Raw genomic sequence first — 72,089 nt, forward strand, 5'->3', positions numbered from 1 at the left:
GTGAATAGTGTGATTGACAGAGAACTAATGCTTAGTGTTCATTAAGACAGGCTCCTCGAGGTAGTGACTCAAGCATGCTGGGGTTAAGCACCAGTGAAAGAGGTTAAAAAACTAGATCTGTCTGGTAAAGTGCTTGTCACATGAGCACAAGGACTCAAGTTTAATCCCTAGAGCCTATGTAAAAAGAACACGAAAGCAAAGCTGGCATTGTTATGCATACTTGTAATCCCAGCATTGGAGAGGCAGAGGCAGGTGTATCCTTGGAACTCACTGGCCAGTCATTTTAATGAATCAGGTCCGGGTCACACTTCTCCCCCAAATAAACAAGTGGCACAAAGCCGAAGGTGGATGACTCCTGAGTAATGACTTCTGAAGATAGCCTGTGACCTACACACATGTGTGTGTGACCCTTATCCTCATTTGATTTCTGTTGTTGTGATACAAGTTATGATCAAAAGCAACTTGGGGAAGGAAAACGTTTCTTTCATCTTACAGCTTGCAGTACTTCATCAAGGGAAGTCAGGGCAGGAACTCAAGGCAGGAACCTGGGGGCAGGAATTGAGGCAGAGACCAAGAACTCTGCTTACTGGGTTGCTTCCATGCCCATGTTTAGCAACCTTTCTATACACCCCAGGACCTCCTGCTCAGGGCTGACACAGCACACAGTGGGCTGGGTCTGGCCACATCAGTGGTTAATCAAAAAACACAACAAAACAAAACAAAAACAAAAAACAAACAAAAAACAAATGTTCTCCCCATAGACATGTTTCCAAGCTGATGTGTTGAAGGCAGTTTCTCAGCTGAGGCCCCCTCTTCCCAGGTGACTCTAGTGTGTGTCAAGTTGACAAACACTAGCCATTACAGCCTTGCACACACAAATGTACTTGTGTATAAATGCACACACACACACATGCACGCACACACTAAAAAGTACAGCTTCAGGGTGAACTGGGATAAAGATGTTTGAGTGTGAGTCTTCTACACCTCCTCCCCTCACCACCTTTCTCTCTATATTTCCCCAGTGACTCTGCAGTCCCATGAAGGTGACATTGGCAATCTCTGTAGATACATCCTGCCTAGGACACTGCTGCTCATCACACATGGCCAGTCAGCTACTTTCTCTGGGGTAAATGATGCCTAGAAGCTAATTTTAATTCCTCATCCTCTTTGCTGAACAGTACGAGCTGCCAATCTCTGCCCTGACCCCTGGATGAGTTTTTTGAAGATGCCTGTTGCCTGAAGCTATTGTCAAAATAGAGGTGTAGCATTCAGCATGATGTCCAGTCTTTCTGGACTTATCTGTGGATCCTCCAACCAAGGCATTCCAAAAAAAAAAAGGTCAGGCTTACACCTGTAGCATGAGGTACAAATAGAGTGAATTGTATCCAAAGCAGGGATCTCCAGGCATGAGGACAATAGGTCCTCACTTTGCCATTTGGGATCACCATTTTAGAAAGAGCAACCCTCACTTCTGTGTATTTTCTATTCAGGACTCTCATAATCCTAGAATATTTCTAGGATAGGCAGCTTTGAAATCAATCAACGTCATCTAAGTTGCTCTCTGAGAATCGCCCAGTTGTAGTTATCATTGATTTCAGAACCTGGATGCTAACTGCTTTCTCAGATAGGCATGTGAGTTAGAAAACCTGATGTGACCTCAGTATTTCCATCTGCAGTTTGGTTTGATTTCTGCTGATGCGAGAAAGCATCCCTGAAAGAACTTGCAGCTGTACCTGTGGGAGGGTGGCTAGTTTATACTCAAGTGCGTGGGCCTGCTGAAGTCTCTTCTCGTCCAGTCCCTGCTTGGAGCTGACAGTGTAAACATGACACCAATTTCCCAAGCAAGGGTCTCAGAGACTGGTGATAGGTATGATAATCAGTGCAGTAGGGAACATTTATTTTGCTGACATATGGTTTTCATGCAGTTCATCTGTCATATGTGTGTGTGTGTTCACATGTCCATATTAATAGAGAGCTAAACATATACCTCATATATGCACTCTTAATATCTAGCTCTATGTGTGCATGTGCTTTTTGCCTACATGAGAGTGCCTTTAGGGATGTACAGTTTGCATGTATATTTTCCAATTTCTGCCACAGAGAATGTTTTCCAGTCTTTTCACAAAAGCTTTACAATCTTTTCAGTATCCTTCATTGTGGGCATTATCAAAGCTGGTCTTGATGAGGGCTTAGCATGATAGTTTCTCTTTAGCTATTACTTCATGCAGAATGCTGCATGAAGATGTAAGACAGTCTAGTAGCTCCTGCATAAGCTTTTAGATAATCCCGTCCACCCTTTACTTAGACCCCTCTTCTCTTCCTAGTTGTCTCAAATGTTGCTGATTCTCCCATTTGGCCCACTGATGTAGAATATTTGTTTAACTATGTAAAGATTTGTTGCATTTGTTTAACTATGTAAAGATGTGTTGTTGTTTTACCTTGCCTACTTAAGGCACCTGATTGGTTTAATAATAATAATAATAATAATAATAATAATAACAACAACAATAATAATAATAATAAACACTGAATAGACAAAAGTGAGGGAGGAGGTATAGGTGGGACTTCTAGGTAGGGACAGTAAGTAGGAGGAAGAATCTAGGTTCAGGAGAAGGAGGAAAAAGAGACACAAAGAAGATGCTAGGAGTCAGCCAGCTAGACAAAGAGAAAGGAGGAAAATAGGACATACAGAATGAAAGAAAAGTAAAAGACCCAAAGCAAAACATAGATGAATAGAAACAGTTTACATTACATTAAAATAGCTAGTGGGATAAGCCTAAATGAAGGCCAAGTAGTCTTACTTAATACATCTCCATGTCCTTATTTGGGAGCTGGTTGGCAGCTCAAAGAAAACGCAGCTCACCCCATCTCCCTTTAGACTTTATGCCCCTTCCACTGATTCTAGAGGCCATGCCTTTGAAGAGCCAGCCCTGAGCTATAAGTTTTATTTTTAGTGAGGGTGAGGGCTGGGTTTGAAATTTCCCAAAGGCATCCAAGGTCATTTAACTAGGACCTGTAAGGTCACCATAGATGTATTAATCTTTTTGTTGCTATGACAAAATACCTCACAGAAAGATGTTAAGGGAAGAAGCATTTGCTTGGTTTATGCTTCAGTTCATGGTGAGCTGGCTCCATGTTTCTGGACCTACTGTGAGGGGAGGATATGGTAGAGGAAGATGTTCAATTCACAGCATCAAGAAGCAGGGGGAAAGGGGAGAAAGAGGGAGAAAGGAAGGGTGTGAATGGCTTTGCTGGCTTCTTCTTCCTTTCCCTATCATTCCATCTGACCCACCAACCCATGGGATGGTGCTGCCTACATTCAGGTTGGTCTTCCCCTTTATTAATCATCCCTGAAGCATGCTCATAAACACACCTGAGATAAAATTTACTAATCTCTCATGTACCTCACAGTTAATCAACTCAACACTGGAGATCATAGTGGTGACATGGTTGGGGCTAGAGAAAATAATCAGGGGAACATATACTTGCTGGGAAATATCTGCAAAAAAGAAGCCTATGTTCTTGTTTCAGCTATGCCTGGGCCTGTAGTACAGCCTGGGGCTGATCACTGCCCTTTGTGTCTTGGAAGACTTGGGTCATGCCGATTAGACACCAACCACTTAACCACTGGCTAACGGGAGAGATGCTGTGCCTCCCTCCAGGGGAAGCATCTCAAGGGCAGGGCCTCCAAATCCATATTTTTATATGCTTCCCGGGTGATGCCTTCCTTCTTTGGAGGTTGGAAACTGATAGGCAAGGCAGACTATGCAGTTCTTCCTAGACAGTGAGACTATTATTCTGGGAGTGAAAATATTGACAGAGAACAGATGGGGTTTTCTCAAGGAAAAGAAATGAAAATCCTACATCTTGCAAGATATAGGGAAAAAAAACTGTTTGAAGAAATACATCAGGCTAGGAAGAGAGTGCCTGGGGCTGGGTACCTGACCTGTAATGTGAAAACCAGCTGGCTGGGCTCCAGGATGAAGGACAGTCTGCCAGCCTCTCCAAGCCAATTCATCTCCCTAGCCCCAAGATCAGGGCGATGCTGAACCTCCAAGAGCTTGGCTGCTATAAATTAGAAGCTCTGCAGTTTAATGAGGATCCATGTTTCCTTCATCTTGGTCTTTGTACTGAGCTGTTACTTTCCAGTCATGCTTTGCAAACTCATGAGTGAGCTGATCCCTCCCTGTCCTTAATGGCTTTAAGGACAAGTATGACAAGATTTGCTGTGTGTTTGCCATAAGCCAGAAGCTGTGCTTTCTCTGGGGATTATCTCACTTTCTTGTGACAATTCTTTGGGTGGGTGCTCTCATCACCCTCACATCAGAGCTAAGAAAGCTTAGGCACAGAGAAGTAAGGTAACGCCCATAAGATGACACAGATTCTGCTAGCTTTTAAGAGCCTACATAACATGGGGGAAAGATGGTCCCCATTTGAGTGCAGATGTGGGTGCACATGCTTATGAGCATGTAGAGGCCAGTGGTGGAGGCTGGCTGTCTTCCATCACAGTCACCTTTCTGAGACAAGGTCTCTCATTGAACCTGGGCTGCTGATTCAATTAAACTGACAAGTCCCAAGGACCCCTACTCTCTGCAGTGCCCTCACCTCTGCAATGCTGGGATTACAGCCAGACTCAGGCAGCCTTTTTGTGGCTTCAGGGTTTGAACTCAGATCCTTTTGCTTGCTTGGGAAGTATTTTACTAACTGAGCCACCTCTATAGTCCAAGATGCACCCCTGTTGCGTTAGAGCAAGACAACACTTGTGTAGAAACACACCTGCCAGTGTATAGGTTGCTAGTGGTTGTCATCTTTACATAATGATGCAACTCCATCTTCAAGATTGACTATCCCCAAGTCAGCTTTTACAGCATGGTGGGTTTTGGCCCCTGCTCATCTTATCTGATTGTGCATGTGCAGTGTGCAGTGCCCACAACTACACTGTGTTGACAGTAAGAGTGGATGTCTATCAACACCATTTTTCACTTTTACTGATATCTAAGTATGAGGAGATGTGCAAGATCCCCACAGATGAGAGAAAAGAAGGCATTATAGTGCAAACAGCATGATTTGAAGAATATTAAAATCTAAATATAACATGGATAATGCGATTCAATGTAGAAACTAAATATATATGTGTAATTATGTAAACAGGAGAAGGAAAATACCTGAGTATATAATGTATATGTTTATGTAAATGAAGAGAAAAGCTACTTGGAAACTTATGCTCTAAACCAATAGTAGATGCTCAATGACAAGATTCATTGCCAAGTGTGTGTCATGTGCTCCACAAACAATTTCACTTAGCCATCCAACAAACTCTTAGAGTAAGAACTACTGTCATAAAGTTCTATTTCACCTGCATTCTGGGGCACTGCTTGGAGCCTCCTGAGATCTGGGGTCTGAGCATGCAATGGAGAGCCCATCTAGGCTGACTGGTCTGTCCAGATTCTGCCAGCATCCTTGTCCCACTTCCACCCATGGGAGGGGGTAAGTTTGGGTCTGTTTCTGGTCCCCCTTCCAGGGCCCTGGTCAGAGCCTCCTGAGACCTGGGGACTGTGCACACATGGGGGGGACCTGTCCTGGCAAAGTCTGCCAGTGTCCTAGTCCTGCCTCAACCCACTGAAGGAGCCTGCCTTCCTTCCAGTGCCCTGTTTAGAGCCTCCTGAGGACTGGGGACTGTTCACGGGGTAATCTGTCCCAGTGGACCAGCCCATCCAGAGTCTGCCATTGCACTAGTCCCACCTCCACCCACTGGAAAAGGAGAGCCATTGCACCCTCAGGAAGAGAATCTTGGTCCCATACCCATCATGAGAGGGAGAAACCCCACCAGTACACAGTGGAAGAAAGGGATGGGTAGACTACGGTATAAGAACACAGTCAATAACAGAAAGATCAATATGATACCACCAGAGTCTAGAGACTATATACCAGCAAGACCTGAATATCCCGACACAGATAAAGTAGAAGAGAACATTCCTAAAAACAACTTCATGAAGATGATAGAGACCCTAAAAGAGGAAATGAGAAAATCCTTCAAAGTAATGGAAGGAAAAAAAAACTGCAAGAAACAATTAAAACAGTGCAAGGTTTGAAAGCTGAATTAGAGACAATTTTTTTAAAAAAAAGTCTCAGGGAGTGCTGGAAATAGAAAAGCTGGGTAAACGATCAGAAGCTGTAGATGCAAGCATAGCCACCAGATGGAAGAGAGAATATCAGGCATTGAAGATACACTAGGAGAAATAGATTCATTGACCAAAGAAAATCTTAAGTCCAACAAATCCCTAACACAAAATATCCAGGAAATAGGTATAGAAGAAGGTGAAGAAATCCAACTCAAAGGTGCTGAAAATATATTCAACAAAATCAGAGAAGAAAACTTTCCCAACCTAAAGAAAGACATGCCAATGAAAGTACAAGAAGCTTACAGAACAGCAAATATAGTGGACCATAAAATCAGTCTCCTCACCACATAATAATCAAAACGCAAAATGTGCAGAATAAAGGAATATTAAGAGCAGCAAAGGAAAAAGGTCAAGTAACATATAAAGACAAACCTATCAGAATTACAGCTGACTTCTCCATGGAAACTCTGAAGGCCAGAAAGTCCTGGATAGATATTCTACCAACACTAAGAGACCACAGATGCCAGACAAGACTACTATACCAAGCAAAGCCATCAATCACTATAGATGGAGAAACCAAGATATTCCAGGACAAAACCAATTTTAAAAATATGTATCAACTAATCCAGCCCTATAGAAAGTTCTGGAAGGAAAATTCCAACCCAAGGAAGTCAACTATACCCACAAAAACATAGGCAATAGATAACCCCACATAACCAGCAGCCAAAAGAAAAATGGGGTAAATCCACACACAATACCACCAAATCTAAAACAAACAATAATTAACAATCAGGCTAACAGAATGGATACAAATATGATGACATATGCTGCATATAAGAAGCACACCTCAACTTCAAAGATAGATGTTACTTCAGACATGAGGGATGGGAAAAATTTTTCCAAACAAATGCACCCAAGAAACAAATGGGTATAGCCATCCTCATGTCTAACAAATTAGACTTTAAACTAAAATCAATAAAAAGAGATGAATAAGGTAATTTCTTATTCATCATAGGAGAAACCCATCAAGATGAAGACTCAATTCTGAACATCAATGCCCCAAATACAAAGGCACTAACATTTGTAAAAGAAACATTACTAAAACTCAAATTGCACATAAAAACTCACTATTATAGTGGGAGAGTTCAACAGCTCACTATCAACACTAGACAGGTCCACCAGACATAAACTTAACAAAGAAATAAAGGAACTAACAAGTTACAACCCAATTGTGTTTAACAAACATTTATAGAACATTCCATCCAAACACAAAAGAATATGCCTTCTTCTCAGTGCCACATGGAACCTTCTCTAAAATCTACCACATACTTGACAATATAGCAAACCACAATAGGTACAAAAAAATTGGAATACCCCCTGTATCTTATCAGACCACATGCTTTAAAGTTAGAATTCAACAGCACAAATTGCAGAAAACCTACAAACTAATGGAAATTGAACAATTGCACCATTCCTGGGTAAAGGAAAAAATAAGAAAAGAAATTAAAGACTTCCTAAATTCAATGAGAATGAAGACACAACATACCCAAACTTATGGGAGACTTTGAAAGCAATACTAAGAGAAAAATTCATTGCACTAAGTGCCCACATGACAAAACCAAAGAACAGTCACAGGACCGAATTAACAGCACAATTAAAAGCTCTAGATCAAACAGAAGCAAACTCACCCCAGAGGAGTGGATGGCAGGAAATAATCAAATTGAGGGCTGAAATCAATAAAGTAGAAACTAGGTAAACAATAAAAAGAATCAATGTAACAAAGAGTTGGTTCTTCGAGAAAATCAACAAGATAAACCTTTATCCAAACTAACCAAAATGCAGACAGAGAAGATGCAAATTAAAAAAAATCAGGAATGGAAATGGGGACATAACAACAGAAACTAAGGAAATCCAGAGAATCTTAGATCATACTTTGAAAACCTGTACTCCACAAAATTCAAATATTTAATGGAAATGGACAATTTTCTGGATAGATATCACTTACAAACATTAACTCAAGAACAGATAAGCAATTTAAATAAACCTATAACCACTAATGAAATAGAAGCTGTCATCAAAAGTCTCCCAACCAAAAAAAAAAAAAAAAGAGCCCAGGGACACTTGGTTTCAGTGCAGAATTCTACCAGAAATTCAAAGAAGAGCTACAATTACCTTAGTACCTAAGCCACACAAAGGCAAAGGCACATTTAAGAGAGAGAACTACAGACCAATATCCCTGATGAACATTGATGCAAAAATACTCAATAAATTACTGGCAAATCAAATCCAAGAACATATCAGGGAAATCATCTTCCATGACCAAGTAGGCTTCATCCTAGGGATGCAGGGATGGTTCAACATAAGAAAATCAATATAATTCACTATATAAACAAACTGAAAAAGAAAATCCACATGATCATCTCACTAGATGCTGAAAAGACCTTTGACAAAATCCAACACCCTTTCATGATTAAGGTCTTGGAGAGCTCAGGAATAATAGGAACATAGCTAAACATAGTAAAAGCAATATGCAGCCAAGCAATAGCCAACATCAAACTAAATGGAAAGAAACTCAACGTGATTCCTCTAAAATAAGGAGAATGACAAGTTTGTCTATTCTTTCCATATCTCTTCAATGTTATACTTGAAGTTATAGCTAAAGCAATGAGAAAACAAAGGAGATCAAGGGAATACAAAATGGAAAGGAAGAAGTCAAACTTTCACTAATTGCAGATGATATGATAGTTTACATAGTGACCCCAAAATATCTACCAGGGGGCTCCTACAGCTAGCTGATGAACACCTTCAGCAAAGTGGCAGGACACAAGATTAACTAAAAAAAATCAGTAGCCCTACTACATACAGATGGTAAATGGGCTAAGAAAGAAATCAGAGAGATATCACCTTTTACAATAGCCACAAACAATATATAATATCTTGGGGTAACACTAACCAAACAAGTGAAAGTCATATATAATAAGAACTTTGAGTCTTTAAAGAAAGAAATTGAAGATGATACTACAAAATGGAAAGATCTCCCATGATCTTGGATAGGTAGGATAAATATAGTAAAAATGGCAATCTTGCCAAAAGCAATCTACAGATTCAATGCAGTCCCCATCAAAATCCCAGTACAATTTTTCACAGATCTTGCAAGAACAATCCTCAACTTTACATGGAAAAACAAAAGACCCAGGATATCCAAAACAACCTTGTACAATAATGGAACTTCTGAAGGCATAGTCATCCCTGACTTCAGACTCCATTATATAGCTATAGTCCTGAACACAGCTTGGTATTGGTGCAAGAATAGACAATAAGACCAATGGAATCAAATTTAAAAACCCTGATATTAACCCACACACCTATTAACATCTGATTTTTGACAAAGAAGCTAAATTTCTACAATGGAAAAAAGAGAGCATCTTCAACAAATGGTACTGGCATAACTCCATGATGACTTGTAGAAGATTGCAAATAGATCCTTATCTATCACTATACACAAAACTTAAGTTCAAATGGATCAACATATATCCAGATACACTGAACCTCTTAGAAGAGAAAGTGGGAGGTACCCTTGAACTAATTGATACAGGAGACTGCTTTCTGAACATAACACCAGTAGCACAGACCCTGAGATCAATAATTAATAAATGGGACCTCCTGAAATTGAAAAGCTTCTGTAAGGCAAAGGATACAGTCAAGAAGACAAAACGGCAACCCGCAGAATGGGAAAAGATATTCACCAACCCTACATCTGACAGGGGGCATATTTCCAAAATACACAAAGAACCCAGGAAGCTAGTTACCAAAACATCAAATAATCCAATTGAAAAGTGGTGTATAGAACTAAATAGAGAATTCTTGATAGAGGAATCTACTTAAGAAAGTGCTCAATATCTTTAGCCATCAGGGAAACGCAAATCAAAACAACTCTAAGATATTATCTTACTCCTGCCAGAATGGCTAAAAATAGAAACACCAATGACAACTTTTGCTGGAGAGAATGTGGAGAAAGGGGACCACTCTTCACTGCTGGTGGGGGTGAAAACTTGTACAGCTACTTTGGAAATCAGTATGGGGTTTCCTCAGGGAAATGGGAATCAGTCTACCCCAAGATCCAGCAATTCCACTCTTAGGCATATACCCAAAAGATGCACACTCATACAATAAGGACATCTGTTCAACTATGTTCACAGCAGCATTATTTCTAATAGCCAGACCTGGGATTTAAGGCATGTGCCACCACACCCAGCTCCTCGCTGTCTTTTTAAAACCATTTTACTCCTTTTCTCTCCCAAACCTACATATATTTTAGAACACACTGTAAACCTTTAGTGCTTTTTCTTAATGCAAATCTGTCTTTACTGTAAATCTTTATCTTTTTCTGGCCACGAGTCTTTATCTGGTAAGCAACAACATTGCTAAAATGAAAGTCATAGCTATGTTAGCCATGGTCTGGCCAAGACTGAGGCAGGTACTTTTACCGCCAGAACTGAGAGCTGTGCTCACCGCCTTGGTCTATGCTGCACCCAGCAGCATGTTGCCAGCTTGGAGAGCTGCCATTGCCAGCTCTCATACACATCAATGAATTATTAGCAGTGCTTCTTTAAAGCCTTGTGGCTTTTTGCCACTTATGCTGAGTCAGGAAACCTCCCTTAAAGAAGCCGCACAAATCTTTGCTTGTATCTAGCAAAACAGTCCAACTGAGAAAAATGCTGCTATCAAGAAGCCTTGCTTTTTTCTGTTTTTTGGTTTCTAAAACCCTTTTAAGTTTCTGCTAAGTTTCAAATGGAAGTTCTTATTAGCCATGTTGTGGTGCCATATGTTACAAGTAAGGTTTTTCCACCAGCCCGCCTGCCATGCCAGCCCCAATTAACACATAGAGACTTTGTATTTGATATAATGCTGTTGGCCAGGTACTAGTTTCTTATCGGCTAGCTCTGTCTTAAGTATTAACCCATTTCTATTAATCTAAGTATTTCCACATGGTCTTATCTTACCGGAGAGAGAGCCCACTGGCGTTCTGCTCTCTCTGTCTTCCATCTTGACTCCTCCTTACTACTTCCTCGAATTCTTCTTGTCTCCTAGTCCCACCTTTCTTGCTTTCCTATTGGCCAACAGTGCTTTATTCATTAACCATATTTACATAAATTCATATTTACAGACATCTCCCATTAGGACAAGATCTCCTGAGAAAATTGGGAGCATGGGGGAAGGGAAGAGAGAATTAGGAGAAAGAGAAGGGGAGAAGAGGAGGGGAGAGGTGGGCATGAGGGAGCAGGAAAATTGAGTCAGGGAAAGAACAGAGGAGAGCAAAAAAAAAAAAAAAAAAAAGAGAGATATCATAATAGAGCAAGTCATTATAGGTATAAAGAGAAATCTGGCACTAAGGAAATGTCTGGAGATCTACAATGATGACCCCATTTAGCAACCTAAGCAATAGTGGAGAAGTTACCTTAAATGCCCTTCCCTGATAATATGATTGATGACTACCTTATATGCAGTCCTAGAGACTTCATCCAGTAACTGTTGAAAGCAGAAGCAGACACCCGCAGCTGAACACTGAGCCGAACTCCTGGAATGCTGTTGCAGAGAAGGAGGAGTGATGAGCAAAGGGTTCAAGACCAGGCTGGAGAAACTCACAGAAACAGCTGACCTGAACAAGCGGGAGCTCATGGTCCCCAGTCTGGTACCTAGGAAACCATCATGGGACAGATCCAGATCCCCTGAATGTGGATGTTAGTTAGGAGGATTGGGCAGTCTATGGGACCTGTGGTAGTGGATCAGTATTTATTCCCAGTATACGAATGTACTTTGGGAGCCCATTCCACGTAGAGGGATATTCTCTCAGCCTAGGCACATGTGGGAGGGCCTAGGCTCTGCTGCAAATGATATGTAGGTCTTTGAATATCCCCTAGGGGGCAGAAAGGGGATGGAATGGGGGTTGGGATGGAGGAGGAGAGGAGGGTGAGGGAACTGGGATTGATATGTAAAACAAGTTTGTTGCAAATTTAAATAAAAATATTATAAAAATAAAAAATGAATAATGTTCCCATGGAATTAGGGAGCCACTCACTGAAGGCCATGCAAGTTTCTCTCTATCTCAGTGACCTTAAACCCTTCACTTGGGGTCACAGGAAACTACTCCTTTTCAGAGATTGTAGATAACAAAGACGTAGAGCTGGACAGGGGACAGAACAGTCTAACCATTGTCCTTCACTTAACAGTTAACGTCCACTTAGACTGAGTACATACCATGTTTGTCTTTCTGGGTTGGGGTGTCCTCACTAAAGATGATCTTTTCTAGCTTCATCCATTTGCCTGCAAATTTCATGGTGTCATTTTTTTTTAACAGCTGAGTAATGCTCAATTATGCAAATGTACCACATTCTCTTTATCCATTCTTCCATTGGGAGATATCTAGGTAGTTTACAGGTTCTGGCTATTATGAACAAAGCTTCATTGAACATGTCTGAGCAAGTGTCCTTGTAGTATGATTGAGCATCCTTTGGGTATATGCCAAGAGTGCTATTACTGGGTCTTGAGGTAGATCAATTCCCAATTTTCTAAGGAAATGCCATATTGATTTCCAAAATGACTGTACAAGTTTGCACTCTTAACAGATGGAGGAGTGTCCCTTTTACCCCATATCCTTCACAGCAAAAACTATCACTTGTGTTTTTGATCTTAGCCATTCTGACAGGTGTAAGTTGGAATCTCAGAATCATTTTGCTTTTCCCTGATGGCTAAGGATGTTGAACATCTCCTTAAGTGTTTCTTAGCTATTTGAGGTTTTTTTTTTTTTTCTGTCGAGAATTCTCTGTTTAGAACTGTACCCCCTTTCAAAAATTGAATTATTTGGTTTGTTGATGTCTAGTTTCTTGAGGTCTTTATATATTTGGGATATTAGCCCTCTGTCAGATGTGGGGTAGGTGAAGATAATTTCCCACTCTATATGTGGCCATTTTGTCTGATTGATAGTGTCCTTTGACTTACAGAAAGTTTTAAGTATTATGAGGTCCCATTTATGGATTGTTGTTCTTAGTGCCTGTGCTATCCAGGTGTTCTTTTGGGAATTTGTCTCTTTTGCCAAAGTGTACAAGGCTATTTTCCACTTTTCATTATCAGGTTCAGTGTATCTGGATTGGTGTTGAGGTCTTTGACCTACTTGGACTTGAGTTTTGTTCAGGGCGATAGATTATAGATTAATTTGTATTCCTCAAAATGCTGGCATCCAGTTAGACTAGCACCATTTGTTAAAGATGCTTTCATTTTTCCATTGTATCTTTTTGGCTCCTTTATCAAAAATCAGGTTCTCATAGGTGTATGGATTTAATTCTGGGTCTTCATTTGATACCATTGAACAAATTGTCTGTTTTTTTATGCCAACACCATGCTGTTTTTATTACTAGAGCTCTGTAGTACAGCTTGAAATTATGGATATTCTTTTATTATACAGGACTGTTTTAGCTATCTTGTGTTTTTTGTTTTTCTGTATGAAGTTGAGTATTGTCCTTTCAAGGTCTGTAAAGAATTGTGTTGGTATTTTGATGGGGATTGCATTGAATACATAGATTGCTTTTGGTAGGAAGACCATTTTTACTATGTTAATCCTATTGATCCATAAGTATGGGATATCTTGCCATCTTCTGATACCTTCTTCAATTTCTTTCTTCAAAGACTTGAATTAGTGTTTATTAGAGTTTACCCCAATATATTTTATATTATTTGTGGCTATTGTGAAGAGTGTTATTTTCCTGATTTCATCCTCAGTCTGTTTGTCATTTGTGTCTAGGAGGACTACTAATATTTTTTGAGTTAATCTTGCATCCACTCACCACACTAAAGGTTTTTTTATCGGTTGCATCAGTTTTCTGGTACAATCCACAGACCCACAGGAGCTAAGTTACAAGTGGAGCTCAAGGGATGGGAAGGAGAAATAGAATAGATTTTGCAAGTGGAGTAAGAATAGAGAGAGATGGGAACAGGAGGGATCAGGCAGGGAGTGGGAGAGATGACTGGAATTTGGGGGGCAGTATGGAAACCTAATGTAGCAGAAACTCCCTAGAATCTATGAGAGTGGCCCTATAGAAGTTTCCTAATAATGAGGATACAGGGTCCAAACTGGCCATCTTCTGCAACCAAGCAAGACTCCTAGCAGTGGGATTGGAACATTAACCCAGCCAAAAAACTTTCTACCTACATATAATCTGTCCTGTCTGAAAGGCATGCAGGCTCAATGGTGGCACAGAACTTGTGGGAATGGTCAACCTATGACTGGTCCAACTTGTGGCTTACACCAAGTGAGGGAACCCTCACCTGGCACTGCCTGGAGGGCCAAACCAGGGGCAGGATAGCTTGAATCCTTGAGATAGAACCAAGAATGGCTGACAAAAAAATGGTCCATGAAATGATTCCTAATAATAATCTGCTATATTAATAGGTCAGTGCCTAGCCCAGTGGGGCATCATCTAGTAACTGATGGGAGAAGATGCAGAGACCCACAGTTAAACACTAGGTAGAGCTAAGGGAACCCCTGCAGAAAAAGTAGAAAGAAGAATTGTAGGAAATAGAGGGGAAGAGAAACACAGGGCCACAGAATCAATTAAGCAGGGCTTATAGGGCCTCACAGAGACTGAAGTGACAATCAGGCCCTGTAAGCACCTGAGCTAGGTCCTCTGCATATGTCTCATGGTTGTGTAGTGTGGTGTCTTTGTGGACTCCTAACAAGGGCGTCTCTGACTTTTGCCTGCCCTTGGGACTGCTTTCCTCCTATTGGGTTGCCACATCTAGCCATTTTATGAGGGTATCTTGTTAGGCCATGCTTTTGTGGATATCCCTGGAAAGCCTGTTCTTTTGTTGTTGTTGTTGTTGTTGTTGTTGTTGTTGTTGAAGGAAGCAGAGGAGGAGTTGATCTTGGAGAGAGTGATGTTGGGGAAGGGACTGGAAGGAGAGGAGGGAGGGAAAACTGTAGTTGGGATGTAATATATGAGAGAAAAATAAAAGTTAAAAAATAATACCAATAGAAATACATTTGCATGGACAGTTCTTCATAAGATAAAAATGAAACAAAAATGTTAACAACACCAAAAAAATCAAAAAACAAAAACAAAAAAACAAAACCAATCTAATGGAGAATCCAAGAAGAAGTCAAAACCCACATGCTCCCAAAGACCCCATGTTGTTGAACATGTCTCCCTCACCCAGAGCTGCAGTACAAGAGTTTCTGCCCTGAGAAGGCAAAGGATGTTGCAGGGACAATGCTTCTGTCAACTATTTCTGCCTTGACTGTGTCATTGCTGGTAGTCCTTTGGAGAAGGGAATCCCATGCAGCTAATACCTGAAGCATGGCTGTCCCAGTGGAGGGGGGCATGTGGGACAGGGAAGACTAGAAAGGGATTGGTTTCTCTTGAATGCTGCAGTGGAGGAAGCATTGACCCCTGTCCTGGGATCCCAATGACAAGTGAGTCTGAGGGGCAAGGTCACTCTGTGGTGGGAGTGTTCCCATTGTGGGCTGAGCGGCCTCCTTCGGCTTCACAGATGAGATAGCAGAGAGGCAGAAGACCACAGTGGTTGGGCAATCTCACTTTTTAAATTAAACACAAATTTCTCCTTTTCTCACTGAGCTCTATGGCCTTCTCATAGACACCTCTGTCTACCTCAGTGCCAGGGCTCTTTCCCCTGTGGTGGCTTCCCTCAGCACCATGCTCACTTCTTTACAGCACATCCCCAACATGGAGTCATCATTAAATCATTAGCAGCGCAGTTAGTGGTTTGGTCTTTCTCAGCTTTGGAATGTGAGCTTCGTGAAGGCAGAGGCAATTTTGTGCTAATTAATGAGTTTCTATTATCCAGCCCAATGCTTGCCACATAGCAGGTGCCCAATAAACTCAGGAACATGAAACTAATATTAAAAATAAAATCTTCATGTGGTTTTTCAATGATAACGAGTCTAATTAATAAAAGGCTAAGATTCTACATCTTTCTTCATTTATCCACAGAGCTGCTATATTTTATTTGCCTCATATGACATGTAAGGCTTTCCCAAAGCCATGAGAATATGGCAGTGCTAGAGCATACATCATATTTGTCTTCAAAACTTGAGCTCATGGGTCTTGGGAGATGTTCAGTGGTAATGTGCTTGCCATAAAACTCAGAATCTCACCTGAGTTAGATTCCCAGAATTAATTTATAGAAAAAAATGGCAGCTTTGGCCTTAATACTGGTGCTGAGGAAGTGGAGTCAGGAACATCCCTGGGGCTTACTGGTCAACCAGCTCCAGTGGGGAAGTGGAGGCAGGAGCATCCCTGGGGCTTGCTGATCAACCAGCCCCAGGTTTAGCCAGAGTCCCTGCCTCAAAAAATAAGGTGTAAATTGGTTGAGGAAGACATCCAGTGTTAATCTCTGGCTTCATGTGTGCTGTCATATACGAAAATGTATATGCACTCACATATAAACTAAGTTCAGTGTCTAGGATGCCATGTTATGGTGCTGGTCAGCTGAGACCTTGTATGAATGCTGTGCTGGGTGAGTGTATTGGTTACTGTCCAATGCTGGCTTCTCACTCACTCACCATCCACTCACATTTTCACCAGAGTCCAGCAGAAGTCCCCCAGAGACATCAAGGTCTCTCTCCTGGCATCTACTTTTCAATACAGTTCATCAAATGCTATGCTATCCATTCTCCTTCCATGGAGTCCGGAACTTGAAACATCCTCAAGGTGAAATAATTGGGTGTCTGTCAAGTCTCACCAGCCCAGAGCCACATGACCTCTGGGGAAGTTACATAATCAGCATAGCTCTATCCTCTTCACCAGCAAAGAGTTAGCCCCCACCCTCAGGACTTTGTGATGTTTAATTAAGATCATGTGTGTGGTGGCATTGCTCCTGCTGAGCCATGTAAGGAGGCTGACTTCCCTTTCTGTTCTCCTATGAGAGCTCTTAGTGCATTTGGGGGCCTCAGGGAGCATCTGGGCACACTGTTGCCTTCAAGGCAGGCAAGAGAGCTCAATTTTAACAAAGCTTCTGGGATTTCTGCTCAAGATGGTTTCTTGATCAACATTCATCTAGGTTTTTGGAAATATACAAACTCAATATGTGTATGTGGCCGTCCTTTCATTACTCTTACCTCGAGACTGCTTATTTTCTTAAAGATGAAGAATCCTTTTGTCCTTGAATATATTAAAATAGTTTCTCCCTCTACTTCCTTCCCTCCCTCCTACCCTTCCTTCCTTTCCTCCCTTGTTATTTTCTTTGAGCTGTTCCTATCTCTCTCTTTCACACACACACCCTCTCACTCTGTCTCTGCTCTGTTTTTGAGGAAGTTACATGGCATAATTTAATACTCATTATAAAACACATCTAAAACCAGAGGCAGGAACTAAATGACTCTTGTGGTGAATTTTAAAATTCCTCCCTTTTCATTCCTGAGTTTTTGCAAGAAGAGAACAAATCTCAGCTGGGAATAAAAGGGAAAAGAATGAAAGTCTCCCAGTCTCTAGGATGCAAGTGGCCACCTGGTCACTTGGGCTGTTTGACAGTACCTAAAGTGCAGTGGAGCCTCAGAACCTAATGTTAAACCTTTCATAGCAACCTCATCTCTTCAGCTACTTAGAGTCTTTCTTTATTTCCCTCTTGTGTTCATGCTCTGTGACTGTTGGTTGCTGGTTTTGAGTATATAAAAATGATATTCCTTCTTCCTCCTTCCTACCTTCTTTCCCTCTCTCTGTCCCTTCCTCCCTCTCTTCCTTCCTTTCTTCTTTCCTTCCTTCCATCTGTCCTTCCTCCCTGTTTTCATTCCTTTCTTCTTTCCTTTCCTTTTCCTCTGCCCTCCTTCCCTTCCTATCTTCTTCCTTTCATGCCAATTGATTTTTACTGTTGCTGTGTGATCTCAGCCCTCACATGCCCTCATTGCATTCCTCCAAACTACCTTCCTTGTAAATGGAGTTCTTAATTGGTATTACTCCTGCTGAGCCATGTAAGGAGGCTGGCTTCCCTTTCTGTTCTCCTATGAGAGCTCTTAGTGCATTTGGGGGCCTCAGGGAGCACCCATCTAATACTTATGTATGACTGGTTGCTTACTGTGTGTCAGGCATTGTGCCAGTAATTGGCATCTTGTAGGCTGGGTCAAACCACATATGTCTTCTGCCATCATGGAAAGAAACAATTATAACTGGTATGTTAGTTGTTATGTCACTGTGATAAATGTCTGTTAGGAACATAATGGAGGACTGATGTATTTTGTCTACAGGTTGACGTCTACAAGGATGAAGTGACTATGGTGAGGGAAAACAGCTCATATCATGGCAACCTGGAACTAGAGGGAATGCTGAGCTATTCCAACCAGACCCAAGCTTACTGAACGCTTCCTCCTTGATTGCTATTGGATTCTTGCAAAGACACACCCAGAAGTGAGTTTTAAAATTTCCTAAGTGTTTATAAATTCAATTAATTCAACAGTTAAGGTGTATGACACAATGGAGAGTTTAAACCATGAACATCGGTAGTAAGGAGAAGCCTGTGGGTCTCAGGACAGAATCTTTGAGCTTCATGTAGGAGTTGGAAAGTTTCCCCACAGACATTATACTTAAGTTGAACTATGAAAGATGAGAGGAACTTAACTCAGATCCAGACAGCCCTCCCTGGGCAGAAAGAATGGCAGTGTGTACAGTGTGTAAGGCTATGCTGGATGGACCGAAGAGAAGGTCAGAGTGGTTGAAAGGGGACACACATCCAGAATAGGACTGAGCTTGTGGACAGCATGCCAGTTGTGCTGGGTGTCTGAGGCCATAGTAGGAATCTGGTCTCCATAGTGGACCTCTTCAGATTTTTAGTGCATTAGTTGGCAACAGTTGTGTGATGTTGAAGGGAGCAGGTAAAACACCTTGTCATGAGAACTGCCATTTTTAGACTTCAGACTCCATTTTACCTCTAAGATGAAATAAAGTTCAGGTTCTCAAGCCCTAGGGGAGCTGAGAACTCCAATGTTTCACCAACCTCCTCCCTAAAACATAGAAATACTTGTTATGCATCCTTAATTCTCTAGAAACATCATGGCTGCTCCTAACAATGGAAGACACAAACAAATCTGATTGATTGCACTGAAAGGCTCACATTGTATATCGGTTGACAAGGATGGATCACTCAGGAAATCCCTGTAACTTGGCAACAAATGTTTGTGTGTGTGTGTGTGTGTGTGTGTGTGTGTGTGTTTATGGTTATAAACCCCATTTCTGTCCCCGCTGGGGGATTTCAGGAGAAACAAGGCTTCAGAGTCCTTGTCCTGCAGCCCTGATTAATCAGTGACCTGATTATGTGGTGAATTTCTAAAATCTTTGGGACCCATAAGTGTCTCTCACCTTCTTTGGGGAGCATAAGAGACAAGATGTGACAGTGTGAAGACCCTGTGGCTGTGATGGAGAAAGAGGAGGAAATGGGAGTTGGATGATGGATATGTGGAAATTTGGTTAAGAGGAATTTGTAGTGAGAGAAGTTGGAGACTTGAGCTTGTGTAATGGGGTAGGAATGGAGAGATATGGATGGTTTTATTTTAAATAGAGTTTGGGAAACTCTTCTGTCTCTTTCTAAACTCCACAGCTGATGCTCTTCATGATGAAGTCAAAAGCTGAGGAAAACCCCCAGGGCCTCCTCTCAAGGGTGGGGATGGGGTGCTGACTCTGAGACATCTGAGGTGCAAAGTATGATTTGCAGACAGGAAAGGGGCCAAGCTTTACCTGGGCTGCAGAACTTTTACAGTCTACACATCCTCCCTCCTTTTTGCCCTTCCCCTCCCAAATGAGCAGTGGAGTCTGATTGGTTGACAACTTGTCCATATCTGGAATCAGTTAAAACCCACCCAGTTAGGCGCATCTGTGAGGAATCATCCTTGAGGGGATCATTTGAGGTGTGAAGATCTGGCCTAAATTTGGGCCTCACCTTCTGGAGAAAGCTAACATAAAAGAATGTAAAAAGGAAGCTTTTGCTTTTTGTCTGCTTGCCCTCGCTCTCGCTGGTGAGTTCATCTACTTTGCTGCTGAGGCATTCTTCCTGGTATTAATTAGAACCTAGTTCCTCAGGATTCCAGTGTAAACTGAAAATCCACTGAGAGACATCCAGCCTCATAGACTGAACAGCTGTCATATTCTTGGCCTTCGAATTGGGAGACAGGCATTGCTGCATTTGCCAGACCACAGCCTGTAAGGCATTCTAATAGATCTCCATGTAATATGTACAGATCTGTCCTGTCAGTTCTGTTCCTCCAGGGAACACTGATTGCTACAGACTACCTTAAAATTTGTTTGCTCCCTGGGGCACATCCTCGGGCTTTTGCACAGGCTGTAACCCCACATGGCACATCCTTCTCCTTTAACCTTTTGATGAAATTTTACCTTCCAAAACCAAGACTTAAACTCCTCTGTGGACTGGGAATATAGCTCAGTCATTAATGTGCTTTCCACACAAATATGAGAACTGAGCTCCCAGAGCTCATTTGCAAAAGTAGGTGTTAGTGTTTCCTATAACCCCAGTGATGAGTCATGGTGGTGGTAGAGTCAGGTGGACCTGCAGTGACTTGCTGGCCAACCAGTTTAGCTAAAACAGTGAGCTCTAGGTTCAGTGGAAGACACTGTTTCAAAAAATGAGGTGGAGGGCCAGTGAGGAAGGAAGACACTTGCTGTAGACCTCTGGCTTTCACATGTGCTTGCACACACATACACATGCACTGAGCACCCTCCCTCTACACAGATTCAACAGTATCATGAAGCCAACATTAGTATTTCTGGAAAGAATTTCTCTGTGTCCTGTGTGACCCTGGTAAATTTGGTAAATGTACAATTACTAACCTGTGGTGTAACTGTCACCTGCTGTGTAACAGTTTCCTTGGAATTGAAACATTCCATTCTGCAGGGAAGATTTTTAAATCAGAAGTCAAGCAACTTGAAATAGCTTTAGGAAGTCCCTGAAACTCACCAGACTCATTCGGCCCCTCCCTGAGGGTGTAAAGAAGCCAACCTGCTGAGTGTTACTCTTGGAGAAGCCAAACTGTGAAGAAGACTCTGAGACCAGACCAGTTGCACAGAAGAAGCAAGAAGCAGAAGCCAGCAGAGCATCCTGGAAAAGGTTTAGAGCAACTGGGTCATCTGGAAGGTACACTCTTCAATCTGCTGAATTGCCTGCAGGGTGTGCAGTGTGTACTAGGTTCCCCTCATTGTGAGCTGTCACCTGTGCTGCAGTGAGCTTTAGTGATTCAGCCATCTTTATGTATTCTGCTTCTGGAAGTAATCCCTTACCCATACTCCTGTAAATAACACCAATAAAAATCACTGGTTCCCTGAGCTAGACTTTAGTGTTATCTGTACTTTGGTCCATCATGGGCTCCTGCCTGGGATGAACGGGTGTGTGTCGTCTCTCCAGGGAACGTTTTGTCATACAGCATCAACTTATGTGTTATATCCACACTTTACCATTTGATGCCTTGTACACGGCATCCATGATAATAATGCTTAAAGTTTATCACATGCTTAGTAGACACATTTCTTTCCCTTTTCTATTTGTATGTGTTTTTATGATGTTCATGTGAGTATGTATGCATGTTTGTATGTGTGTGGGCAAAGCTGTGTTGTGGGTGTACATGTGGAGGCCTGAGGTTGATGTCTGGAATCATCTCTAGTCATTCTTCACTCTTATTCACTAAAGCACTTCTCCCAACCAACTGCAAAGCTACAGATATGGCTGGTCTTGCTAGCCACTTTGCTCTGGAACTTTGCTGTCTCTACCTTCTGAGGCTGTAAGTTCAGCCATACCCCAGAGCCATCATAGCATTTTACATGAGTTCTGGGGATCAGAGCTCCAGCCTGCATAGTTCTCAGCAAGTTCTTTAACAGCTGAGCCATTCCCAATGTCTCAAACAAATGTAGAAATTTGTGTGTCTTTTTCTCTCAATTGTGTGACAGTCATATGGAGGGAGACAGTATCATCACTCCAATATCACAGAAGGGAAAACTGAGTCACAGGGCAATTTAATGGCTGTGGTTTGTTTCTTTCTCTGACTAATGCTCCAGGATACACCCCTCCCCCCACACACATTCTTTTGCTATTCACTACTTTTTAAGTATTCACCAGAGGCCCTTGTACCAAGTATTTCTGTGACAGTTCAGAAAATAAACAGAGCAGTGTTTCAACTCTAGCTCCTCATTCCCTCATTGTATGACCTTGGACATCTCACTTAATCTTTCTGCATCCTGCTTTCTCATAGGATTAATAGGATGGTGATTGTTTGCAAGATTAAATGAAGTAAGCCTGGGAAATTGCTGCATGTTAGATGTGCCCTACTGTTATAGAGTCCTCTTTGCTCTGTTTCTCCCCAAAGGAAAGGTATGCTCCTCTCATTCCAGAGACATGGACCTACAAAGAACACCCTGTGATACCAGCTGTCAGATGGCACAGAGATGCCAAGACTTCCACTCCAGGCTTCTGGAAGCTGCAGGGTCCTTCTTACATCTTTGACAGAGGACATCCAGAATCTCCTATACATGCAGCATAATACAGATTTTCTGTGGGCACATCAATTATGCATTCACTTATTTCCATGAATATTTAAGACTTCATATGCATAAATAAAACATACACTAATTAGAAGTTTGCGATTGGATTTCTTTCCTGACCTGTCCTCACCATCAGTGTCTATTGTCCACAGACATAAATCATTCAACATCATCCTTCCTGGACCAGGTGTTCTCCTCTGTCAGGTCAGAACAATTGGTTCAAAGAGCCTTGGTGTGTAGTCACCAAGCGATGACACTGACCAAATCCTTTTGTTTCTCCTTTGTGGAAGAAATTAAAATTATTCATGAGGTCCTGCTCAGCTGAACAGCTGGAGACTTTCTTTCCACTGCAGGGCCAGATTTTCTGGCTAGAGTTTGCTGCTGAAGAATTGAGCACTGGTTAAAAGTGAACATCTCCTCCAAAGGGGGATATTAATACACTTAATGTTTAGGGAGCCTTGGCAACCCCTGCTGGGAGGCTGCCAAACAAATTACATTAGGTAGATGCTCTCTCTCTCTCAATGGGATTAACAAGTGGCACAGGTCCACCATGTATCTTTATTCACTTGGATCAGGCACAAGCAGATGTGTGCCACTTGTGTCTTCAAAGCATGGGTTGGCATGCACCTTCAGCTGGTCTTTTGGTGGCACCCTCACAAGTCACCCAAGTGTGGCAGAAGTGAGGCCTTGTTTGGGCTTGCATCAACAAGCTGGGGACCTGGATGCTGGTAGGCCTTTGCTCTTAATTTGTTGGCTTGGAGGCTGATTCTTGGACAACTCTCAAAACACCCCAGCTAAAGGGTCACTTACTGAAGGGTCCATAATTACACAATGTGAACAAGTAGTGTGGACTGATGGGGAATGTAAGGATAAGAAATTTGATGAAATCAGAGCAACTGGAACACACAGATTGAGCTAGAATTTGAACACAGATCTGTGTGGCTCCCAGGTTTTAACAGGCCCCTTTGGGAACGGCACAGGCTGTGATTCAAGGCAAGAGCTTCTTGGGCGTATTTCAATGTATGGGTGTGTGGGTCTCACTCTTTCAGAAAGAAATCTGTGGCTGCACAGCAGTTCACCCTGTGTTCTTCTAGAGCTACATTTTTGTACCTCTATAGCATTTTGCTCTGAGGATTCAAACAAAGGCAAATCTGCCACCTCCCTTAGCTTTTCCTGTGGTGTGTCCTGTGGAGACACTGGCTTCCTTTCTGCTTTGTGCATAGGTCTCAGCTTCAGTAATTTCTACAAGAAGGGAATGCTTGACTCGCCCAGGAGATATTTTGCAGTTTTTGGTGTCCACGGTCTGTGCTGCCTGGGGAGGCCATGCCCATGTCTATAATCCAAGCTGCCACTGAAGGCTGTTTTGATGTCTGTGGTCCATGTTGTGGCCAGAGGCCCTAAGGATGTCCATGAACTATGCTGCCGCCAGAAGCCATGTTGATGTCTGAGGTCCATGCTGCCACCAGGAATCATGTTGAAATCCATGATTCATGTTATGGCTGGCAGCTATGGGCAAGGAAGTTTCTTTGTAGTGGTATGGATGACTGCAGACATAACTGAGAATGAGAGATGCTGAAGGCTTCTGTGATGCCTCTCCAGTCCCCTTCCCCCAAAAGAATCCAGACAGAAAGCCTTTAAGAGAGTCCTTAAAAACTGTGATGAAGATGCTGAAGAGCATAGTTCTTCATAGTTGATAGCTTCTGGAGGAGATGGGGTAGGTGAGAAAGGAATCAGCTTTCTTTAAGGGGTTGGCTCCTAGGTGGTTGATCATGATCCAAAGAGTGTGTGGACAACACAAATTAGACTTAGGTCTTCTTGGTTTGTTTTTTTTTGTGTGTGTTGTTGTTGTGTTGAGGAGACACCTAGGCAGGAGTTCAAATATTCCATCTACAGTCGAGAGCAAGAGACAGAGAACAAATTCACAGACCCTTCCTTCCTTGCTGATTTTGCCCAGTAGAGTCCAGCCCATGAGAAGGTGTCACCCACATTTTGCATGGGTTGTCCCACTTCAATAAGCAACCAAGATAATCTCCCAGAAGCACAGCCACAGGCTAAATGGATCTAGACAGTTCTACTACTGAGACACTCGTCTAGGCAGCAGGCAGGTGATGTGTGAAGCCAACAGCACACCACCTATTTAAATGTATTTCAGTGTCCATTCTGTACCTTCCCTCATGCTTCTTGTCTCTCCTTTCCTAGTCTTGAGTGCCCACTGATCTTTCTACTTCAATGAAAGCCATTCTTTGCCCTTCACATGTGAGTGAAATCATGCAGTATTTGCCATTCTGGAAGGTAGTCATTGGGCATATGCTCTGCTCTTTACCTGATGGAAAGTGACCTGTGTGTAACTTTCTTATCAGTCAACAAACTACATGGGTCCATTTGCTACCCAGTCCTATATGCTTCTGGCTCATGACATGGCATTTTGACTGTTGGCAAAGACCTGGCTAAAACCTTTATAAATTATGTGGTTTTATAAACTGCTAACAGCTATGGAAATTGGTGCAGTTTTTTAGGGGGAAATGGTAATAGAAATCAAGAATGATGGAGGCAGCTCCATGCGTCTTACTCTGGGACTTGACTCCTGCATCTGTCCTAAGGGATCTGCTTTGTCCACTCTCTGTTCTAGACTGTGCGCTTACATAAATGCCTCATGTATACCCTTCACACTTCCATGAAGTAGATATAAATACTAAACCCATTTAAACACGAGGAAATCCCAGTTCTTAGAGGTTGAGTCACTTGTCCATGACCTTCAGCTGTTGGACCAGAAAGGATAGAGTTTTCAGACCAATGTATTTTTCTCCAGACAAATTACCCACATAACTGGCCACATTCCATGACAGTGCTATTTTGGAAGCTTCATTTAATAAGTTAAAATGAATTTTATGGGCAGCTGAGTAATTATCCAACTTGAACCCAATTAAAAATTGAGTCCATTCTGCCTGAATTGAGGACTTCTTTTGATTAATGCTGGACAAATGGATTTCTCTTTTTAACCAGAGCTCTGAGGCCCAGATGGTTGGGCTGGCTTTCTACAGGTCACTCCCAGTGAAGTTTGTATGATGGACCCATATGTATCTACTTGCCCATGTCACCATGTGAACAAGGGAAAGACTGCAGTTCATTTTTGTAGTTGTGAGGATTGAACCTGTAGCCTCAGACATGCTAAGAAAGTGCCATTCTGTTGAGCTGTCTCTCCAGTCCTGGTTTTCTATTTTGTATCTTAAGGCAGTGACATAGTTGCTTTCTATTGCTGTGCTAAAACACTGACCAAAAGTAACTCATGGCGGAAAGGATTTATTTTGCTTACAAGTCACAGTCTACCCCTGGGTGGGGGGGCAAGGATGGGGGACTCCAGGCAGGAGCCTAGAAGTAAGTGCTGAAGCAGAGACCATAGAAGAGCCCTACTTAATGACTTGCTTTCACTAGCTTGCACCCTGCACCAGCTTCCCAGTATGGCATTGTCCCCAATGGGTTGGGCCCCTGCAGAGCAATAACTAATCAAGAAAATGCCCTACACACTTGCTATAGTCAAGCTAATGGTGGCATGTTCTCAGTTCATGTACTTCTTCCCAGACAATTTTAGCTTGTGTCAAACTGAGAAAAAGCTAGCCAAGGCAGGCAGGGTCTCACAAAGTTACCCAGGGTGATCTTGGACTCATTCGATAGCTTATGTTGAACATACCCTCTAGCTTAGACAGGCTTTAAACCTATGCTCCTCTTGCCTCAGCCTCTAGAGCAGCCGAGGTTGCAGGCAGGCAGCAGCAAGTCTGGCTAGGGATAGACTAGTGACTGCTCCAAAGAGAGATGAGTTTGCATTATCTGCAGCCAGGTTGATTAGAGCTATTTCTTTCGGGAAGCTTGGGGTAGATAGGCAGAAGGACATGTTTTAGAATCTCTAGCCCTGGCATGCTAACTAGTCTGGTACTTAGCTGGGAGCCTGGGTATGTTACACCATTCTCTCAGCATCATTTCTTTTTATCTGTAGTGATACATAATCAGGGCTTGGAGTTGCAGGCAATGGAACTGAGTTCCAGGGTTATCACAGAGGGGTGTATAAGCAGCACCCATATACAACATCTCTCAGCCCTGCTTCTTAGAATCTTCGTAGGCATAAATATTGTCCCAGAAACTGGACCACTCTAGAGCATTGCTCTAGACATGGTTGGACTGTTACCTCACTGGTCCCTCATGCCCAGGGATGTTAGAAGAAGCTGCCACCAACATTTTCTACTTTTAGAATGTATTTCACTCCATATTTTAGTGCTCACAGCTCCAATTCCATTCTAAGCAGGCACATCTGGGCATTTGGCATCTACCGTCTACAGTAAAAGGCTCTGTATCCAAAGATTGGGGGGGAGACGCTGTAGGTATAGGAAGGCACTTTTGGGGGTGCAGTGTAGCAATGGAAACATTCCACCCTGCAGGGAAACGCTCCAAGAATCAGGAAGTTCTTGAGGGCACAAGCTTCCTAAGTAAAGGACTCTTAAGAGAAGCCCTGATATTTACAAGATGCTCACGGTCCCTTCCTTCCAAAGTTATATAAGCAGCAAGGACTGCCAAGAATAGGTGATTCCTACCAACCAGGCTGCCTCCAAGTTCTGCAGAGAAATCCAGGGTTCCCCTTATCTATGAGCTGTCACTCTTGCTGTGCTGGGCTTATGATCCAGCTGCCTTTAGTCACCCCTTGATGGGAGATGTCATTCTGTAAATATGTTTTCTCTTATTGGTTAATGAATAAAGCACTGTTAGCCAATAGGAAAACAAGATAGGCGGGACTAGGAGGATAGAGGAAGGAGTAAGTAAGAGATTCAAGATGGAAGAAAGAGAGAGCAGAATGCCAGCCTGTCTCTCAGGTAAGATAAGACCATGTGGAAGTACTTAGATTAATAGAAATGGGTTAATAATTAAGACAAAGCTAGCTGATAAGAAACACGAGTAACTGTCCTACAGCTTTATATCTAATACAATGTTACTTGGGGCTGGCGCAGTGGTGGGCCCAGGCTTGCAGGGAAAAACATACTCATAACAGCCCCTTCTCCTGTAAGCAGCCTCTCACCCCTTATCCTGTTGGATGCAGTGGTATCCTCACTTTGGTTTGCCACCAGTTCCCTGTCTGGGGTGAGTAGGTGTTGTTCAGGTATTCCCAGGAACCATGTCATACAACAAGGATGGGCAGAAATAGAATGACACACAAGGGAATGATGATCACCATCTGCTTGGTTTCATCTACTTTTTATCCATCCTTAAGAATTTACTGAGCACATATTATTTGCTTAGCAGGAACTGTGCTAAATCATGACAGCTGCAGACAAGCATAGATTGTGACAATTTATAATCTTACAATACTATTGGTAAGAAATGATGATGATTATGATGATGATGATGATTATAGACAGAATCTTACTCTGTAGTCCTGGTTGGCTTGCAATTCAATATGCAATGCAATCTGGTCTTAAGCTGTAGAAATCCTCCTGCCTCAGTCTCTCAAGTGCAGGGATTAGAGGAGTAGAACTTCACATTCAGCTGGATTTTCCTTTTCCTTTTTTTAACTTGAGGACAAGACTGGGTACAGCACTAAGTACACAACACCCTTCTGGTATATGCGCCAGTATTGTCATGCAAAAACATACAACAGGTGTGTAACAGGAGTGAGCTCTCTTCTCCCAGTCCAACTGGTTTAAACTTGCAACATAGGAGGAAAGAATCTCATGCTTTTCTGTTATACATGAATACATTTTGAAATAAAAAATACAGAAACCTGATGATTTTACCTAAACTCATGATGCTGATTGTTATAGTTCAATCAAGGGCTTGACAGCTGCCTAGCAAGTGACAAATGGAATTAAGGGCTCCTGTGGCATTGATGCACAGCTTGCAAAGACTTGCTACTTAGAGCTCTGGATTGTCTGTCACCCAGCCTTTGCCCTGTGCTGAATTAACAGACATAATTAAATATGTGTTTCTGTTTGTAGAGTGATAGACTGAACTTTGGGACTGTGACAGCTGTTGGCCTAGTCTCTGACTTTCTTCTGAGTTCGGGGCCTCTTAGGATTGTTGGAGAGAGGGTAGAGGAAAAGATACAGAAGCAAACCCTGGCAAACAGGCAAGTCTGTCAAGGGGAAAGAGATGTTAAACCTGATCAGGTATGAGGGATGGAAGATGAAGATGAATCTGGTTGCTTTCAGAGAAGGTAGGATCTGGTGACAGGGACTTGGGACCTGAATTCTCAGTATGGTCCTCACATTCATCATGTCCCCAAGATGTATTGACCCCACTTACAACTTGTCACAGAAATGATAGCCAAAGGGTTTATGAAGATGGCCCATCCCAGACTATGCCAAATTCCAAACAGCGTTTATCCTTTGCATTTGTTTCTTTACTAGGAAACTGCATTCTGGTTTTTGATAGTCTCCCACATACCTCACAGCCATACCTTCTCTGCCTTAGTGGTGGCTTCCCAAGTCTTCACATTGCAGAAGACACAGGACATGAATACATCAGAGAATACATTTGTATATATATGCACACATGTGTGCATACACATATATGCATATATGTGGTATCTTTAGAAAAACTGTGGTCTGTTGGGACAGACAGAAAACAATTCAGCAGCCCCCTGAACAAGCCAGATTTTGACTAAAGAGCACAACTGAGGGTGTTGTGTGCAGGAAGGACCCCTGGAAATTGAGCTGTGTCTGGAAAGGCAGGAGCATGCTAGCCCTTTGCAGGGTGAGGGCACTGTAGCAGGGTGAAGGTGCTGTAGCAGGATTTAGAAACATGCAGCTGTTGCTATTGTGTTTTATTGCTTTTTAATTTAAATGCTTATGTCATTCACATAAGGGGAATTATGATATTCACCACATGACCTTTTTTTGAGAGAAGATTGTATTACACAGTAGGTGTTTAAAAGACATGGCTTCCCATCTTTCCTGTTGCCTCTCACTGCCCATTGAAGTTGACTAAGAAATGACCTACAAAGAGGCAACACTATGAAAGTGGAACCAGTATGACTTTATTTGGGATGAAGGGAAGATTTCTGAGTTATTCAATTAGACTTGCAATACAATCACAAATGTCATGCCAAAGACAGCTAAAGAGGCAATGGGACATTGCAGCAGCATCAGAGAAGACCAGCAGTCCCCAGCAGCCTCCTCAGCAGCCTCATCAGAAGTGTGGCTCCATTCAGCCTGAAGAGAGGTTTTAGAGCTGGTGGCCTCTTAAGCTGTAAAAAACGCACTTCTATTGTTTTCTTTAAAGCTATGTTGTTCATAGTAATATGTTACTGTAGCTCCAGAAGCTGAAATGTCCATGTTTGTTATCTGGAGCCTTTTTACCTTGTATTGCATGGCTTCAGAGCTATTTGATCAATGTATCTGAAGTGGGAATTTGGGTACTTGCACTTCTAAGAGTGTGTGAACATTTCTTTCTTCATGGAGCTGCTGCTAAGTGGCTGGTTTGGGAAGGGAATTGCATTATCTGGAGGGACTGAATGCCTCAAGCTTCCTAGGTCATATCAGGCAACACAGGCATCAGAACTGGATACAAAGGCAGAATGCCTATAAGAGAAAGCTGAGGCTGTTTATGGGATCCAGCGATGTGAACCAAGCCTGGGGAGGAAGACACATGTAGATCAGCACAGGCTTTCACAGAAGACCCAGCTCAGCAAATGTGTGCTATTTGGTACCCAAGGTAGGATGCTGCATGCAGGAGCTGTGGACTTCCAAGCCACTTACCTTAGTTCTCTCACATAAGTTCATGGTGGGAAGTCCAAGTTGGTTCAGGATCAAAGAGCTGGAAGGTCATGCAAAGACTTGTACCCTGCTTTACAGGATTCCAACCATTGCTCTCAAAATTGGCTTAAGACTGGGGAGGGCCATCCAGGTGGTTTGGACTCAAAGGTCCACTTGCTTGTGTCACCATGTTATATATTAATTGGTGTCTACTCCCCAGAGCCTAATTCTGATGCTGGTATTTTCAGTTTCTGCATGCGAACTATTGACAGCTTGGCAAACACATGCTTTTAAGCAAGTCTAAAAGTCTAATTGGGTTTATTCCTCAGACTTTTGATCAGAAGTTGGGTGGGGGTTGGCCTCATTAGCTCCCCCTGTAGGCTGCATTAAGCCACTGTGATGAGGTAAATAACATTGGGCTCCATGTCAGGGTGATTAATTACGGTAGCAGTTGTAATGAAGAACAAGCCACATTCCTGTCCTAGCCCCCTTACCTTTAACATTCACTGTGATGCTTTGATCTTAATCTAGATGCAGAATCCTAACAGCACATGTAATCTTCCAAAGATTTTGTAGGTTGGTCTGTGTGACTTGCTCTGGGGGGTGGGGGAAAATCTTATGCTTCCATGGCTACTCACAGATTCTTGGAGCCACACGTGGTTCCTAAAATTATGGGCCATTGAAAAGGTAATCCTACACTAATTTTATTCTCTAAATCTTGGGCTGATTCTGGCAGCTCTTCACAGGTTTCATGAGAAAGACTATTTCAGGTGCTACTGTGCAGCTCCAAAGAAGCTGTTTTTTTGCATTTGCATATATGAACTCATCAGAACTGTAAATGTCTCTATAAGGGAAATGCAAATATTATCTGCCTGTTAAAGTGATACACCTGAGGTTCAGGGAAGTTAAGAAACATTCCCTAAGCTAACCAGCCATTAGTGGTAGACTTTGGGTTCAGGGTGCCAGGTTCAAGAGTTTGTCTTCTGTCTACTGTCTCAGTGCCCCAATGTATGTCGAGACTGTTTTATTAAAGTACAAAGCAGCTAACATTAGTTCAGCTCTTGTTAGGGACCAAATGTTTTACAAGATTCTCGGTATGTTGTTTGAGGGGTTCTCAAACCACGACTTTCTGGGGATTTAAAAAATCCAGATTTTCTAGTTAGGAGCTATATGGTAAAAACTAAAGTGAGTATTTCAGCCTGTCTCCTGGGGAGGGGAGAGGGTGCAGCAGGCAATTCAATAAGAAGGATTGACTTTCTGCTATTCTTATAACCCATGATCACATTATTTGCCTATCTATCTATCTATCTATCTATCCATCTATCTATCTATCTATCTATCTATCATTTGTATAACTATCTATGTATCAATTGTGTATCATCTATATATTATTTCTTTTTTTCTGCCGTCTGTTTACTTACCATCTATTTACTATCCCTTATCACTTATGTGTATCACTTATTATCCATCTATTTGTTGTAATTTATCATTCATTTGTTGATGGTCATCTATCACTCTATCATCTGTCTGTCTGTCTGCTGTATCTATGTGTTGTTTATCACCTATCTATCATCTGTCTTTTCATCTAATCCTCCTAAGGATACGGCAGAAAGATGATGGATAGATAGGTATTCTATTGATTGATATATAGGTATTCCTTACCAAAGTTCAGAGGTTGAACTTTGAACTAAGTAACTACTCCCATAGTTATTCCTAGCCTTTCATGCTTCACCTCTCTGCAACAATGTTTCAGCCATGATGCTCTTCTCTCTGCGTCAGGGACATTTCACTTGTCAGATGTAATCCTACATCATGTAGGCTATTTCCATGAATGGCTCCTGGATCTTTGGGTTTCAGCTTCAGCATCACAATAAGCTCATACATACTCTTTCCCTGTTATCTGCTCTGCTCTGCTTCCTTCCTTCCTTCCTCCCTCCCTCCCTCCCTCCCTCCCTCCCTCCCTCCCTCCCTTCCTCCCTCCCTCCCTCCCCTCCTTCCTTTCTTTCTTTTTGTTTTTTGAGACAGGGTTTCTCTGTATAGCTTTGGAGCCTGTCCTGGAACTTGCTTTGTAGACCAGATTGGTCATGAACTCACAGAGATCCCCCTGCCTCTGCCTCCCAAGTATGGGGATTAAAGGTGTGCACCACCACTGCCCAGCACCTTCTTGATTTTGAGATTTGCTATGTAGCCCAAGGCTGAACCTGGTCATCTTCTTAACCCAGTCTCCAAACCATCAAACTTATATTCATGCACCTCCTGGCTGACTCTGCTACACAGAGATAACGTCTTTTTGGAAGGAGTTAGATGGTATTCTAGGATTTCTGGGCTACACAAAGTCTTTGCTGCACACATTCTGCATGTTTGCAACTGTTTCAAAGACACAAAGTTTGTTAGTTTTTTCATGATGTGCTGGTTCTTGACAGATTTCTCCAGCATCTGGTTCATAGATTCCTGTCACCCTTCTGAGATGACTTTTTTATCTGACTGTGGGTGTCCAGAGGGCAGATGTTTTCTTTGCCTTACTTCAGGGCCTATATCAGATGTTAAGCAAGTAAAAAATTGATAAAAGACTGTCTGGAAAGGGAGCCCTGCCCCCCCAGCCTTGAGATGAACACTGCCAGCAAGCTTTAGTTCAGATGACTGGAAGTGACCAGAATCTTTGTGATAGTTCTTGTGAGCCTGGCCATCTACACCCAGGGACAGACCCTCAGGTCTTCGGCCCACACCAAGTTGTCAGCCTCTATAAGCACAGGGAGAAACAGAAGGTGGGCACAGGCACCCACTCTACCTTGCATATCAACCTTGGATTTGGAGATACCAATGACAGGTGCTCAAACAATGCCAACTTCCATTTAGTAGGAAACCAAATGATCAATTCTTTGACTTCCCAGATCTTCTCCACACATGAGAAGGGTCAGGTGTCAGTCATTAAACCTGGCACAAGAGTTGTAAATAACTGTGGTGGCTGTGGAAAACAACAACAACTGAACAGTGGTGGCACATACCTTTAATTCCAGCACCTGGGACAGAGAAACCCTGTCTTGAATAAATAAAAACAAAATAATGATAACAACAAATACACAAAACCAAAAAATCCAAGTGTGTTGGTCTGGCCACAGCTTGACTGTGTCTGTGGTAACTTTCTGGTGATTATGATGGTGTGGTGGCAGTGATAATGGTGATTTTAATAGTGAATTTTATCTCTGAAATTGAACAATGCTCTATTGCTACATTCGCACAGATCATCCTCAGGAGTTATAGAAGCTCCAAATAATTCAGAAAAGAACAAAAAGATAATGAAAACTCTCTCAGCTCATTCAAAGCCCTAACAGCCCTTAAAAAGCTAGTTAACTACTTTTAGTTGCTTAAAGAGCATCTGCAATATCATTCTACTTCTGAAGAAGCACACACTCAAGTCACTTAAATAGGATTATATACTAGGAGAGGCTCTGTAATTTGCCTTTTGCATAGAAGGTGGTGACACTGATGGGCAAGTAAAGCTGAGTCAGAATAGGAGAAGCATGTTCTGTGTTCCAGTGAAAGCTTAGGGATCCTGGCTTAAATTTTAGGGCCAGCACCAGGGGCCTGCCTGCATGAGAAGTAACTGACTCACTGCTTCTAGAAGTGCTGTAGCAGAGTTCTTTCAAACACCCATGCCTACAACAAATTAACTTGTATCTGTCATCTTCCATGGCCAATCAAGCCCCAATACTATGTAAGAACAATACAAGCACTAATAATTTTCTTATCTGGGAAAGCAGATTCCAGACTTGCCCTGGGCATCAGCACCTGGCATTGGTGATAAATCGGTGGAGAAGTTTCCTGTCCACCTGACTCAGGTGCAGCTCCACACGCTCCATCATTTCTAAGTTTAGATATGAAAGGTTAAGAGAATGTGAGGGAAGAATCTGCACTTAGGCTTGCCTTGCATTTTTTGTGTTACGACTTTTTTCTTCTCCCTGTTAGTTTATTTCTGCAAACACAAGTCTGGAAGATCCTGTTGGATGTACTTCAGTGAAGGGGTGCTCTTACCAAAGCAAAGATCATATGTCATGGAGATCAGCAGAATGAATAGTTGTTGCCATATGTCAGCCACTGGACAATGGGAGAGCATCTTGTACCTCATACTCTACAAGATAGGAGCTTCTGGGATAGTCTTCAGTCTGCCTCCCAGGTCACTATAGGAGCACAGATATTAGGGATGCATGCCACCACATCTGGAATTTTCCCATAGATTCCAGGGTCAGACTCAAGTCATCAGACTTGTGGTGAGTACTTTTGCCATCTTGCTGCTCCCTACTCCTGTACTCTCACAAAATGGAGTCTTAGATAAGAGGGACCCTTTGTTAAGAGGGGACCTTCTATTTGCACTATCTAACTTTTCTATCTTTTTAGTTCACTTGGTTATGCATTCAGTCCAATAGATATTTGTTTGGCACTTATTCTGTGCCAACCACTGAGATTAAGCAACAAAAGAATCAAAGCCCCTCCCTCCATCCTGTCACAGAGCTTGCTCTGACAAGGGACATGTGAGAAGTAAAGCATAGCAGGAGAGGTAAAGGGACACAGATATTTCATTTAAGATTGCCAGGGATGGGCATCATGACCTAGTGAGGGGGCTGGAGTTCAGAAAGTGCAGAGAGAAGTGTGAAGATGAAGCTAGAGAGGAGCTGGGATGCCACAGCTGGATTATCCAAGGCTCTGTGGGTCATTATGAGGGACTTGGGGTTTTCCCTGAATGAGAAAATGAGTGATATGAACAGATAGCTTCTCCTCAGAGCCATTATTGTTGCTGTGCATGTTGTGGGAGGAGGCAAGGACTGAAGCTGATTGAGCAGGAGGGAGGCCATCTTTACAATGTAAAGGCGATGGGTTTGGGGCCTCTGCACTGGTTTCTTCACTTGTTGCTGTAACAAAAACAACTTAAGAAAGGGAGAGCTTATTTTGGGTCACAGTTCAAGAGCACAGCCCACCATGGTGGGAAGCCATGATGGCAGGAACATGAGGCAACATTTACACTGCATTTACAGGCAGGAAGCAGAGAGGTGACCATTGGTGGTCAACTTAATGTCTATTTCCCATTCGGTCTTGGAGAACAGAGCTTGGATTGATATGCAGTCAGGGCGAGTCTCCCCACCTCTAATGATCTAGACAGTCCCTCACAGGCACACCCAGAAGACTGTCCCATTGACCACAGCTTGGCCTGGAGAGTGGTAGCTACATTCTCATTACGTATAGGGAGAAGAGTAAATAACTTCTTTATTAGAATAAATTGACTGTGCAGAGAGTTGTAAAAAGATGACAATGATGGAGTTCTTAATTTTATGCTGTTCTTCACTATGGTTAAAACAACCATGAAAAAGCTCAGCGTCCTTGGTCCTGTTTCCCATGCCCTGTCTCCTCCTGGGCAGAATGAACAGAGCTCACTCAAATCCATGATTGCCAGCTGTGTCCCCTTGGAAAGTAACTAAACCTCTTTGACCCACTTCTTTTTAAGTTTATTTTTATTTTGTCCTAAATTATGTCTGAGAGTACGGGTTTGTTCATAAGAGTGCAGTGCTTGTAGGGACCAGAAGAGGGCGAAAGATCCTCTGGAGTTAGAGTTACCTTCAGTAGTGAGCTGCCTGACAAGGGTACTAGCAACCATACTCCTGTCCTCTGCAAGAACAGTATATGCTTTTAAACACTGAGCCATCTTTTTAGCTTTGACCACAGCTTCACCTGTAAATTGGAGCAATGCTATCAAAAAAGTGTGGAGATGTGGAGGAACTGGAGGGGGCAATTGGGATTGGATTTGATCAAAACACATCATATGTTTAAATAAAATTCTCAAACAACAAAGACTTCCATGAGAGTGGCTGGGCTTAAGTCATGGATGACTCAGGCCCACTTTGCTTGGAAACTTAGGGATGCAGGCTTGGTGTTGGACATAAATCCTCTTGGGGATTGTATGAGCTTGAACTTTAATCCAGGAACCACTGACTTCCCTTGAGGTCACTGAAACCCTGGGGAACTATTTATCTAGTACTGTGGAAATATAGCAGACACTAATCAATTGAAGGGAAGCCAAACCAAGATTTCCCAACCACTTGGTCAAGATATTTAGACACCCAATGCCTTCATTTACTTATATGCTCCACCTGCTGTTCTCTCTTCTACTTGGATATACTTTGGGAAATGGAACATTAGGGAGCAATACACAGTCGATACAAGACACCCCCCACAACCCAAGCCTAACATCCTGTCCCTACTCATATATCCTTAGGAGTTAATTGTCATTCCTAGTTTTTATTTAAATTCGTCTGCCTTCTGCACCCCAAAGCCTTCTTCCTCACCAGCTGAAAATGAATCACCCCCATACTGAGTGCACAATCAGGTGTCATGCTCTATGCTTCGTATCAGCAGCGGCACCGTTGGAGCCCAAAAAAAGCCCATCTAATTATAAGCCTGTGTTCTACGCTGTTATTATTTGAATGTAACAAAGGCACCTGCCACGTTAATTATGCCCTTCTAATAAACATCTCCAGGCAGCCAATCAAGAATGAGCAGAGTGGGGGTGCGTGTTGAAAAGGCAGGTCTTGGCACCACATTGTCAAACTTTCCTGGGTTCAGTGGTGTGTTCATTCACAGGCAGCAACTGCAACCTCCACCCAGATCATCAGGGAAGATTAACTGGCTAAAGTGCACAATATGCATTAAATCCCAAAGAATTCTCACAGAAGGAGAATCTGAAGGACATCAGCCGAACCTCTGCCTGTGTGTTCAGAGTGACAAATTTACACCGAAGATGGGCGTGTGTGGAAGAGAAAGGCCAAAGGAGGGCTGCACAGCATGGCTGTATCTTCCAGGCACTGATTTGTTTTCTTGTTAATATGTTGAGGCATTACTCAAGGTCAAGGGCACACCTCTGATCCAGCTTTTCTTGTTAAAGCAGTTCTGCTATGGTAAATATGTGTAATGGTATACATTCAATGAGTTATTTTGAAATTATTTATTGTACTATTATAAAATATATGTAATCAAAAACCTGCCATTTTTAACCACCTCTAAATGTGAAGTTCAAGGGCATTAATTACAACATCAATGTTGCAAAACTATCATCTCTGATTTTCCAAACATTTTCATTACCCCCAAATAGAAAAATTACAACTGTTACAGCTTGATTGCTGGTTCACATACATTTAGAGGATGCAGCATAAATCTAGAGCAAAACGAAAGCATTTCTGATTTCCAACAGGGACACTTTGAATGCTTTCTCAGGTTGGGGGACCTTGTGTTACTCAGATTTCCCTAAGGGGGGGGAAGGGAGAAAGAAAGAGGAAGGGAGGGAGGGAGGGAGAGGAGAGTTAGAGAGGATAGGGAGAGAGGCAGGATAACAGAGAGAGGGAGGGAGAAAAGAAGGAAGGAGGAAGGGAGAAGGAAGGAGAGAGGGGGATTTATTCGATTATATTAGATTGACTTATGCTATGTGGGGTCTGGGTAGTACAACAACAGTTGTCACACTAGAGAGACAGATAATCCTGCAGTGGCTTGGTCCATGAGGCTGGATGATTCAGAAGTCAACATCTGGTGTTGAAGGCTTGGAGAATTCCCGGAGAGCTGCTGGTCTTCTTTCCACATTGGAATCCCCGAGAAACTTGTTCTAGCAACTGTCGAGGAATGGTGCAGCAACAGCAGAGATAAACTCTGCAGCAAGAGTGAGGCAAGCAGGCCAAATGCAGTTTCCATTATTTTGGGGTGGGATTTCCTGATTTGAATAATCTGATAAGAAAGTCTCTCACAAGAGTGCCCAAAGCTTGAGTTGTAGTTGATTCCTGAGTCAGTCACATTGACAACTAAGATCAGCTATCACACCCCAACTTTGAATTCTAGAGCATGAATTAACATTGCCCAACAATTATAGATGGAGTCAAACAATACACACTATCTAATGTCTGGCTTTATTCTTGTGACAGTATTCATGAGATCCATTCTTGTATTAGTAGTGTCTTCTTTTTCATTACTATGTAGATTTCATGTATATGTCAAATCATTTCATTTCTCTATGTATTTTATCAATGGGCATTCAGGATTGTGGTAGTTATCTTTAACTGTCAACTTGATACAACATAGAATTGCTTGGGAAGAGTGCCTCAGTGAAGGATTGTGCACACTAGGTTGGCCTGTAGGCATATCGGATTTCTTAATTAAATTGATGTAATTGTCCAGTGTAGGCAACATTATTCCTTAGGCAGAGGCACTTGAACAATAAGAGTTAAGACATCATAATGAGTGAGTAAGTGAGAGAGCATGAATTCATTCATTTCTTTCTGCCTTTGACTGTGATGGGACTGGCTGCTTCAGGTTTCTACACTGACCTCCCTCTGGTGATGGACTGTAATTGGAAGCTAAATTACCCCTTCCTCCCTGTAAGTTGTTTATTTTCAGGGTATTTTATAACATCAGTAGAAATGAGACTAAACAGTTGTTTGTTGTTTGGGACTGTAGAAAAAAAGCTATAAATATTATGGATATCACCCTTTTCTGTGGCTATTATATTAGTGAACCAGGGATACCATAACAAAATACTAGACACCAGGCAGCTTAAGTAACAGAAATTTATTTTCTGGCTGGTCTGAGGTTTTGGAGATCAAGGCGTCAGCAGGATTGGTTTCTTGAGGATTTTCTCCTTGGTCATAGATAGCCAATAACCACCTTCCCCTAGTGTCTGCACAGACTTCCTTCTGTAGGTTTGTGTCCTAATCTCATACATTTGTCATGTGGGGCTTAAACACAATGCGCTGGCTTCACTTAGTCTTAATTGCCTCTTAAAATCCCTGTCTCCAAACTCAGTCACATCCATTGGTTGTGCTGACCTTTGAACTAAGTTCAGGGAGGATAAGGCAAGATACAATTAAGTCTATAAGAGCTGTGTGATTGGAAGTGAGGTTGATTGGGCACAAGCATGTGTTTATTTATTGTTAAAAGATATTCAAGTTCTCAAACATGATTGCAATAATTTCATTTTTTATCAGCACAAAGAAAGTTCCAGTCACCCCCCCTCGCCCCGTTTGCATTAGAAGTTGTCAATCTTAAGTTCATCTTAGTCATTCTGGTGGACAAGTGACATTTCCAGTTCCTTTTGAAACACTAAGCCAAGGTTCTCTCTGATGCCTGATTTCTATTTCACATGCTAGAGAGAAGAGTGTGGTCATATGCTGAGGCCTCTGAGCCCACTGAGATCCTGTAGAATGCCACCCTTCCTCAAGGCAGGATGTGTTCTTTACCATTGGGTAGAGGAGAATTCATGGGAGATATGAATTTAAACCTTTATATGCTCATGAAATTTTTTAAAAGACTCCTCAATTAGTGTGCATTGCTTTCCTAAAAGGAGAAAAGGCAAGTCATTAAAACATAAAAGCTGGAGAGATAGCTATGTCAAGAGTCTCAGAGCAGCCTATAGCTCCAGCTCCAGTTGATCTGATGCCCTCTGTGAACTTTGCATGCATGTACATGCACGCACGCACGCACACACACACACACACACACACACACACACACTCTTAAAAATAAAATAAACCACACAACAGTGTGATTTTGGAAAGCAATTAAATTCCTTTTCAAATCATTTCTTCCAGTCAGTGCAAGGGATGCATCTAGGGACAGAAGAGGCAGGACTGATGGCTTGAGTTGTTTGAGATGCAGGTGTATATATATGTACATGTGCAAGAACATCCAGACATATGTCGTTCAATTACTTGTATGTGCACACAGAGGACAGAGGGCAACTTCAGGTCTTGTACCTTATATACTGTGAAAAACTTTCTTTTGAGACAGCATCTCTCACAATTCCAGAACTCATCAACCAGGCTGGCTGGCTGACCAGTGAGCAACAGGAACCCATCAGTTTCTAACTCCAAAGCCACTGCTGTGCTTGCCCTTTTAAAATCATGGGTTCTTGGGCATTGAACTCCAGTCTTCATGCTGACCCACCCCTTAGTCTGAAGATGTACTTAAATAGTTTATATCAGATGATGTGCTGACATCCTTTTTGATAATCTTTGTAGCTTCTTGATTTTATTGATGATGGCCTATCAAAATGAGCAATAACCATCATTGTTGCAATGGTTGGTACTCAGATTCAGTTACATGACCCACATCTCCCACAAAGTTGCAGTGCTTTCAAGTGGCAGAAATATGAGCAGAATTTCACATGGCATCTGTAGACACTGAGTTGCTTCCATGATGTGTCCAGGCAGGATTTCTGACATCCACAATGCTACAAGATGGGTGCTATTTAGACCCATTCCACACATGAAGAAACAAACACAAACACAAACACTTGTTGAAAGTTCCATGAACTAGTGGACAGGGTCAATGTTCAAACACAAGACTCACACTCTGTGACAGCTATTATTAGAAGTATTATTTAAAATATACTTCAGGGGCTACTGAGAGGACTCGGTGAGTGAGACACTTACCTCCAGCTTAACATCAGTTCAATTTCTGGCACCTACGTGATGGGAGGAGAAAACTGATGCCTGCCAGTTGTCTTCTGACCTCTATATGTGCACTGTTCCATCTATACTAAGGATATAAAAATATAAAGATCTGTATGACTCTATGGTATGCTAAGAGCTGGTTTTGTACCAACCCTGAAGGAAAAGTCCATCCACCAGCAAGTTCTGCCTTGCACAGAGATGCAATTGGCCTCCTTGCAACTTTACACAGTTGCTTTAGTGTTTAGCATTTAATTATATCTTGTCTTCTATTATTCTCCAATTGTCTCTTGTGGCTCCTCCCTTCTTCCTGGCTCCCTTGCCAGCACTCCCAGGACAGAGACCAAGTCTTACAGGCACAATACCTCCTGGAACAGCAAAGTAAGAACTTATTAGATAAATACTTGTTGGTTGAAAGTTCCCATCAGGATTTCTCCTCACAATCTCATTTCAGGTATGTGGAAAACTGTGTAGAAAGATCACCCGGGGTTTGACATTTAAATGTGTGCAGTTTAAATGCAATTCAAATACTTTTGAGTAGGCAGTGCCGTCAATACTCAGCAGTTTTATAACAATACTTCTGTCTGATTGACTGTGATTTCGTGTGTGTGTGTGTGTGTGTGTGTGTGTGTGTGTGTATGTGTGTGTGTGCGCGCACATGTGCATGTGTGCACATGCATATGATATCTACTATGCAAACACAAAAAGGCCTCTCACTCTCTAACTTATTGCCTTGAGACAGGATCTTTCACTAAATTGAAAGGCCAAAGTTTTGGTTAGCTGGCTGGCCAGTGAACTATTGGTATCTGCTTGCTGCACCTTTAAAATACTGGGGTTACAGACACACTCATCTTCCAAGTCCAAAGAATGTCAACTGGTCATGTCTCTTTCCTGTGGATGTCAAATGAGAAATGAGGGTATGTAGTGAGTAGAGTTAAAGCTGCATAAAGGAAGATCAGGATGAGCTTGCCTGCCTGAAATAATATTGTTGCCTTCAAGAGAAACTGTTTCCCAAACATGCTTTTGCTCTCAGATACAAGCAGTTATCCCTATTTCCTGTAGTGCCCTCTACTTTAATCTCTTAACTAGAATTTAGCTAGCATTCTTTTCATAGCAATTAATTGTAACTCCCACAAGGCTGCACAAGCAGAGAGGGAACTTAATTTGTTTCATTGTGTGACTAGACTGTCTGGGGGTTCTTCATAGCTGGATCTGAAGATTGGTATGATGTCATGAGGTGTGTATGATGTATTTAGAGATGATTAGATTCTATTTCTTTTTCCCTACTCGGCTTACAGACTAAGTTGAGAGAACCCCAATGGCCCAAAGGATCAAGACAACATCTCCACTGTTCCTTGATCTCACAGAGGTCACATGCCTATCCCTCCCTATACCAATCCCTTGAGGTTAGAAGAAATATGAACATAGCTAGTTCAGTGATTAGCTCCATCCAAATGAGGTGGTCCTAGAGAGAGTGACCAGAGAGAAGCCTAAAGACCCTCAGTAGAGCAAAGGCAGATACAAACCATGATTCTCACAACCAATTGATCCTATATTATAAATCTACCACCTGCTAACCTGGGGCTCTGGAGGACAGGACATTGGGAACTGAGCACTTAAAGGAACAAGAAGAAACATTTAAGATGCTTTATTTCCTAGCTGTTCATTGAGCACAGGATGACCAAAGGGAGATGCAGTCTGTGCCTACCATAGGACTTGCTGCAGTAGGCAGAATACACAGAAATGACTACAAAAGATATTGATGCATGCTTGTTGTGTTCTCAGCCTTGAACCTGAGACACAATACAAAGGAGAAAACAATAATACCAGTACCACACAGCCTCTTTATGAAATCCATTTCTACACCTTCACAACAACTTCCAAGGTCAGAAGATACAATGGGACCCCATTTTATAGGAAGAGAGTGGAGAAGTCAAAGGACACCACACACACAGTGTCCCAATCACTCACATGCTTTCACATAGAACCCCCACTCTGTGAAGTCATGTGTTGCTTGAAAGATAGAAAACCACTTCTTGGGATAAAGAAGTTGTCCAGACACCAAAGATGGAACTTGGAGTCTGAGTCAGCTGATGACCAAGGAGGGACTAGGTGTCATTCAAAGCCTGAAGCTGAGTCTGGATTCACTGTTCAAAGTTCATAGCTCCTAGTCCAGTGTTCTTTCTCAGCCCACTAGAAGTCCCCACCAGCCCTGCTGCATTGAAGCTCCACCCCCATCAGAGAGTCACTTTAATTGGTCATTAGGCATGATTCTTGCAAGCACCAAAGACCCAAAAGGAAGACTAAGATATTTGTTTCTCTCTTCAACAAATCCTTGATGTCCTGCCCCCAAAATGCCAACCTCCTTTTCCTAGACAGTATTTCTGTTCTCTAGATCACTCATAACTAACCCTGTTCTAGACACTGGGTGTTGCTGGGTGAGGGCTGTGGCATGCAGAACTTAGCTGGTTGTAGATGGCAGATGGGGTCTGGCCTATTTTGCTCATGTGATAGCCAGAGACTGTTCTTCTAGGGACATCCAGCTGTAACCATAAACAGGATGATCTGGACTGTTAAAATTGTCACACTCGGGATCAAGGAAGCACAGCCGATTATTACTTAAACTTACCAAGTAGATGAAGCAACAAATTCAATCAGGCCCTCCAAAGGCTGACAAGTGATTTGAACTAGAACATCACCTCTAAGGTGGGTCTCTTCTCCCTCCTCATGAACAGTTTCACAACAACACTTCCTATATTTGCAGTGTTTCATCCGTACTTTCTGACTTTGCTCTAATGTTTGACTGTTGATTCGTGACATTCCTTTAAACTATATATATCGTGCTCATTTCAGAGTGAAGCTGAGACTCAGAAAGGACAGACCAGACTCCATTTTGAGGGAAATGGTGTAGGCTTTGTTGATGGCCTGTGTTATGTTGTGAGAAAAAAAAGACAGGCCAAGAAGGAGGTCAATAATTTTAGCCTAATTAGCTTGACAAAGTTCCTCCTGACTAAGATAGCAAGACTTTATTCAGTGTAGATCCTGCACAGAGTAGAGTCAAGAGCTTAGCTCTGTACCTCTGAAATGAAAGATGGGAGATTCCAAGAGACAGTAAAATATGAAATGAGGATGCTAGACATGAGAGAGTAGGAATTATGACCACAGAAACAGAATTAAAAGCCCACAGGTTGGAAATCACTAAAGAAACTGGACCTAGAAAAGAGAATGAGTTAGGGACAGACAATCTGGGGCACAGAGACAGGAAGACAAGATGCAGCTGAGAAGATGTAGGAGGGGTATACATAGCGTGGGATCATAGAGGGATGGTGAGGACAGTATTTCAAGAGGGAGTGACATTAGTAGAGCCAATGCTCCTGCTGAACTGGTTAAGCCTGAGGTCTGACTGATCATCTGTCATGGGATAGTGTGAGTGACCCTGACAAAGGCACCTGCATGAGGTGATGGGGAAGAAAGCTGGTAAGAATGGGAACATAAGTGAAGACAATTATTTTATGTGTTTACATGAAAGGAGAGCAAAGAATGGGAGTGTAGCCGGACAGACCACAAGCAGTTTTACTGAAGATGAATATTGCAATGTGATTGTATCAGAGAGGAATGATATATGATGCAAGAACAAAAAGAAAATGGAGTGATTGCAGGAGTGTGAACTGGGTTGGCTGGAGGGCGGGGGCCACAGGCCACCAGAGCATCTGTGTTTGGAGTGCTCCCTGCATTTGCTGAGTGGACTCTTCCCAGAATGATAAGCTCTTGACTTCCTTCCTCAGAGCCACTTCAGACTTCCCAGTGCATGCTGCTCCTCGGAGGAGCACAGCCCAGGATGCAACCCTTGCTATTTCTGCTTTGATAACCATGAATTAGAGAGAAGAAAGAGACAGGAGGTGACAGAGGACTTTGTCTGGGCTGCTGAATTTAGGTGTGTGAGTGGTGAGCTTGCTTGCAACACCACCTTGCTGGGATGTTTTCAAGGTTAGGAGGCATTTTCAAAAGGACGGAGACCACAAAAATGTACCTGTGGAAATCATCTAAGACATTTAGCTTAAGGAAACAGCACTGGTTTCTTTCAAGGTCGTCCAAATAACAAATATCAGTGGAGGCAGATGGAGGAGTGGGCAGCTGACCTTAGGGAACTTAGATTTAGAAAGCTCTTGGTGAACTTGCCAGTGGGGAGGGGGAGGGGACAGACACTGCCACACACTGCTGCTGCTATTGTCACCTGAAGCCTTCCTCTAGGCTCTAAGGGACCTCTGCTTAGATCAAGGTAGGATTTGGGGGTTTGGCACTAAAAAGAACCCTAGCACTAGCTATCTGGTACTTTGAGGCAGAGTTGGAAGTTTTGTCAAAAGATTTCAATGGAGGCTTATGCATGAGAACTAAGAGAACATGAGGTGCTCTGAAGCGAGTGAGACACACCCAAGTGGGGTATATACTTCCCAAGGGAGAGAAGGGCAATAAGATGAACCCTTCTCAAAGAGAAAGCAAGTAATTTTTATTTTAGCATTTAGCCATACATTCCATTTTTGGTGAATCTCAAGTTACATCTCAAAAGGTTGCTAAGAAACCATCCGCACCTGCTTTGTCCTTTTGATAACAGAGCTAAATGAGGTACCCATAGAGACCCCTTGGATGGAACCTTGATCTGATTAAATGAAAGAATAAGCTGTTGGGGTTGAACAAAGGATTAAGTGCATATCCCTTCCTGTAACTGAGTTTCTGAAAAACCTGGGAAGAGGGAAAATTCTGGGAGGAAGGAAAAGCCCATAAGTAGTTGTTAATTGTGGTGGAATTCTTGCTGCCCTGCTGTCAAAGGCTTCAGTTGGATTCAGGTGGGGAGCATCTCTCACACTTCTTGCATTTCCAAGATCTCCTCTGCCCTTCCTCTGTCTTGCCTCCCACTGGGATGCTCACAGTAGGTCCAGTGTTAAGTGTTTGGAGACTTATACAAGAGTGCTGGGCATGCACAGAGCATGGGTTAGGGAGACCAGGTAAGCCTGAAGGAGGCAAAGCTTTAGGGCACTCTGGACCCTGCACAGGAAAGCCCAAGAAGTCCTGATTCTGACCCAGGAAACAGCCCCAGAGGTGCAGGGAACACTAAACACCAACTTGGTTAAAACCAGTTTAACTATATTCTGAGTGCCCTTTTTAATTAGTTTTAAGTTAGTGAACAAAGCAATGGGCTTCATTATGATATTTTCATATGTGTCGTTGGCTTTGCTTACATGCACCACACCCACCATCCTCATTGCTCCCCTTCTTGACAGTCTCCCCTCTCCCCTACCAATCCCCTTCCTGAGTTCATCTGTCTGTCTATCTATCTATCTATCTATCTATCTATCTATCTATCTACCTACCTACCTACCTACCTACCTACCTATCTATCTATTCATCCATATGCCTTCATATACTTTGTCTAGATTTTCCATATGAAAGAAAATATATTGTCTTTATGTGCTTCTCCCCACTGCTGTTTCTAATTCTCCCATACTCTTTCCTCCTAGGCTGGGTTGTAGTTCAGTACCACAGCCAGCAGTTGTTTCAAAGAATTTTGGATGGAGGAACAATATAGCTGGGCACATCTGAAATGCAATGTAGAAAAATCTTGAAAAACAAGCAGTGGTTTTCTCAGTGGTGCATCCATAAAAGAGTATTCAGTCTGGAATGGCAGGTCTTCCTGCCATTTGGGGGTCTAGTGGCAAGCGTAACTTGGCTATGTGCCAACTCTACACATTGTACATAATTGTGAAACAATTGTTCTTTATGGTTGGAGTTAAAGGCTGATGTTTCTGGACACACAGCCCAGATGCTAGTCCACTCACTTAAGACAGGACCTAAGAGGAGCAGAGGCATCCCCTGTAGCCATAAGGGAGGTAACCTCTGAAGACACCATTTATTTTTATCACATAGGTGAGCATGGAACACAGAAATCACCATAGGAGAAAGGCTTGCATCCTGTGACTGTCCTTCAGTGGGTTTTCCCACATGTTAGTGGAGAGACCTGAGTGAGGTGCAAATGGATCTTTAACATCACTCTATTTCATCACAAGGAAAGCAAGACTCTGGCTCCTTAGACACTCAGGTGCAGAATCTCCCAGGTACTGGGAACCCCCCAGTATGAAACTACCATGATTTTAGCTATATGTGTTTTGAGCTATAATTCACAACAGTAATTTTTATTTTGAAGCTGTCTTCCACCACTGTGAAGAGTACTTATTTCTTTGTTCTGGGTAGCACTAATTCAAATTTTTCTGTTTCTCATGCCTATTGCTTTAAAGCCAGCTTTTTTTATTTTTATTTTTTAAGTGAGCAATACTAAAGATAATAGTAAGTGATGGATGCTGGAAATGGCACTTCTTCATGTGACAATTATGAGCCCAAGAACATAGTGTGAGAAATGAAGCTGAACCCCGACGACATCATGCCATGTGATAAAAGCTTCCTGCAATATGCCACATACTACATGTACTCATTTCTCTCCATATCTATGCAATATTCTGAAGAGGCAATGCAAAATGACTTCCTGGGGCTGAGGCCTGAGCTAGGCACAGAAGCCTTTTGCTTCGGTGATGGAAGAGTTCTAAGTCATCTGTGTTTAGGTTACATGAAGCAGTGAATTTGCTAGAAAAGAGTAAAAAGTCCTCCTGAAACAGCTTCACACTATATAAATGGTAATATTTAAATACAAGTTTTAAAATCTTGAGAGTCCTCAAAACAAAACCAAACAAAAAAGTAAAATCTTGAGAGTGGCCTTTGAACAGCTGAGATTTGGGGAACATTGGTCTGTGATGATTTGAGTAGAGCCCCCGCAGGCTCATTTGTTTGAATACTTCTTCTTCAGCTGGTGGAACTTTTAGGAGGTGTTGCTTTTCTTGGGGGGGGGAGTGGCTCTCTGGGTGAGGGCCTTGAGGGATCACAGATCATCTTCACTTCCTGTCCTTTCTCTGTGTCCAACTGCAGTGGCAGTGTGACCAGCCACCTCATGCTGTTGCACAAGACTTTACCTGCAGTAATGGGCTGTATGTCTTCTTAAGCTGTGATGGCAAACAGACATTTACTGAAGCATCGTTAAGGTTCAGACAGTTCTGACCCTTAGAGCTGCCCCAAGGGCATCCTCTAAGGATGTCCAAATAATGTTGCTGCAAGACTCTCATCATATGTTCCCATATGGCCTATTAACAACTTGTTCAATGGTATGAATACCACTTGAAATAAAGCTACCTCCAGCCCAGATCAAGGGCAGGTCTACCTAGCGCTACCCAACAGTATGGCTTGGGGGGGGTGGTTTAGGGCCATCTAAAGCCTAAGAATCATGGTTTATTCATGAAGGTGAGCATAGCTTATATATGATAAGAGCCAGTTGTCATTTCTGAAGGGACAGAATAGAGCAAGATGAACTAACATGTGATCACTGGGTATAGCATGTGGGTATTTGTCTATCTCTTATCCTGTTTTAGGACCTTGACACAAACAGACCTAACAAGAGCTTCCCCAAGTTTTATCCATTTTTAGAATGATGAGCATTTGCTTTGGAGTTCAGGGGGACAGCTCTGCTGGAGAATGACACCCCTGAGCTAAAAATGCGCTGCTAACGGTGCCAAAGATGGACAATCCCATCACAGAGTTTCCCTTGGGTTTCTAAGCTTGCACAGATTGAAATAATTACCACTTGTGACTTCCTTGATGAGGAAGCAAATGAAGACTCTGAGAAGAAGACAGCTGGGCAAATGAAGGGGCAGCACAGCCTTCCCCATGGAAATCCCATCTGCCCAAGGCCAGCCCCTGCAGAGACCGAAAATGAGGTGGGGAAACCTCTAGAGAACTCATCCTTCCAGGCCAGGGCTAATCTGCTTGTTGCCACTCAAATGCAGTTTCTCAGATTTACCTCTCTGCTTCCTCCTTGGATGTCACAGTAGAAAAATCTCCCCACAAAGCCACAGCAATCCACTTAAAACCAATGGGACACAGTGACACTCCTGCTCAACAATCTGCTGCAGCTTCTTATTTTATTAAGAATCAAAATTCGTTGTTGGCAGCATATTCCACTTTTGACCTTTGCCATTTTATATTGTTTCCTTTGTTGTGCCCACCCTTTTCACATTTTTTTTTTACTTAGGGAGTTGCATGCCTTGCAATGAGAATTAAAAAATGTTTCTTTTTAAAAATAGAGAGAATAAAACTCCAAAGCAAAAACAAAAGACAAAAAGAAAAGAAAAAAAAAAAGATTACCAGGAAGCAAAGTTCATTTTGACCTCAGCCTGTACTGTCCACATGTGATTCTGAGAAGATGAAGATGCAGTTGCCTGGAATACAGATGTGCTATGGGCACAAAAGACCCTGAACGCCCATCCTTGTGTTTGCGATATCTGAAGTAGTATAGAAAATAATGCTACCCCACTCATTAAAACTTTTTGTTTTGAAACAGAATCTCACTTATCCTCAAACTCCCTATGTACCAAGGATGAACTTGAACTTCTGATCCTCCTCCCTTCATTACCCATGTGCTGGGATTACATGTGTGCCTCACTATATTACATTTTCCACAGTGTTGGGGATTGGACCCAAGGCTTTGGGTACACTAGGCAAGTGCTCTACCACCTGAGCCATGTCCCCAGACCCCTCATTAATGTGTCTTTATATCTTCACAATTTAAATTTATTCACTTACTAAAATATATTATTAACATTAGCATATTAATGTTAATATATTAAGAAAAGCTTTGCTGAAGTATAGCTGCACAGAAAGAAATCCAATTTAATGACATAATTCAAGCACATAAAGATAAACACAAGGTGATCTCATCATACATGGAATCTAAAAAGTTTGCCTTTGGGAAGTTGAGTGGAATTATGAACTGTCTGTCTCAAAAAGCCTGTGAATTGAATATTTTCACTATGGAGAGCTGAGAGGCCATGGAGGAGATGTTTTTGATCTGACTTAGGCATTATTTAATGTGTGCAGGTCTTTCCACCCCACCCCCTGGAGCTGAGGGCTGAACACAGGGCCTTGCCCTTGCTAGGCAATCTCTCTACCACTGAGCTAAATCCCCTAAGTGTAGGTCTTAAACCTCACAGTATTTCATGTACTTGGGTCTGATGGCACAAGCCTATAATCCCAGGCACTTGTGAAGCTGATGCAGAAGCAAAGCAAGTTCAAGGACTATCTAGGCTACAGAGTAAGTCCAGTGCCAGCCTGAGCAATTTAGTGCAATCCTGTCTCAAAATATAAAGCAGGGATGGAGGCAGGTTAGAGGAGAGACCTGGATTGGGTTGTAGGGGCAGTGCATTTGATAAAAATAAAATGTACTTGCACATTAAGAAAAATTCTTAAAGAAAATACAAAACTTTGTAGGTCTCTATAATAACTTAACAGTAGAGTCATTGACTAGGATGTACTGGTTCCTAAGTTCATTTCTAAGTACTGCAGAAAGAGACAGAGACAGAGGAGAGAGAGACAGACAGAGAGAGAGACAGACAGAGAGAGAGAGAGAGAGAGAGAGAGAGAGAGAGTATAATGCAAAACAACTATGTCAATGACCATTTCTGTTTGGCGACACTGGCCTTCCCCCATCCCTAGCCTTGTGTCCTAAGAGCCACCTTGGCCTCTTAACTGTCCTTGATGTTGATGGAGGCAGTCATCTCTGGGCACTGCTGCCTAGTGAAACTGGAGAGCTCTTCACCTACTTAGCACAGCACCTGACATCCTCCTCTGCATCCTCCTGGCCTCTATTGAAAGACAACCAATCAGTTGGGAGGCCTTTTCTGTTCACACTTCCCCAAGCAGCCCCCATCTTTGCCTGGTTTCATTTCTGGGCAACAAACTGCTCACCACAGGTGCAGAAGGGAATCTTTCAATTTGGAGCAAATAGCCACACAACACTGAGCCAAACACATCAGATTATAACTTCGGAAAGATAAGCTGCCATCTTCACGCTCAGCATGCACTCATGCCATGCTGTCTGTGGAAGTTCATACATGCTATACTATCTTAAATATACACCCTGTCTCATGCCTAGAAAGCTCCTGTTTGCCAGCTTCACCATCCCTTACTTGTAAAGCATGCCCTACTTCTCTCTTCTGGGTAAGTCAACCACCTGCCCTTGAAGCCTTCTCAGAAATGTGTGGCTCTTTCTCCCACTTTCTTTCCTGTGACATTGGTGATGATGTATATAACCCTTCTTCTTAGGATCGGATTCTCCTCTAGTCCATGAACTTCATTAAGGGAGCAACACATCTGTGTAGTACGGTAGTGCAGGGCCCATGATGGGCACTTGGGAAAACTGAAGAATGAATATACAATGGCGTGAATAGAGGTGGATGAATGTGTGTGCTCTGCCCAAATGGTGAGCGAACAAGACAGTAAGGGGAAATGCTATGCATGTAAATGAAAGCGTAAGTTGGTTGCTGGAGAGATGGAAGATGAGTGAGTGAATGAAGGGTAGAGAGCAACAGCTCTCAATTGTCAGCCTTCTCTTTGGTCCACTGGATGGCTCAGCATAATGAAGGCAAATACTCACTGCCTTCTCTAAGGAATGGGAGGACTTTGGTTCCAGGCAGTGTGATTGGAGGCGAGCAGGGACGTTGATGCTAAGATGACAAAGATCTTGGAAACAGCTCTAAGAATTCCCAACATGAAGGTAAATATATCACTACTCTGGAATCTTCATTTTTTGGGTAGGGGCTTACAGCATCTTTGGCAATGGACAGTCTCAGGTCTTCTCCTAAGAAAGCACTTACAACCATGCTCTCTGGGGAGAGTTCCCCACAGGCTCATGTGTTTGAATACTTAGTGCTGTTTGGAAGGCTGTGGAGACTTTAGAAGGTATACCATAAATTAGAGAACTAGGGTCCTGAGAAATGGACCTTGAGGGTTATAGACTGGTCTTACTTCTGGACTTTTCTGTACTTCCTGATCTATCCAAAGGTGAGAAAACTACCATGAGGGACAGTGTCCCCTTAAACTGAGTCAAAAGACGTCTACCCTCTTTCAGATTGTTTTATACAGGTACTTTATCAAAGTGACAAAAGTGACAAAAAATGTAGCCAACACACACACACACACACACACACACTCAGCAAAGCAGGCATAATTGTGAGAATCCACAGTGCCCTTCATACCCCACTAAAGGTTCCACAGACTCCGGTTAGTGGCTCTTGGAGTGGTACATGTCTGATTGCCTTGCTGCTGTGGTCTCCAGATGAATCACAGAGACAGGAGCTTAATGGTATGACTTCATACATTTAGGCTGAATGGAGTGGAATTTCTGTTGAGCTGAATTCCTTCCTTGAGGAACAGCTGCTTCATCAAAACCTCACATGCCTGGGAAATCCTGACCTCTTCACAGTGTAGGTTCAGAAACCAACTCCACAGAGGACACAATCCTTCTAGACACTTCCCATTTTCAGCACTCATTGGGGCATGTGAGTCTTTCCCTCCAAAAAGGCTAACAGGAGGAATATTGGGGAGCATAAAACATTATTCATATCTGGTAAGCAAACTGCACTATTTTGGAACACCCTAATTAATGGGGGTGCCAAGCCTTTTTCTTGCCTCCTGGGTGCCATGCAATTTGAAAATAACACCCAGCTCAGCTCAGGCAGGGTTCACTGAACCCCAATCTAGAGGGGGCAGCCCACATTAGTGAAAACCATTAACACCTGAGGTGGAACCCAGTTAGAATTCAATTTATCCTGAACCTGGCACTTAATGAAGGGTGTATAATTTCATTAATACAGCTTAGAGAATTTCTCCTATACAGAGGTATTGGTATGAGAGCAGGATGAACAACTGTCAAGTCCCCAGAGAGGTGAATGGTGGAAATGGCAGAAGCCTATGGATGGATGAATTGGCTGGGGTTTGGGAAGCAAGCACTTGTATACATTGTTGGGAGGCATGGAAGAGAACCTTGAAAATACTTTGAAGAACTATCTGTACTATCCATCAGAATAAACAAAATCAGGATATGTGTCACTTAACCCAGATGTGTGGAGATGCTTCCTATGAAAGTATTACAAAGCTCACTGTACAGCAGAAGAGACTTGAAACAATTCAAGTATTCGAGAATAGGAAACAGGCTAAACAATAAGATTTTCATGTAGTGTCACACTTTGCAGCTTTGGAGAACAAGAAAACAGTTGATTATGCTCTGATACACACACACACACACACACACACACACGCACACACCCCCATATATATGAGGATATGTACACATATATGGGCATGTATATGTACATATATATGTATATATATGTATATGATGTGGGAAGTCCTTCTGTATGCTGCAAATATGTATTGCTTTCATTGGTTGATAAATAAAGCTGATTTGGCAAATGGCCAGGCAGAATAGAGCCAGGTGGGAAATCCAAACAGTGATATGGAGAGAAAGAATGCAGAGTCAGGGAGGCACCACGTAGCCACCAGGGGAGCAAGATGTGAGGTAACAAGCCACGAGCTTCATGGTCAAATATAGAATATTAGAAATGGGCTAATTTAAGGTAGAGCCATTTAGAAGCCTGAGCCATTGGCCAAACAATTATATTTAATATTAACCTCTGAGTGATTATTTCTTAAGCAGTTGGGGGGGGGGACTAGTTGGCAGGAGAAAAACCAATCCAGTGGGACTTGGTGAGACTCATAAAAGCTACCAACTACATGTAAGCATAGGTATATGAATATTGTATATGTATATGCATATATATGTATATTTAGGTGGAAAGAAACTGTTAAGTGGTATTCATGATGTTCCTCCGAGTATAGCAACAGAACATACAGATGTTTCATAGATCTCTGCAAGGCTACAAGCACATATATTTGCAATAATGGTTTCTTCTAGATAGAATGCAGAGATGGTTTTAGTATTTAATTTTTCTTACATAGACTTTACTGCTCAACTCCTACACACACATATGTTAATTTTTAAGCTAGAATAGTATTTAGTAAAAAATACAAGAAACTCATTTATAAGTGATCAATGGTTTCTTAAGTTCTGTTGTTCTCCTGAGTACTGACTGAACACTTAAACCCGTCACTTCAGGTAAAACATGCCATGTAAACATGTCCCAGAAGGTTGTGTTGCTGTTTACAGTGTTCCCCAGACACAGTGGTGCAGCAGGCCTGGTTTCCCCTACACCCACTACAGGGGACAGATGAGAAAGGGTGACGTTCTTCGAACCTCTCTGTTTGCCAGCTGCAGAGCGCCATCCATTGTGTCCAGCCTCTTCATCGAACCTGCTTTTCTTACCACCTAGCTCCCAGTTCTGAGAGCAGAACTTATGCCTGCAGAGCTGAGTGCACAACTGAATGAATAAGTAAAGCAAAGAAGGAATGAAGTGATGCCCCTGGCGAGAAAGGAGAAGTCTGGTTCAGGAGGGCTCACTCCTAGCTGAGCCCTAGAGCCGCAGCACCGCCTGGGAGCTGCTGAAGGTGAGGTCAAAATGAGTAGCTTTCTGTGGCTGGCACTGGGGGAACACTGTAGGTGGGGGATAAATACCTAGGGCTCATGTCCTGGCTGTGAACCAGGAAATAGCAGACCACGAGTCTCCAGGAGAGCTGCTTAATATTTAAAACAGTATATATGTTTAAAATATATGTCCAGGATACACTAGTCAGTTTCTTCCATATCCCAAGGGGTTTGCCTACACTCTGAAGCCTCACATTTTTGAGGGAAAATGTCTATACTTTACTAGGCCTTTTATTAAGAATGACATTGAACAAGTTGCAACAGATGCTTTCTTTCTTTAAGGTATATGCCATACTTTACACGTCTCCATTCCAGCCTTCCTTCCTTCCTCCCTCTCTCCCTCCTTCTCTCTCTCTCCTTCCCTCTCTCCCCTCTCCCTCCTTCTTTCTCTCTCTCTTTCCCTCTCTCCCTCTTTCCCTCCATCCCTCTTTCCCTTCTTCTCTCCTTCCCTCCCTCGCTTCCTTCCTTTTCTTTATCCTTCCTTCCTCCCTCTCTCTCTTCCTCTCTTCCTCTCTCCCTCCTTCCATCATTTGCTTCCTTCCTTTTCTTTATCCTTCCTTCCTTCCTTCTCCACCCTCAATGTAGCCTTGAACTTACTGTGTAGCTAAGAACAATTTGGAGAGGCTTAGCCTTCGGATAAAGTTGTGCGACTTCTTAGGCATGCACACGGTTCTGGTTCTTAGCCCTGGTCCTGGCTCTGCCTGGATTTTTGGTCCCATAGACAAAATGTTCCTTCAGTCTTAGCTTTAATTTTCCTATCTGTGAGAGTGGTAAACAGCGTTACCTGGAATATTCTGCCTCTAAAGTTTCAGAGCTCCCAAAGTGGGCAAAGTGTTGGTACTCCTTTAAATTCATATCATGAAACTCTTAACTCTTTTAAAACAGTTTCATGTATCATTCCCTATGTAAACAAGGTTGCATGAGGCTGTACTTGGATCCAGGGCTTATAGAAATGGTGTTATGTTTACAGAAGATTATGACTCTGGCCTCTGGAACTACGAGATAGTAAAGTTCTGTTGTTTAACCCCATGGTAGGGCATTTTGCTCTGGGATGGCAAACTGCTGCCTATACTGACCACCACCTTGTATTGATCCTGTACTGAAAGGCATCCCTAAAGTTGGGCTAGTGAGGACTCTTTGAAACACATCCTGGGTCTATGTCAAGGTAAGTTACTCTGGTGACTGTTGAGGGAGTCAATACACGCAGAATGAAAGAAGTGGATAAAATGGTCACAAGTAGCCATGAGCTTGGCATTTTCTTGAGGTCTATCAGGTCAGAGAGTTCCAGAGAAGCACAGAACAGACTTCATGAGAAGTGGATGGCGACAATCCCCTCCCCACTCCTCCCCACACATACCTAGAGTGTGGCAGGGAGCAGAGGTTCACATAGTTCCTGAGGGCTGACTGGATAGATTTGTGGGCATACTCTTGAGGTAAAAGGCTAAGTCAGATTCTGGTGATGCTTGACAAGAGGGGCCAGGATTGCTTCCTTGTGAGGCTATGTGAGCCTTATGCATAGAACTTTCTAATGCGAAATTTAGGTATTGAGGTTGGATTTGTGTTGGATTTCTCTCCGTTATGACAGATAGCCAAGAGAAGCAATTTAAAAGAAGGAAATATCATGTTGGCTCTTGGTTTCAGAGATTTCAGCACATGATGGTCTGGCTCCACAGTCATAGGCATGCAGCAGAGAGGAGTAACAGCAGGGGCCATGGGTAAGGTTGACCCTTCAAAGGTGCAGCCAGCAGCTCACTTCCTTCAGCTATGTGCCACCTCCCACAGCCTCCAGACAGTCTAGGTCTTGTTTGAGTCACTCAAGGTTTTATAGCATATATTAGGTCAGAAGCCCAGGACCTAAAAGGGTCTAGAAATACTCTCAGAAAGTTTCTGAGGCATGTTTTACTAATGTGTTAGGTACTCATACAACCAAATAGATAATCAGGATGAGCCATCTCACTTCTTGTGCTATCTTTCTAGCGGCTAGATTTTAAGCATGACCTCCTGGGATTCTATGCCTTTTCATAATTTTTGTACAGTATATTAATTATACGTGTTGATGGAGTCCAGACGGTACTGTAGCAGATGTGTACAGTTTGCACCAACAAAGTCAAGGCAATTGGTATTTCTTCTTCTTATCACTCCATTTACCTTGGGGCCCTTGAATGACTCTTTTCTACATCTTTCTATGCCTCAGTTTTCTTCCATATGCAAAGATAATGCAACACTCCATGATGTCTGGGAGAATAAAAGGAGAGGTGAGAAGTGGGTGCTGGGTATATAGTCTGGCACAAAGTATCAGTCCACAGTGGGGAGCCTTTTTGTATTTAATTTCCCTTGTAAATAAGCAGGGGGAGGGGATGAGGGAAGAAGAGAGAGGGTTGTTCTCTTGCAACCTCAGTGTTCCCTCCCCACAATCTTCTGCTGGGTAAGCGAGGCTGGGCAATCCCCTTTTCATAAAAAAGTATAAAACAAGATCTTTTTGAGATAGGTTCACTTGATGAAGAACTCTTGGGAATCCATTAACTCCAGTATTACTGAACATCTGAGTGCAATTTGCAAGCTATAATAACATCTTTCTCGTTAGCAAATTTTTATACTGCCTTATAATTTTCTTTTCCATTTGAAAATAGACCTGTCATCCTAAGGTGGTCGGCCAGCTGCCTCTATAATATCGTTAATAAGCAAGAAGAATGGTTGGTGCCGTAGTCAGTTGAAGGAATGAGTATTTCTGTCCACAAGTAGGATCTGAGGTCTACTTCTGTCTGCTGTGTCAAGAAGGACATGCTGTGGGGCTCTAGAAGAAAAAAATTAGGAGAAGCTTGGGGTGTGAGTGAGTAGAGAACTAGTATTTCTAGAAGCCCCGCTTTGTACTAAGCAGTACCCTGCACTCTTACTCATTTTAGCCTCATTCACATTGCATGTCACATGCTCAATTTCCCCATAAGCATTTCCCAAATGTGACTTCTGGCCTCACTGGACTTAGACTCTCAATGGGGTTAGTTTAAGCATTTTCATTTTCAATACATTTTGGGTCTAGAAATATACCCAAAGAAGAGTATTTACTGGTGTTGAAGGTCCATGGCACTATATTCTCAGCTGCAATGTAGTGTGGGAGTAAAGAAGATAATTAGATAACATGTTGCATATCATGAACATTATCTATAGAACTACAGGTAGCATGTTTTATAGAGAATGCTCTTGCTGGTGTGTGAGCATGAACAGGGGTAGGAGTGGATCTCAAGTCTGCAGCACCAATTGTAGGAACATTGCTATGATCAAGGTGGAAGATGAAAGTGATGTGGGACAAACTATGGGCAATGAATAGAGAGACCAATTGTCAATTTTGAAGTACATTGACTGGAATAAAAGTCACTGGTTGGGAGAATAATTGTATAGTGAACAATATGAGAATCAAGTAGGAAGCAGAATAAACCATTGACCCAGAAGCCCACCTCCAAAGTTACCACTCTTGCCTTAACATTTTTATTTTCATTTTAAAAAGATTTCCATAGTGTTCCACACATTTTCCATACCTTGGTTGACTCCTCATAACTTTATTGTGAGTGGCTGTGCAATGTCATGTTGTACAGACATTCATACTTCATTAAAACAACACTTACTGCTGGAGACCAAGGTTCACTTACAGCATCTCTATCTTAGACTCTTTCTGGGGAATAGCTCTTACAGAAAACTGGAGCTGTTTAAAGAGCCACTGACACTTTTTAGATCTGTCCAAACTTTTGAGCACAGACTTCTGCTTCCTCAGACAGTGAACAGAAACTGGACAGTTGGTTCCTGCTGGCCCTCTTCTGCAATAAATTTTCCTTGCCCACAGAGGGCACGAGTGTAGGCTTCCTTTCTAGGCTTTAAAGTAGAGCATTTGAGAACATGGCTTATAAAGTCAGAGGACATGGATCAGAATAAATCTAGAGTCAGACAATGTACTCTCTCAGCATATCAGTTGTGAAGTGGTCATGATGACAAGGTATAACTTATCTGGTTATAACAGGTATTAATGAGATGAGCATTTATACTATCTGGTTGATCTCAAGCTTCAAATGAGTATTCACTCTTCATGTTATTTCATATGCTGGCCTCCAAGTGCCTGCAAGTTTAAGAAGCTGAGTTAAAATTCTGTTATAATTTATGTTCATAGATACTGGGGTCATCCAAGTTCAGTTTCCCATGGATGTTTCTGGAACCCTCAGATGATTTCTCTGAGCCTTAGTTTTTTCCCATGAAAAAAGCAGATGATAACATGACTGTACAAAAGGGATGCTATGATTGTGCAAATTAATTAACATATGTGAAGAGCCTACCATAGTGCCTGGAATGAGGTGAGTGCCGGAGGATGCTGGGAGCATGCTGGAGAATGCTGGGAAGATGCTAGAGAATGCTGAGTGGATGCTGGAGAATGTTGGGAGGATGCTGGAGGATGCTGGGAGATTGCTGGCAGCAAGAAACCTGCATTTCCTTCTGCTGATGTAAATGCTTTCTTCCTCTAACTGCTACTGTCTGCTGAGTGTCTTCTGTATGTCAGGGACGTCATGAGACCCCTCATACATGTAGTACCCAGAACTCTCAGGACATTGAATCAGGGAGGAGCTACATTTCACCTTCCTTTATATAGACTTGGAAGGGAAAATTCAGGGTGCTTGTCTGGCATGTTGTGGATCCAGAGGAGAGTTTCTGTGTGATTGCACACTCATGTCCTTCTACAACGTAATACACCTCTTGGTGGTTCTTAACCAGCGATGAAGGAGGTTGGAAACCTACCAAACAAAAATGGTGTCCTTGAAGGCATGATGAAAAATGATCACTTTTCACAGTCCAAAGAGCTTCTTATTAAATTACCAGCTTCCTTTGCCCAAGGCTGGCCCAGGGAGCATTGGCTTTAGTAAGGGACTCTTTCTAATGAAGGGTCGATTTTAGCCTGGAATCTGTTCTTTTGAATCAGTTCCAACAATCTGATTTGCTGTCATGAGCCTCTTAATAAATGAGCTACTTTACTCAATTTCCAATAAACTTTCGAGCATCGGGGTGAAGAGGAAATTCACATCCATATAAAGCAACATCTTACCATGGATGTCACGAAGACAAAACGTCAACAGCAAAGGATATAGCCAGGTAGAAATGAAGAGTGATGAGAAGGGACAGTGTGACCTTGCTTAAGCTAATTTCATAATTTTTTTTTCCTGATTTGCTACTGGGAAATCTCAGATGAAGCTGCCAGGAAGTGATGGGTACGGGAAGAATGTCATAGCATGAGCTCAGTCAAACAAGCATTTTTTCAGTTATTAAGACAAAGCCAGCCACTTCGTCTATCTCAGCACTGGCTCTTTTAACCAATTAATGTCTTGGAGTTAAGCAGAAGAATGAATGAAGATACTGGTCAGTAGATGTCACATGAAGACTACAACTTTGCAGAGTAGTCTGTGGCAGGTGGCCAAGTGTCAGCTCTGTCATTTACTACTTCTGTGGCATTGGGCAAGAGTTTATTTAGTATTATTGATATTTTCTCTTTTATACATGATGGATATTAACCCCACATCATCTGGGTTGGTTTGAAAGTTGCACAAATTTGTGTGAACAACATGTGCCAACATGTGAGATGTGCCATATAGTAGTGGGTATCTAATAAATATCAGTAAGTATTGAGGGTCTAGTAAAAACTGAAGGATAATTGATCCAGACTCCACAAAGTGTATAATTCAAGGGCCTCTTAGCATAAGGACTTTATGGAGTTTTTACAAAAAGGTGGAAAGTTTATCTTTCTTTTTTGCCCATCCTACCACAAATCTCTAGCCATTCCTCCATGATCTGTCAGGATGGGTAATGGGACTGAAGTGTCAGTAATGGATTTTCTTCAAAGGCAGTGGTGAAGTGACCCCTTCAGGGAAGGAGAATATATTATCCACTTCACAGGATCCAGCTCACGTATCACTTACTGAAATTACGGTCCATGGACCAACATTGCATGCATTTGAAATAGGCTCAGAATCTCAGCTCCACCGAGACTGCAGTAAAGTCAGCATAGCAGCAAGACTTGGCTGAGCACATTCATTCTGAGGTGAAAGAAGCAGTGTGTAGAGTTCCAGGTGGGCCATGGTCCTTCCATTACCACATTGACAATGGACTTGTACATGTTTCGTTTTTGTGAGTAATTAGTGGTTACAGTTTTCTTAATATTGTGTCTTGTTCATCTCTATGGCAGGTTGCAGGTAGTTTGGAAATAAGAAAGGAGTCACTGGGCCAGTGTTAAAGAATGGACATGAATAGAAGGATGGAGTTGAGGTTCTTGTGGTGATTCATATGTGTGAGCTTAAAGGCTTCTACTTGGCAATCAGGGTACAAAGGAGCTTTGGCAACACAAAGGTCAGGAACTCCAACATCTCTCTGTTCCCAGCATAAACACCACTAAGACCCTGGAGCATCTGCCTAAACTGATCCACATTTCAACAAATGTAGAGGTTAGGGAGAGATCTCCACCATGCCAAATTTCAAAAACAGTTTATTTGTTTAGTTTTCCCAAGGAAAAAGCACACAATGATGCTACCACAGACCTGGGGAAAGAGTGTGAGCATGAGAGGTTTGAGACTGTGAAAGAGTGACATGTAGTGGGGACAGAAGGTTGGTGTGTGTGAGAGTATTAAAGAACAAATGTAGTTAACAAGAAAAAAAAAACTGTTCAGTTACAAGGTAATGCATTTTTAAAGACAATTATCCCAAGCCCTCAAGGTTGGGGTGGGAAAGGTGAAAGAGTAGTCAGAACTGGAAGTTTCCCTCCATGTACCAGTATGTTTGTATAGCCAGGACTAGATTACAAGTGTCAGGATTATACATGTAATCTTGACCATAGTCAGGTTTAAGAAAAGAGCAGTTTCTCATTCCAGAAGAAATAAAGCTGTCTTTTGTGTCTTTGGATGGAAATGCAATGCAGATGCCTCTCAGGATTCATTAGCATCTCTCTGATTTTACGAGACTGAGATTGGTCATCCTGTCTTGTTCACGCTGTCCTCCAAGGGCTTCAAGTAATTTGTGGACTTTCTTCAGCCATCACATCCTGTGGTCCATACCAATGGGCCTGATGAATGAAACTGGCCCCGAGGCTTTCATATATTCTGTCTTTATTTTTCCCTGTGCCTCTATTTTCTCATCAGCCTTTGCCTTTACCGGCTTATTTGAGTAATCATTCTGACCTGTATGGCCCACTGCCCCGTGAGTTTCCTCCATTGTGTTTGGCTGTGATCACCTGTCTCTGCACTCAGGCCCTATGGATTCTCTTTCAGTTCAGTCCCTTTCTCTTATATTTTTGGTTGTGAGCCTAGCCTTTAACAGCTAAGCCATCTCTCCAGCCCCAGTCCCTTTCTCAATGTGTGACATCAGGTATGTCATCAGGTAGGTCTTGTAAAAAAATTAATTAACGAATTTAGCCTCTCTATGACTAGGTTTTCTCCTCTCAGCAGTGGAGGTAAGGATTTGATGGGATAGTGAGTTTACAAAGAATTTAGCAGGCTTAGGGAGTGAATGCTGGTAAATGACAGTTTCTGTTTCACTCCTTCAGCCAATTAGTCTGGGATCACCTCACACATGTTCTGAATCCCAGTGTTTGGGGTCAGTGTCCACAGGGGTGCTTTCCTGCATAGCTCCCCCTCTCTCTAAGCACCTAAGAGCAGGGATCTTAGCTTCTCCATTCCAGAAGGTATGCAGATGTGTCTACACCAAATACTTAGCTTGTACTCTCTTAGTCTGTGGAGATGTTATTGGGGAACCTCCCTTTATCTGCACCTTGATCTTTCCACCAATTTCTTAGTCTCTCTGTCTCTGTTTCTCTTTAAGACCAAGTTTCACATAGTCCAGCCTGACCCCAAACTCTCTATGTTGCTGAATGTGACCCTGAACTCATAATCTCCCTGCTTCTACTTCCTACTTCTGAAAAGCTGGAATTAGGGACATGTGCCACCAAGCCTGGCTTCATCCTCTCAAAGGTTTTTTCTTTCTCTTTCCCTTTTTGAGGCATGGCCTCATGTAGCCCAGGATAGTCTCAAATTCACGCTGAAGTCAAGGATGGTTTCAAGTCGCCGAGCCTCCTACCTTTACCTCCATGGCATTGGAATTCCAGTCTCACACTAGCACACTGGGTTTATGCTGTGCTAGTTAGGATTCAAACTCAGGCTTCTGGTACTCTGCCAACTGAGCCAATTCCAGACTTTTCCTTACTGTCTACCAGCAGGATACAATAAGCAACTATAGGGTATGTATGTACTCATGTATGTGCGTGTGTGTGTGCCTATAAATCCTAACTCCAGACTTTGGTCTGATTCCTGCCCTCCACCAAAGAACATTTATGAATACTAGCAATGGATGTTCACAGTGAGGTAGAGATTATGTAAATGCTTTACATTTGTGTCTCATTCAAATCCCATGCTCCTTAGAGGGGTAGTTATTAATCCTGTTTTGTATTTTAATTTAACCTTTTCCTTTGAAATTTTATGCATGCATACAATGTACCCTTGATCAAATCTACCCCATAACTTCTTCCAAGTCTCTCCCAAACCATCCATCACATCTCCCTTTAACCTTCATGCCTTCTTTTTTTTATTATTTAGTTATTTCTTTCCTCAGTGTGACATACCATGAGGTAATCCACTGGGGCATAGGAACCTATCAATGGCCACACCCTTAAAGTGAATCTCCTTTCCCGAGCAGCCATTAGTTGTCAAAAGCTCCTCAGCTTGGGATATGGCCACTGGAGACTATCTCACCTCCATGCTGGAACTTATAATTGGTTTGATCTTGTGTGGGTCACCACAGCATCTGTGAGAGTATGTGTGCAAACTAATCATGTTCTTTTTAGAGAGGGTTCTGATTGCAGTGGCTAGTAGTTAATGCAGAAAAGCATATTTTTATTTCAAAAACATTAAGTAGAAGCATAGAGTCAGTGTTAAACCCAGGCATTTCACCAGATCCCAAGTACATAACTGTCATGCTAACCTTTTCCAACAGGTTCTGTCCTTCTGAGAATGACTATTTTTTTTTTTTCATCATCATATCTTCCAAGTTCACTGGCATTATCCAAATGATGTGTTTTAGTTTGAACACTATCTTGCTATCCCTATCGGTTGTGTTTTCTCTGTCAGTCACTGTTAATGGACATTGGGTCATTTCTATATGCTGGTTCTTCAGAACAATGCTAGAATGAGCATGGAAATGAACATTTCTGTTCAAGATCCTGATTTCGGTGTTTCCAGATGTGTATCCAGAAGGGGAACGACTGGATCACAGGGCAGGTTATTTTAAATTTCTTGAGAAACCTTCACATTGCTTATTGTAGCAGCTGCATGATTAATATTCCAAGCAGCGTCCACGTTCCATTCTCACAACCCCAGCAACACTTGTTTCCCTTTGTTTTGATAATAGCCTCCCTAACAGATGTGAGGATATGATACAAATACTACGTGATTACATGAGCCATCTAATACAGTCAAACACATAGGAGAGGGAGACCCGGGGCCTAGAGGGAGAAATATGTGATTGCTAGTTAATGTGTCTAAAGCTTCAGTTGTACAAAGAGCATGAGAGTTGCCAGTCACCTAGGCAATACTCACCAGTAGTTAAAATTACTGCACGTGAATGAAAGAGCTGTTAAGAGGGCAGAGCTTAGGATATATCCCTGCCCACAAAGGGAATACGGAACAATTTTAAATTTGTGTGTGTGTTCCTATCTTGTATGTATGCATGCATGTATGTGTGTGTGTGTGTGTGTGTATTTGTGTGCTACTTTGGTACCCTCTTCAATCACTCTCCATTTTTTGAATTTTTTGAGACAAGGTCTCTCAACTGGAAGTTTGGGAGTTCACTGGCTCGGGTAGGCTCCTGGTCATTGAGTTTCAGGGACCCTCCTATCTCTGTTCTGCCAGTGTTGGGGTTACAGATGTATACAACCATGTACAGAAATTAACTTGTATATTCAGGATCTGAATGTATGTGCTTATGCCTATTGAGGCAAGTACTGTGCTTGACTGAGCCATCTCAGAAGGGAACTTTTGGAAATGAGAGATATGTCAGCACCTTCTTGTGGCAGTTGCATCCTAAGTGGACACCACCATGTAAACCTTCAAATTGCACAGATTAAATATTACCCATAGGTCTTGGCATGCCAATTACTCTTCAGTGAAGCTGCCTTTAAAAGCTGCCTTATCTTAATAATTGCCTCTTGTTCAACTCTCTCTCTCTCTTGAGAAAGACAACAACTTTTCAGAAGGAAACCAGCTGCCTGTGCCATGGAGAATGAGGCAGAGACCCAGGAGTAGAACACAACATCCCACAACTGCCCTTTCCTCCTCATAGAGTCATCTACAACCAACTTCCAAAGTAAGGCACCTTCTGCTGGCTGCTGCCATCTTCTGGAAGGTTCCAACAGAGTACAGTGAACCTTCTTTCTTTTGTGATTTACCCCCTTTTGTGATTTCTCCCTCTAGGCCCCGGGTCTCCCTCTGCTCCTATGTGTTTGACTGTATTAGATGGCTCATGTAATCACGTAGTATTTGTATCATATCCTCATGTCTGTTAGGGAGGCTATTATCAAAACAAAGGGGAACAAGTGTTGGTGGGGTTGTGAGAATGGAACGTGGATGCTGCTTGGAATATTAATCATGCATGTGTGATAGGGCAGGTCTCAGCTTTATAGACTCATCTTTGTCAGTCTGACTTCTAGAACTTTCTCCACCACATCACATCTCCACATTTACTGGCTGTCTACACAGATGTGGTCAGACAAGCCACCATTCAAGTGGTCAGCTTCACTTTCCTTCAAGCACATCATACTACTCAGGGCAGAGCAAGCTCTGTCACAAATGGATCCAACTGTCTCTTACAGTCACCTAAGGGAAAGTTTACTTTTCTTCATTTGACAGTCTAAAGAAAGCCCAGGACACGAGAAGAGGTTCTATGCTCTACTGTCATTCAGGGATCCAAGCCAATGGAAGCTCTCCTACTTTACACATAGTGTTCCAAAGTCAAAACTCAACAGTACAGCTAAGCTGGATGTAGGGGAAGATGGTGGAGAAATATGTACAAAGATGTTAGTTTTTGGCCTGGAAGCGATGCACATCACTTTAACCTGCTTACCTTCCTCAGGTTAGAACTCAGTCTCATGGCCACACTGTCCATATATAAGAGGGGCTTGGAGATGGAATCCGTATTCAGAAAGAAGAGGCAATGGAATGGGTATCTCAGCCATCACATGAGGGAAGCTGCCTCCTCCTTCTCTTCTATAGGTAGCCTCCCTTCCTTAGCCTCTGAGTTCCTTCATATTCACTCCAGGACCCCCAATAAATAGAACCAGAATCCCCTGACTCCTGGCCATTCTTGATCAACTCTAGAAACCAAAGTTAAGACTCTGCTTTGGGGCTGCTGATGATGGAGAGACATCTCAAGGAGTTCAGGGCTCAGACATACACTGGGGGAGGTGATTGAGAAATTCAGTCTCCAACCTTTTACACTTTGTGTAAAACTTGTGAAGTTCATGTTCTCACATCCCTGTACACCCTGGATTTTAACTATCAGAGTGGTTATCAGCCCAGGTTTCTAGCTTAACACCTATTTCTTGGGAGCAGTGAGAACCCAGATGAGGTAGTCAGTGCTGTAGCTGTTGGGGCATGATGAGAACCCTAAGGTCATGCTCAGGCTGGGGCTGGGTAATTATTGATGACAACTTACTTTGAGCAATAACATGAGCATCTGTCAGATACTGATGACAATAGAAATGAAGGCCCCTGAGTGTCTGTCTTCTGCAGTAATCATCTTGACAGTGTGAGGTTTGGGAAAATATCATTCCTTCTTATATTTAAAAACTAAGTTTGTCTGAGGCTGGGGAGATGGCTCAGTTAGGATTGACCTGAGTTCAATCTACAGAACTCATATGAAAAATAAGCCTGGGTATGATGGTGTATGCTTGTAATCCCAATGCTGGAGGAGCAGGAGCAGGTGAATAATTTGGGACTCACTGGCCAGCCAACCCAACATACTTACCAATTCCACACCAGTGAGAGATTTGTCTCAAAATTAAAGTGGCCAGCAAATAATGACACATGAAATGCCTTTTCACACATGTATACACATATGTATATGCACCCAAACATTCATATACCTGCACACACATGAAGAACACACAAACATACAGAAAAAAAGTTTTTCTGGATTAGATTTGTGAGAAGAGAATACATATTTGCATTTTATGTCCTGGATTCTCTTCTGCTACATCATGCCTGGACCACATAGAAGCACTTCTACAATGGTAGGATGGGGGTTGGGGGAAGCACATGGACCAGCTGAGAAACAAGTAGCTTCCTTGAAGACGTACCCTGGGTAGTGCATGTACTAATGTTAGTTAGCCCTCCAGTTCCCTCTGGACCTGGGCCTCTTCTTTTAATTCTGAGGGTCATATACTGGCATAGAACACCCTGGTAGGCAACTTAGAGCCCTATGGCAGATGCACAAGCATAACAATTCAGATAATGGCATGAAAGAGAACAGAAATCTGCTTAAAATAGAGCAAAGTGTCAATTAAAGAGAAGCAGAATTAGAAGTGAGCCAAGAGAGAAAATGAAATCTGCTGCAGCCATACTGTCTGTCATGATGAGTCATCAGTTGTAATCCTCGTCCATTATGAGGAGCTGAACATTTGTGCATCTGTGTATCAGGGTTTCTTTGTTCCTTCTACTGTCCAATGAAATCATTTTGGGATGCCTTACTGTGACAAGTGTCCTCCCCAAAGGGCCAGTCCACTGATTGGCAAATTTAAAATAATCCTCTTCAAAGACCACTTAGATCTTCAAAGCAGTCACAGGATGAGCAAAGGCCACTGGAGAACGTGTCATAGAAGTCTGTCCCTTACTTCCTTTGTTCTGTGGTGGAGAGAAAAGTAGAATCAAAAGGCTGTGATTCAGTGTTGCCAGAGATTTTTCTGTCTCATCCTAGGACTTAGGCATCTGATGCCCACAGCATGGGACACACCTTAGGGTCTCTAAAACCTGACAAATATTCTCTGTGTTCTTTGAACCTGTCCCAGTTGAGTCATGGGATGTGTTCTGGTTACTGTACCATCTAGAAGCAAGGGTCCCGGTGCTGAGTGCTAGGCACTAGGGTTATTTATGGAAAGCAAGTCATCAGGGTGCTCAGAAAGGAAAACATTTGCAGGCTCTGAGGCTATCTCGTGTTGTGAAACTCTGTGCAGACCCTGAACTAATTGCTTTACTGAGAGTAATTTTTTCAGCCTCTGTCATGAGTCCTACTATATGGTTGAGCATCTCTGTATGTCTGGGCTCTCTGTAGCAGAAATCTGGGACCATAGCCCTGTATCTTTGAGCAGAGGCTGTGGAGCCAGACTTCCTGATCGAAACCCTATAGTTCTGTCCATCTGATCTTAGGCAAGCTGCCTAACCTCTCTGAGCCTCAGATTTCATATCTGCCAAGCAGAGATGAAAGCAGTACTTACTATTTTTGGTCTGAGAAGATGAGATGATTATAATTTTGTGTCTAGATGTTTTTCGCATGTACACATGCACATGGAGGTCAGAGGTCATTGTTAGGCGTCAGTTCCCAGGAGCTGCCCACTTTGTTGGTTTTATTGTTTGTTTTTGAGACAAAGTCTCTTACTGGTCTTGGTGGAACTCACTGATTAAGTGATAGGATAGCTGGCTGTGAGTCCCAGAGATCCAACTGTCTCTACCTTCCAGTGCTGGGATTACAAGCATTTACCACCATGCTTGGCTTTTTCTGTGGTACCGAGGACTGTGCTTGGATCCTTATGCTTGTGCAGTGGGTGCTTTGCTGATTTACACCCCTCCCAGTCTCTATATGTTAATCAGTATCTGGCTCACAGTGAGTACATAGTCCTTACATGCTGGCTATTACCACCATCACCCCCGTGGAGCAAATACACTTTTAAATCACTACTTTGACTTTCCCAAGAGAAACAACTTAAAGGAGGAAGGTTTAATTTTTGCTCTTTGATTTGCTTGCCATGGCAGTCCTCTCTGCAGAGCTCTTTAGTCCATGATAGACAAGAAGCAGAGAGAAGCAACAAGGAAGAGCCAGGGCAAGATGCAGCCACGTTCTCACTGGCCCCTCTCCTCCAGCTAGACCCTACCTTCCAGTATCTATCAATAGTCTGTTCAAAATTTGAGTCCTTCAGTGGCTTAAATCATTGATGAGGCCACGTGTCAGACAAGCACAGCAGATGATTTAGTAGCCCGGGAACCTCATTTTTGGGGGATTATGCATACCTCTCCCTACTGGTAATCATGCGTTTGGCAGCCTAGTTCCTTAACCTGAATATACTACACACACACACACACACACACACACACACACACACACACACCCTTTCCAAACCACACACCTAGCAAGCCTTTTATCCTCAACTGTAATAGTCTACAAGTATTCTTGTCTTGCCTTTAAGCAACAATAAGCATTTTATTGCCGCTATTAATGATTAGACTTTTTGCTATTTATGACAGTTTCTACTCATATTCATTCACAACATGTCTGGGTATGAAAATTAGAAGGGTCAATCTAAACTGAACTGGTTTTGGGTGCTTGTGTATAAGGCACTTCTGTGTCCTCTAGTAACCTTTAGAGAGAATGATCACATACAATCCTCAGAAATGCCCTTAGAGACATATTCATGGGTTCATGTTGCTAATGCTCTGTGTTTCTCAGTCCAGCAGAGCTGATAGGTGTTTATTCAGGGAGAAATAACTTACAACAGAGACAGATGGCCACCAGCAGGTTTCTGTCCCAAGGATGCCTCTGAATGCTATCTGTCTCTGATCAGGAAGCAAGAGAGCCTCTGGGGTCACTGACCCCAGACCTAGTTTTCCCAGGTCACATCCACACATGTCCCCACCCCCAATGGGCATGGTCAGTGCAACAGGTGTGGGTGGAGTGAATATCTCACTACACACCACATAACTTATCCAAGTGGCTTTTCTATAACCCAATTCAGGAGTCTGAAGATATGGATCAATCGCCTTTACTGAGAAGTCCTGCAAAGTGTCTTATGGCCAATTTTTCAATTCATTCACATCTTGATATGCACTAGTTGTCCCCAGACATCAATTCCATGACATAATACAACTTGGTGATGTTTAGCAAGCATGCAAAAGAATCACAGAATCTGTCTTTGGGAGACTCAGGCCCCTCACCCTCGATTCCTTCCCCCTTTTTAGGTGTCCTGTTGTCAACATCCACATGTACCTGGAAAGGGACATTAACAGAGATGCCTATGTTTCCCATAGTGAGGACTCAGGTTTCTATAGGGTTTTCTCCATGATAGGTTTTCTACTGGCTATTTTAAAATGTATTGTCCAGTCGACTAGATACTTGCTGTGTAGCTGTTGAGTTTTGAATTTGGGTTCCCAGAACATGTAAAAAGCCAGATCTGTTGGAGATGCACCTGTAATCCCAGCACTCCTTGGGTGAGATGGGAGGCAGACACAGGAGAATCCATGGAAGCTCAGGGACCAGATAACTTTGTGCACAAAGTGGCAAATGGCAAGAGACCCTGTCTGAAACCCAGTGGAAGATGAGGACCAACACCTGCACTTGTCCTCTGATCTCCTCATGCATGCTGAGACACACACTCACACATGGACTCTCGTACTTACCAACTTACTTTACAAATATACCTAATATAAAGCAATTTTTTTTTGTTTTTGGTGTCTGATTAGGGATATAGGTCAGTGATAAAACATTTGTTAACAATTATCTTCATCACCATAAAAAGAGGAATTAACGTTCTTGGTCTCATTGACCATTCCCTAATGCTGTGATTAACAGGCATGGCTCTTTTCATGTGGCCACCAAGGAAGTGTACAACAGAAAGGTTAGGCCACTTGTCAAAGGTCACACAGATTATTAGCAGCACATAAGAGACCAACCCTAGGGTTTCCTTCCCTTAAAGCCATTGTGTTTTTACACAGGATCTCGCAGGGCTCAGGGAAGTAAGAAGAATTTTACAGAACTGAATAACAGCCTTTTTTCTTAGAGACAGAGGTGTGGCAGCCAGGGCCTGCCTTTCATTTTTGATGTCTCCTTATGACCCCGTTTATAGTCTCTCTCCTACAACTCTCCACTCTCCCGAAGGCCAGGGGAGCAGTTCACAGGCATCATTATCTGATGTGACACTTTCTTCAATGTGCAGTCAGCATCCTTGGTCCCCAGGAAATGACCTCATAAAGCACCATTCCTCTCAAATTCATGGATGATAAACCCACTTTCTTCTTTTCTCACAGCTCTGCCTCCTCAGTGTGAGTCCAGCACCACCCACCCTGCTCAGAGCTTCCTGCTGTTTGCCGTAGAAGGTTGGTGAGGAGGTCAAGAGAGAGTGAGGCTTGCTTCTTTTTAGCTGTGTAACCTTAGAGATATCTCTTGGGTTCTTTGGGCTTTCTTTGTAATTTGAGGATATTTTAATTCATTTGCATAAGGTTATTGAGGTCTATCAGGTTCCAGGTACCCAGCTGTACAGAGATTCAACTGTGAACTCAGGTCCGGCTTTGTCTGAAAAAGCCTCTTTGCCATGACTGAGAAGGGAGAAGGGGAAGATAATGACTGCTGAGCAGGATAGAATGACACTAGAGCTAAGTTCTACAGATAGGAGGACCCCTATGCTATGGAATATGTAATGGGGATAGTTCACTTGGTTTGGGCAAGTAACTAAGCCCTCAGGGATGGATAAAAGTTAGTTGACAGAGTCAGCTTTCCAGACAGAGAAAATGGCATGCTTAAAGGTCTTTCCTGGAAGAATTATTTGTGGAAGTGGCACAGTGATGGAGTGCCTATGATGGCTTCTTGGACAGGGACAGTGAGGCATTCTATGTCCCTGCTTCCCTAGGTCCACAGCACTCCCTCTACTGTGTCAGTATGAACATGGGCCTGCTTGACAGTAAGTCACCAAGATCATAAATTCAAAGTCTGGTGGCTGTGTCCATCACATTTAGTATATGTAGGACATTGGTTCCAAGACACACTTCCTGTCTCCCAGACATGAAAGTCTGCAGACACTTATGTGTCTTATATAGAATGGTGTGGTATTTGCATGGAATGCACGCATGTTTTCCCATATTCTGTGAATTATACCTAGATAACTCAAGACTCTAATATAATGCAAATGGTATGGGAGTACTTGGTGTACAGCATTGTTTGGGAGCAATGACAAGAATATCTGTCCATGTGTGTTCAAGAAGACAGATGTGAGGTTTTTATCCTGATACAAGTTATGAAACCCCAGCAAAATGTGTATGTTACCTACATGGTACCCATGATGGTAGTCATGAGAGTAAGATGCCTGACAAGGACACAGTGATGCTGGAGGTGTAAATGATGCCTTTTAGAGAGTTTCCCATGAGGCAGCATCCTGGGGAGAAGTCACACTCTCCCCACTTCATTTCCATCCTTCTGATGCAGCACTACTGAGACCATTCTCACAGCACAATGCCAAGAAGCTGTTCAGAAGGCTTCCTCTTTATCTTCTAGTCACACAACCAGAAACCATTTGCTTATCACAGTCTTTCTCTTCGTATTCAATGAGGGCTCATCCAACAAAGGCAGCCTCTGAGAAATACCACCTGTACTTCCTACAGAAACATTGTTCTGTTTCCTCAGCCTGGATATCACAGCCTGTTGTGTGGGCTCACACAAATGAAGCCTAAATGGAAGAAAGTATAATTGGC

Source organism: Phodopus roborovskii, unplaced genomic scaffold, assembly GCF_943737965.1.
Source record: "Phodopus roborovskii unplaced genomic scaffold, PHOROB, whole genome shotgun sequence".
NCBI lineage: Eukaryota > Metazoa > Chordata > Mammalia > Rodentia > Cricetidae > Phodopus > Phodopus roborovskii.